Source organism: Emys orbicularis, chromosome 2 (assembly GCF_028017835.1).
Source record: "Emys orbicularis isolate rEmyOrb1 chromosome 2, rEmyOrb1.hap1, whole genome shotgun sequence".
NCBI lineage: Eukaryota > Metazoa > Chordata > Testudines > Emydidae > Emys > Emys orbicularis.
This window is the reverse complement of record NC_088684.1, coordinates 298,345,021-298,400,417: the sequence shown is the minus strand read 5'-3', so window position 1 is coordinate 298,400,417 and position 55,397 is coordinate 298,345,021. Positions and strand designations below refer to the sequence as shown.

At 59.7% G+C, this 55,397-nt stretch overlaps 5 protein-coding genes across 5 annotated transcripts; 3 read left to right on the top strand and 2 right to left on the bottom strand.

The window, feature by feature from the left end:
• The first annotated feature begins 2,986 nt into the window (after positions 1 to 2,986).
• LOC135875107 (putative protein ZBED10P) lies at positions 2,987 to 3,910 on the top strand. Its single transcript, XM_065400090.1, has one exon. The coding sequence runs from the start codon at positions 2,987 to 2,989 to the stop codon at positions 3,908 to 3,910; it is 924 nt and encodes a 307-aa protein (XP_065256162.1).
• A 4,667-nt stretch (positions 3,911 to 8,577) lies between these two features.
• Positions 8,578 to 9,369, top strand: LRRC61 (leucine rich repeat containing 61). The gene has a single exon (XM_065398922.1). It carries the CDS (start codon positions 8,578 to 8,580, stop codon positions 9,367 to 9,369), a length of 792 nt encoding a protein of 263 aa, XP_065254994.1.
• Positions 9,370 to 12,354: 2,985 nt separating this feature from the next.
• Positions 12,355 to 15,381, bottom strand: LOC135874171 (retinoic acid receptor responder protein 2-like). Its single transcript, XM_065398923.1, has 4 exons — positions 15,217 to 15,381; positions 13,553 to 13,657; positions 12,843 to 12,947; positions 12,355 to 12,462 (listed from the first exon to the last, which is right to left on the bottom strand). The coding sequence occupies exons 1-4, from the start codon at positions 15,379 to 15,381 to the stop codon at positions 12,355 to 12,357; spliced, it is 483 nt and encodes a 160-aa protein (XP_065254995.1).
• A 12,013-nt stretch (positions 15,382 to 27,394) lies between these two features.
• On the bottom strand, positions 27,395 to 34,107 carry LOC135874172 (retinoic acid receptor responder protein 2-like). The gene is made up of 4 exons (XM_065398924.1): positions 33,943 to 34,107; positions 28,651 to 28,755; positions 27,908 to 28,012; positions 27,395 to 27,499 (listed from the first exon to the last, which is right to left on the bottom strand). The coding sequence occupies exons 1-4, from the start codon at positions 34,105 to 34,107 to the stop codon at positions 27,395 to 27,397; spliced, it is 480 nt and encodes a 159-aa protein (XP_065254996.1).
• A 12,843-nt stretch (positions 34,108 to 46,950) lies between these two features.
• On the top strand, positions 46,951 to 52,132 carry LOC135875105 (zinc finger protein 84-like). Its single transcript, XM_065400088.1, has 7 exons — positions 46,951 to 47,158; positions 47,698 to 47,805; positions 48,322 to 48,435; positions 49,201 to 49,314; positions 49,623 to 50,086; positions 50,159 to 51,505; positions 51,635 to 52,132. Exons 1-7 carry the CDS (start codon positions 46,951 to 46,953, stop codon positions 52,130 to 52,132), a joined length of 2,853 nt encoding a protein of 950 aa, XP_065256160.1.
• The last annotated feature ends 3,265 nt before the right edge of the window (positions 52,133 to 55,397 follow it).

Below are 55,397 nucleotides of genomic sequence, written 5' to 3'. Positions count from 1 at the left end.
CACCCAGAACAAGTGGGTAACAGCAGCTGTAGCTCCATGGCTTCCTGTGGACGGACACCTGGACGGGGGCAGCCAGGCGGAGAGATCTTAGGAATGAACTCCTGAATTAACAGCGTTCTTTGTGAGCAGACTCGCTACCTACCTGGAAATCAACGAGGAGCTGCGGCCGGCGGCCTCCCGCCCCTAGAACCCTGCCTCTGGTGCCGCCTTGGTAGTCCCGAGGCCGCTCTGGCAGCCTACCCCAGCCACCAGTGCAGCTTTGAGCTCTGCGCTCGCGGATGGGACACTGCCTCCCCCCCGGCTCGGAAAGCATTGCCCTACTTTGGGCCTGCAGCACCTGGCTCAGCCGCTGTCAACGAGCGAATCTCCTCCTGTTGAGGGGGAGGAGAGGGCCTGGCCGGGCGTGGCGGGTATGGGGACAGGGGGACACCACTTGCTTCGCCAGCTGCCTTTGACCCCGGGTGTTTCCCTCCCCGAACCTGCTCCTTTTCGCTAGACATGTTGCCGGTAACGAAAAGCAAGCTGCGAAAGCGGAGGACAGTCGGCGGCTCGGCCATGCCAAGCCCTGGCATCTGTGCCACCTTGCCCCGGGCCATAGCAGAGCGTGCCGCGGGCGCTTTCCCCTTCGCCGTAGCCAGCGCTGCCGATGCCCACCTCCGCCATCTGCCTCTGGGCCCTGACCACGAGCACGTCCCCGAGATCGAGATCAAGCTGGAGTTTAGCGACGAGGAGGAGGAGGGCCATGAGGGCGGCATGCTGGGATTCATGGCGGCCTGTGGGGCAGGGAACCATGAGAGGAGGACGGCAGATCTGGCCCCCCGAGGTGCGGGCAGCCAGCCTCGCGTCACAGCCGGCTGGCAACCCCCTTCCTCTGTGCTGGGTGTAGACAAGGCTCTCCTGGAGGGATGGGCAGCGAAGCGCCCCGCACCTCCGGCCTTCGGCCTCCCCATCCGCACCCGGCGCCGCAAGACCACCTCCGAGGTGTGGCAGTTCTTCTCCCCGGACGCCAGTGACCCCTGCCGGGCCGTCTGCACCCTGTGCCAGGCCAGCGTCGGGCGCGGCAAGCTGAGGGGCCACTGCAACACCACCGCCCTCAAGCGCCATCTGGAGGGCAAGCACCCGCTGGAGTGGGGACAGAGGAAGAGAGCAGGGGGCAGGGCCCAGGAGGAGGAGGAGAATGAGGAGGAGGAGGAAGAACAGGTGGCGAAGGAGTTTCCCTCGCAGGACACAGTGTTTGGCACCAGCCATGCTCTGTGCTCCCCCGCCCAAGCCTTCAGCAGGGCGCCCCCCCAAGTGCCCCAGGGCGCCCCCCGCTTCCTGTACGTGATCAGCGACTCCAGTGAGGAAGAGGAAGAGGAGGAGGGGCGGGGGAAGGGCAGGCACCCCAGTCACTGACTCCTCCCCAGAGTCCAGCGAGGAGGAAAGCAGCGAGAATAGCAAGCTGCTCCCCCAGGGCAGGGAGAGGGGCATGAAGGGCAGCGCCCAAGCGGGGCACCCCAAGCCGGACCTGGCCACACCCTACCTGGAGATGCTAGTGGGCCAGGGGCTCCCCAAGTCCGGGCAGCTCAGCCTCCCCAACCACCCGCTGGTGCCACCAGGCACGAAGCGCCGCAAGTCCACCTCGGCCGTCTGGCAGTTCTTCTACATCGACTGCAGCAACGTGTGCCGGGCCGTCTGCACCCTGTGCCAGGCCAGCGTCAGCCGCGGCAAACTGGGCAGCCACTTCGGCACCTCGGCCCTCATGCGCCACCTGGAGGGCAAGCACCCGCTGGAGTGGGGGCGGGGGCGGGCTGCTGGCGCTCCTGCCACCCCTCCCGGCAGCGCCCGGTCCCAGAGGCTGAGCCTGGGGCCGGCGGAGGACGAGGAGCCCGTGGAGGACCTATCTCTGACGTCGCCCGCAGCGTCGGACCCCCTGAGATTGCCCTGCGTCAGTCCTGGCGGGGCCCCAGCTCCCGTTTGTGACAGCTGGCAGAGTGAGGCACCTCCCGAAGGCAAGGTGGAGAAAGCCCTGCCCGCCCCAGCTGCCCCGCTGCCCCCCAGCAAGAACCAAGCCGGCCTGGCCGAGCGGGGCGGGGACGTGCCCGGCAAATACACCCCAAACCACCCGCAGGCGCAGGCCTGGAACCGCAGCATTGCCGAGCTGCTGTGTGGCATGGCCCTGCCCTGCTCCTTCGTCTCGGCCAAGCCCTTCCACCGGTTCATGGCTCAGGCTGACCCACGCTACCACATCCCCTCGCCGGCCTTCTTCTCCCGCAAAGCAGTGCCCCAGCTGTGCCAGGCTGTCGGCCTGGGCCTGGCCCTGGAGCTGCAGCAGGCCAGCGTCAGCCGGGTGCACCTCAGTGCCCACGTGTGGGCCCAGGGGCCGGCAGGGGAGTACCTGGCACTGGCAGCGCACTGGCTGGCGCCCCGCTCGGAGTCAGGCCAGCGCCAGCCATGCAGCCAGCGCAGGCAGGCGGTGCTGTGCGTGCAGGCGCTGCAGGGGGAGCAGGCGCTGGGTGGCGTGCAGCAGGTGTTGGCCGAGCAGCTCCAGCTGTGGCTGGCCCAGAACTCCCTGAGCCCCGGCTTCCTGGTCTCGGGCGGCAGCCCTGGCGTGGAGCGGGCCGCGAAGGACGGCGGCCACACCCACATCCCCTGCTTCGCTCACTGCCTGAGCCAGCTGGTGCTGGGCTTCCTGCGCCTCCACCGCAGCATCGAGGGCACACTGGGGGCGGCCCGCGCCATCTGCGCCCACTTCGCCCGCTCCCCGGAGGCCAGGAGGGGGCTGGCGGAGCTGCAGCGGCAGCACGGCTTGGCCCCGCGCCGGCTGAAGCAGGAGGCCACGGCGAGCTGGGACTCTACCTACTACATGCTGGAGCGGCTGCTGGCGCTGCAGCCGGCTGTACAGGAGTACGTGGGCAAGGGCCGGATGGGCGAGGCCGGCCTGGCCCTGAGCGCCACCCAGTGGACGCTGATGCGCAGCCTGGTGGAGCTGCTGCAGCCCTTCGAGATGGCCGTGCGGGAGGCGAGCGCGGCCGACGCCTCACTGAGCCAGGTGCTGCCGCAGGTGCGCTACCTGCACATCTTCCTCCAGCAGATCCGCCTGCGCTTCGAGAGCCAGGCCGGGGAGGGGGCTGGCTCCGCCGTTCGCCTGGCCGAGAGCCTGGCCCTGCAGCTCTCCACCGAGCCCCGGATCAGCGAGATGTTCCACCGCCAGGAGTACGTGCTGGCCACGCTGCTCGACCCCCGCTTCAAGGGCAGGATGGACGCCATCCTGCCGCTGGGCTCCGACCTCGACCACTGGAAGCAGCTGCTGGTCCGGAAGGTCAAGGAGCTCCTGGCCTCACCCCCCGGCTGCCCTTCCTCCCCCTGGAACGCCCAGTCCAGCAAGGCCTTCTGTGTGGACACGGCCCCACAGCCCTGGGAGGCAGAGACGGGGCCAGGGGAGCCCCATCGGGACAGGGGGCCGAGCTCCGCGGTGCCTCCACTGATCCAGAAGGAGAAGACCCTGACCGAGCACCTGGAGAGCGTGGGGCTGCTGGCGTCTGAGGGCCGCGGGGCCTCCCTCCCCACCGAGAGCCACTCGGCCTGTGTGATGGTGGAGAGGTACCTGCGCGACAACCAGACCATCGGGGCCCGGGAGGACCCGCTGGGGTACTGGGAGAAGCGGCACTGGCTCTGGCCGGCCTTGGCCAAGGTGGCCATGCTCTACCTGTCCTGCCCACCCTCGGGGGCCTTCTCCGAGCGCATCTTCACCGCCCCAGACAGCCCTTTCTCCGAGAGGCGCCCCCCGCAGGGGGAGAGCGGGGAGCGCCTCGTCTTTCTGAGAGCCAACCTGGGGAACTTCCCCGACTACCCCCCGCCGCCCCTCATCTGCTCGGAGAACGACAGCGCGGGCAGCAGCAGCGGGGAGGAGGGGACCCGGCCGGCTTAGAGACCGTCTCCGAGATACAGGCCGGCCCTGGTTCCGAGCTGACCTCCTCTCTCCGGGCCCCACTGCCACCAAGCCAATCTATCCCCCAGCCGTGCTCCCAGCTGATTCCCTGGCCGGGTTGAAAGAGAGGCGGGGGTTGGGGGTGGAGCGCCTCGTCTTTCTGAGAGCCAACCTTGGGAACTTCCTCGACTACCCCCCACCGCCCCTCATCTGCTCGGAGAACGACAGCGCGGGCAGCAGCAGTGGGGAGGAAGGGACCCGGCCGGCTTAGAGACCGTCTCCGAGATACAGGCAGCGGGGCACCCGCCCGTCTCCGGGGTACGCCAGGCCGGGTGCACGGCGCAGGGCGGCCACTGGGCCCTTGTGGGGCAGAGATGGCTGAAGGGGGAGGGTACAGCTCCCCTATGGGCCCTGCTGCGCTCGTTGTGGCTCCTAACCATGGGCCGTTTGGTCTCAGTCGCTATAAAGAGGACAGTGACCAGTTCTTCACTGGAGGTCGGACTAGAAGCAATGGGCTTAATCTGCAGCCAGGGGGATGGAGGTGAGATATTAGGGGAAAGATTCTATCACTGGAGGTGTTTTAAGAACAGGTTGGACAAACCCCTGTCAGGGTCTAGGCTTCCCTGTGTGCTGCCTCAGTGCAGGGGGCTGGGCTAACTGCCCATCCCTTTCCAGGCCTACCTGCTTGTGTTTCTGTGAGCATCACAGTGTGTGTGTGAACATGTATGGTGCATGCGTGTTGCAAGTGTGCAGCATGTGTGAGCATACCCAGGACACATCTGTGTGACTGTGCAGCGTGTATGTGTGTGCATGTGCAGATCTGTGTGTGACTGATGTGTATGTATGCATGTGCAATGTGTGTATCTGGGTGTGTGTGCAGAGCTGTGTGTGAAGTGTGTATCTCTGTGTGTGCAAATCTTTGTGTGCACTGTGTGTGTGTGCACAGTGGGTATATGTGTGTGTGCAGATCTGCATGTGTGAGCGTGCACAGGGTATATCTGTTCAGATGTGTGTGTGCAGATGTGTGTGTGCACAGTGTGTATCTGGGTGTGTGCATGATGTGTATCTGTGTATGTGAGTGTGCATGGTGCGTATCAGTGTGAGTGTGCACAGGGTGTATCTGTGTGTGCAGTTCTGTGTGTGTGTGTGCATGGTGTGTATCTGTGTGTGTGCAGATAGGTGTGTGTGTGTATGGTGTGCATCTGTGTGTGTATGTGTGCATGGTGTGTATCTGTATATTAGCATGTGCAGTGTGTGTGTGCACAGATCCGGGGCAGCTTGCTGATGCCCCATTCCTAAGGGTAAGATTTTGTCACGGTTATTTTTAGTAAAACTCAGGGACAGGTCGGGGCAATAAACAAAAATTCAAGGAGCCCCTGACCTGTCCATGACTGTAGTAAACACCGGGAGCAGGGCTAAATGGGGGGGAGGAATGGAGTCCTGGGGGGGGGGGGGACGGGACGACTAGGGTGACCAGACAGCAAGTGTGAAAAATCAGGACAGGGAGTGGGGGGTAATAGAATCATAGAATATCGAGGTTGAAAGGGACCTCAGGAGGTATCTAGTCCAACCCCCTGCTCAAAGCAGGACCAATCCCCAGACAGATTTTTACCCCAGTTCCCTAAATGGCCCCCTCAAGGATTGAACTCACAACCCTGGGTTTAGCAGGCCAATGCTCAAACCACTGAGCTATCCCTCCCCCCCAAATATAAGCCTATATAAGACAAAGCCCCAAATATCGGGACTGTCCCTATAAAATCGGGACATATTCTGGTCACCCTAGGGGGTTCTAATAGGCTGTGATGAACTGGGACTGTTCTTAATGGGAGACTGGCCTTGAGGGAAGATACCTGAGCATGTAACAGGAGAACCCAGGAAGGGGGTTGGAGCCAGGTGACACCTCTGCCCGGCAAACTGGACAAAGGCTGGGGGAGGAGCCGGGGAGAGGCTGGGTGAGAGAGGCTGGAGGGAGTTGGAGTTGTCAGGAGCTGGCTGGTGTAATGGAGGGAGCCCAGACGGGGCTCTGACCCCCCCAACGGGGCTGTGGTGCCCCTGGAACCCCAAGATGGACCTAACCGAGGAGGGTCCTGTTGTCTGTGCCTGCAAGACCTGTCTTGGACTGTGTTCCTGTCGTCTAAATAAACCTTCTGCTTTACTGGCTGGCTGAGAGTCCTGGTGAATCGCAGGGAGCCGGGGGTGCAGGGCCTTGTGTCCCCCGACACTCTGTGACATAGGCCAACACCCCCGGCTCCAGTGGGGGCGCAGCCACGGGGGCGCGCAGTGCTCCGGAGCTGGCTGCAGCGCTGGGACAGTGGTGCCTGGGGACCCCGCGGGGCAGGGGCTGCAGGGTCCTGCTTCCAGCCACCGGCCCCAGCAGGGTCCCGCGGAGCCGCCCCGCCCCCGCTTTGCAGAACGTGCCTCTGGCCCTTTAAATGTTTCCGCCCCGGGAGCTGTTGCCTCGGCCCCTGTTGCCATGGCAATGCTGCAGGGGGGGCACCCGCCCCATGAAGGGATCGGCCGGGAGCGAGCAGCCGGCTGCGCCAGGTGAGGGGCTGCGGGTGGGGGACACGGGGCGGCACGGCTCGGGTCCTGTGAATGCAGCGTGGGGGGTGGGCGTGTGTCCGTGTGTTCATCCGTGTCCGTGTGTGCGGCCATCCACGTGTGCATCTGTGTGTGTGCATGTGATTGTGTTCATCCTTGTGAGCGCCCCATACACATTCATGTAGCTGTGTCGCTCTGCACACCTGTGTGTGTGTGTGATGCACGCGTGTACATCCGTGTGCACAGGCGTGTCTGGCTCTGCACACATCGGTGTGCATGTGCATTCCCGGGCTCCCGCCAGCCCTGCAGGGGGCAGGGGTTGGTGGCGGAAGCTCCCCCTGCGCACTCTCCCTGGCCCACTGGCGGTGGCAGGCTGCAGACGGCCTGGGGCCCCGGGGGGGTCCCTGCAAGGGTGCCAAGAATTGATGTTTAAATTCCCTATTTCCAAACCCCCCTTTTGCTTCGTTGGGATGGAAACGCCCCTCCCCCACCTCTCTTGCTCCCTCCCCACCTGCACCCCGCACACGTTTGCAGGCCAACCATTGCAGCCTTGGCCCCCTAGTGCCTGCGCCCCCACCCCCGCTGCGCTCCCCCCTCCCCCCCAGCGCCTGGCAATCAAAGCAGCCCGAGCTCTGGCCATGGCGTGGGCTGGAAGGGGACACAGAAGAAGCCAGGGAGACCCCTGACCCACGGGGTGTGTGAGGGTTAGTAACAAGGTGTCAGGTCTGAGACAGGCAGTGGGTGATGCCCCTGGACGGACGTGGCCAGGCATGTGGGGCCGCAGGGGTGAATTCCTTCTTCACCCAGCTCTGAGCAGCTGCTGCTTGTAGTGTGAACCTACCTCTCGGTCCCTGCTGCCGTCGAGGTCAGGGGCAAACCTCTCACTGTGGGTCTGGCAGCATCCCGCCCGGAGCAGCCTGCAGGACATTCGTGCCCCCTCCCTGCCCCACCTCTCCAGCCCAGGAACTGAGCTGCTCCTGCCACAGACGGCAGCTTCGAGCACCAGGGGCCAGCAGGCCACAGAGCCGCCCAGAGCGCCCAGCTGTGTGCAGGGGCAGGGCCCAAGGGGGCTCCGGCCCTGTTGTCAGATGCTACCGGTGTGATGCTCTGCTTTCTCCTGTGTTGATATCACTCGGCTGCGTGCGTGTGTTCCCTCTGTGTGCTGCCCCAGCTTTGCGCAAATAGCTGACACAGCAGACCTGATGAGAACCCCCAATGACCACAGACTCTAGTAAGGTACGAAGGCACCTCGGCCAGGTTTATTGTGACCTTGGACACAATTGCAGTTCCCCGCAGATTACTTAGTCTACCGGGCATACTACTAATAGATGCCTCTTGGCAATGGACCCGGCTCAGTCAGTGGCGGGACTTAACACTGCCCCCTCGGCCGGACAAAGACACCACCCCAGGGATACATTTTTATACACAGGTACAAACAAGTTACACATCACTCCTGACGTATTGAGGTGCAACCCCTCTACGTAGCAAGGTACCGCCTCTCACCTTGTACATGTTGGTTCGATCAAAACAACTCTATCCATCATTTTACCCTTTTGCCCCTGTCATTGGGATGGGTCGGCCTGTTCCATGTTATCTGTGGAATGTTCCAGTATAGTGTATGTTTTGATATCTGGTGTCCAGTACCTTTTAGGTATGTCTCTTTTTACAGCATCAGCCCTTTCCTTGCCAGCTTCTGTGAGCAGGGCCAGCCTTTGGCTCACAGCTTAACTTTGCTTTATGTTAGCAAAGTCTTGACCATTACTTTAGTTCAGGCCTTAGGCCTCACACCAGGCCTCTGATACCAAGGTTTATATCTCAGGGCCTCCTCTTACTACAGGCCCTGCTGGCTGAGGCTGCTGCTGGCGGGAAGGAGGCGGCTGGGCTTGGGCAGGGTCCTGATCCCGTCTCTCTTCCCTTCCAGGGGCTGGTGCATTGCCGGCGTGACCCAGCGTGGCTGCACGGGCAGCGGGTCCAGGGAGCCCTGTGGGGCAGAGGCGCCTGGAAGGGGCAAAGCGCTTTCCCGGACCTGGCCCAGCTCGGGGTGTGCAGAGGTTCTCCGTGCCGTGGCTGAGTGGCTGTGGGACGCTCGGGCCCTGCCTGAACCGTAGGGCAGCGGGCCGGCCGCAATGGAGCCCTGGGCGGAGAAGGGGGACGAGGGTGAGAACGTCAGGATCACCGCCCAGCTGCTGAAGGCCAAGACGGGCGAGTTCGCCCTGGAGTCCATCCTGCTGCTCAAGCTGCGGGGCCTGGGCATCTCGGAGCTTGGCTGCCTGGGCGAGTGCGCCAGCCTGGAGTGGCTGGACCTCTCCAGCAATGCCATCTCCCACCTGGGCCCCCTGGCTGCCCTCAAGTCCCTGGCTGTCCTCAACCTCTCGGCCAACCGCATCTGCAGCCTGGAGCCGCTCGGCGCCTGCGAGAGCCTGCAGAGCCTCAACGTGGCCGGCAACCTGCTGGGCAGCCTGCAGCAGCTGCAGTGCCTGGCGGGGCTGCGCCGGCTGGAGAGCCTGCGTCTGCACGACGCCCGGGCTCGCCTCAGCAACCCCGTCTGCGCCTCCGGCGCCTACCGCAGCGCCCTGGGGGACCTGCTCCCCGGCCTCAAGGCCATCGACGGCGAGAGGGTCTCCGGGCGCGGCAGCGAGCTCTACCAGCTCTGCAGGGACCTGGACAGCTCCCTGGAGCGGGGCGGCAGCGGCGGGGCGGGCAGCCCGGAGCCACCGGGCGCGGCCCTGCCCTGGGTGGAGGAGGGCTACTGGGAGCGGAGGCCGGCTCGGCGCAGCTCCATCATGGAGGAGGCCTACAAGCAGTTCAACGACGTGCTGCGGGAGTGCCGGGAGTTGAGCGAGAGGGCGGACGACACCATCTCCCAGGCGGAGCGGGCCCTGAGCGTCCGCAGCGACCCCAGCTCCTACGTGTTCTGAGCTGCCCGCCGGGCACCGCCTGCAGGGGCGAAGCTGGCCCCAGCCCCTCATCCCAAGCTGATCTGACTGTGCCCCGAAGCCAGAGAGGAGTTTGGGGCCCAAGCAAGAGGGGCTCCAGGAGCCGACTGGACGGAGGGGCCCAGCCACGGAGCCCCAGCACCGGTGTGCGCGGGAGCCCCTGGAGCTGGGCCTGTGGAGTGCTGGGCGCCGGCAAACCTGGGGGCTTTTCCAGATCTCCCCACAGCACCCCGCCAGTTCCCCTCGGGCCTCCGGTGAGTCTGCTCAGCCGCTGGCATTGCCCTGGGGCTCAGGGCTGCCCCCAGCACCCTCCGCCCTGGGCTTAATTCTCAGATTGCTCTGAGAGGAGCTGGGCTGGCGGCCCTGGAGACAATTCCACCAGCAGGCACCGTGCGAGCAGCTCAGGGCAAGCGGCCCACCACCAGTGGGCACCGGCCCCGCCTGCCCCATGGCTCGCTCCCTCACTCCTTGGCGCCTCATCTCACGGGGCCAGTGGGGGCCAGAGGCAGTGATGGGTTTGGGGAGGGGACCCCCCCACGTCCTTCCCTTTGAGTCTCCTTCCCGCAGGCAGCTCGCCAGCTGCCAGCAGGGCCCAGCGTTCAGTCCCTACCGGCCAGGGTCCTGGGGGAACCAGTCCCTTTACCAGGGCAGCACCTTCCCTCTCCCCTGTTGTCCCTCCCAACCCAGTGCCCGTGCGAGAACCGGCCGGCTGCCCCCGGTGGCAGAGAGGAGGCGGGGGATGGGGGGACCTGTAGTCTGTGTGAACCCCCGTCTGATGGTGAAGGGCAGCTCTGCCAGCTGTGTGGGGCCCTGGCAGCATCCCCCGCTGGGGAGCGCCAGCCGGGCTCCGGGCTGGTGTGTGCCCTGGCACATTGCTCTGAGACCTGCCAGGGACTGGGGATGGCACATAGCTGACCCCATGGGATTTTGCCTCCATCCGAGGCTGGCAGGAGCCCCTCTCGGACCGCTGGCGCGGAGGCAGGTGGGCAGCGGTGCCCCGCACGCTGGACTAGACAGGAGCAGAGGCCAGGACCAGCCCTAGCGCTGACTGCGACAAGTGTCCCTGAGCCACTGGGAGGAAGGAGCGGTCAGCCTGCTTCCTGGGGGGCAGGACCCAGGGGAGGGGTGGGGCGATCCCCCGGGCTCAGGGGGAGGAGGGGACACAGCCATGGGCGACCAAGGGGAGGCAGGCCTGGGAACTGCCCATTCCGGCACCATGGGCCCTGCCCGGTGTGGAAGTGCCGCGGTGCCACGTGAAGAGATTTGCCTGTGAAATAAATGTGTTGTCTGCTCCCTGGCCCCTGCCTCTCTGTGCCCAGTCTGTAGAGCCGGGGGCACCCCAGCTGCGCCGCAGGGCCCCGGGACTGTCCTCTGACGAGCTGGACTGCGGGGCCTCCCTGTCACAAGGGGGGCCTGATAAGCTTGGGGTTCTTAAGCCCCTGCCCTGGTGAGTTGTTCTGGGGGCTGCACCCCTCGCCCCGGCTCTGTCCCCCAGGTCCCTGCCTGCCTGGCCTGGTCCTTTGCCCCAGCAAGCTCCTGCTTCCTGGCGGCTGGACTGTGAAACTCGCGAGGGTGCTTCCGGGGGTGATTTCCACACCCTGGGGGCACCACACCCAGCTAAATGCTCCACCCCTGAGCGAGGCAGGGCAGAGCCCGGGGACCCAGCGGGGTGGGAGAGCGGGTGACAGACTCCTGGGCTGCCCTGCCACGGCAGGCAGGAGACGATATGCTGGAGCAGACGACCCATGGGGGCAATCCGGGCTGGCGGGAGCAGGCCCAGCATATCCCCATGACCCGAGAAATACCCTGGGGGGCCGGCTGGCCCGACTTAGCATCCGCCGGCAGGGCAGCCCCTGGCTGAATAACAGCACAGCCCTTCCGAACTAGGGCTCTGGCTTTATTGGGGATGAACAGCCGGGCGATGGAGCTGAGCGAGGCGGGGGTGGGGGGAAGGGGTAGCAGGATCCGTTGGCCAGGCCGCTCTGCCCGGCCTGGTGCTGGAGCGGGCGCAGTGTCTGACTGGCAGGGGTGGTCTCCGGGTCTCCGCTGGGCAGCGGCGATAGCAGCGTCCTTCCGCGGGTGGGGGGCGCCAGAGATGCCCAGGCCCTGGCCAGGGAAAGAGGAGACATGCCATGGGGTTAGCATTGCGGCTGGGGGCTCTGGGGGATCCCCACCCCTGCTGCTCTCCGGCTGGGTTTGTTTCTGGGAGTTGGAGGAGGCGTCCGCCCCGCGTCAGACCAGCCGAGTGGGTCACGTTTGCAGAGAGCCAAGCTGCGGCCCTGGGGAGCGGCTGCCTGGGGCAGGAGCGAGGGCACCCCTTCCGCACCCAGGGGCCCGCAGGCATGCCCGCCGGCTGGCACTCCGGCCCCCGTGGGGGTGCTCTGAGCTCCGCTCCGAGGGCACACCCGTCCGTCTGTCACAGACCGTGATGTTCCAGCCTGCGCTGCTCCGGGGCCCGTTTGCTCCTTGGCCTCTGCTGGGGCTGCCAGCCGGCGGGCGGGGGGGGAGGGGGCGGGTTGTGACCTGGACCCACCACTAAGGACTCACTCGAGCCCAGCAAACTCTCTGCACCGCAGCCAGCGAGCAGCACTCAGACCAGAACACTTGCTCACCGCTGCCTTGGGTGAGCCCGAGTCTCTGCAGCCCAGGCCGGACCCCGGAAACCCCTGCCCCATTTGCCTGCCCTTGGTCCCCCTTGGGGGTGCTGGACACGCCCCCTCCCGCTGGCGCCTTCTGCTGGGCTGTGGGATCAGCACCTGGGGAGGACAGTGGGTCAAAGGGCATCAGTCCCAAGGGGAGCGGGCACGGAGCGCTCTGCCGGGGGGCTCGGCCACAGGGGGGAGATATCTGGTGCCCAGCCCAGAGCCCCCGAAGGGAACCATGAGCAGCCCAGCCCCCACCTGGTCCCAGGGCCCTGCCTGCGGGTGCCCGTCCTACCATGCTGTGGATGTGGGGGAGGCGCCCTGGCTACGACGGCAGCCCTCTGGAGAAGGCAAAGACACCGGGATGGTAGGGCGCTTCGCCCGTCTCCTGCACAGTGCTGCACGCCTCCTCATGTCTCGTTGTCTCTGTCTCCTGCAGGGGCAGAGGTGCCAGGTCACAGCTCCGGCCAGGGAGCTGGTGCAGATCCAGCCCCAAGCAGCGCCCTGGGGGCATGGGCTGGGCCCAGCGCTGTTGGCACCATCAGTCTGCACAGAGCATGGAACCGCTGAGCCTCGGTGCTCACGTGCTGCATGCGTGTGCCTGTCTGTGTGCATGTCGTGGGCATGTGCGTGTCCTGGCATCTACCAGGAGCACAGGTGTCCGTCCATCCTCTGTGCGCAGACCCATGCTGCACCTGGGAGTGGCCCCACCCAGCACTGCTCTCAGGCCCCTTGCCAACGTGTTGGATTTTCCCAGCATCTGCTCCCAGGAGAGCGGCTTAGCGCCCGATCCCTGCCCGCGGGCGCGCTCACCGTCTCAGGCTGCTGCTTCTCCGTCCTGCAGTGAATGTACCTATCCAGCACCTTTCCCCCACTGCGGGAGTCAAACTTGACACAAGCCAGGCAGATCTGCTTCCTCTGAGGAGAGAGGGACCAAGTGAAGCCTCCAGCCCCGTGGGCAGCGCCCAGAGGCTGCCGAGAACATGCAGCAGCTCTGCCCGGCCAGCTCCCCCTGCTGCACGTGTCCCCAGGGCCGTCTGTGCCCCTCCCTCACCGCGGGGGATATTCCCCCTCGCACCCACAGGTTGGTGCACCTACACCCCTGCACCCCTGGCCCTAATCCCTGTAGGTGCTGGGCCTCCCCAGTCTGTGTCCCCCGCACAGCCAGCGCCACATGGTGACTTGTCCCTGGGGAGTCCCTGGCAGAGCAGGGACCAGAGCCCAGCACCTTGCCCTGCGGGCAGCCGCCTCCAGCCCCCACCACGCAGGGTCCAGCTGGAGCTCTCCCTACTCGGCGCACACTCAGCCTCGTGCCACCGCTCAGCCCCTCCCTGCTGCTCGCACGCTCCGCACTCCTCCCTGGGGCCCGGCGGAGCTGGGGGCTGCACCCCACCTCATTCCCGGGGCGGAGAGAGCGTCACCGCAGCCCCGCTCCCCAGTGGAGGGGGAGGAAATGACCCTCCGGAGCAGTCACCCAGCCGCACGGACAGACAGAGGTTGGAGGCAGCTGGCCCCTCGCTCACCCCTCTGCGTTTGAGGGCACAGTCCTGTCTGCTCCCCGGCTGGTTCGGGCACTGGGTCTGCTGGAGCTTGACCCGCAGCCGCACAAAGGGCCCCGCCGGATACTCCTGGAACCAAACAGAAACCAGGGTCAGCAAAGCGCCGCTGGCAGCTCCTGCCAGAGCCCCGGGCTCCCTCTGCCGAGGGGGGTGGAGGCTCCCCGGGACGCGTGGGTCCTGAGGAAAGGCCCTGCATGCTAAGGGGAGTGTGCATTGCTCACTGTGACTAGCCAGTGCTCGGGTGTGCTGGAGACTCCAGCCCATCACAGAGCCAGGGGCCTGGGCACGCGGCCTGCACCAACCAGCCACCTCCGGGGTACAGCCTCACTCGCCCGCCATGGCGCGACCCTGTGAGGGGCAGTGTCACCCCAGGCGACGGAGGGGCTGGTAGAAGAGACTCCCTCTGCCTCGTGCTGCTCCCGGCCCCCAAGTCTGACAGGACGTCCAACGCGCCCGCTCCCATGAGCAGCGGTGTCCGCAGAGGAGCCTGGGAGAAGCCCCTGAGCGCCCCGCGGCCTGTGCTGGAGTGTGGGGGGTTCGCCCCACGCCGCAGCAGCCGGGAAGGGGCCAATGGCTGGTGGGTTACGTCTCGGGGGAGGCCGAGGGGCACAGCCGGGAGGAAAAGCTGCCACCGGAGAGGCCGGGCACTGTGGGCAGCCAGCCCGAGCTCGGCCGCAGCGTGGGAGGAAGCTGCAGCAGGCGCTGGAGCGCCCGGGAGAGCGGGTTACAGCCCAGGGAGGGGCAGCGCGGGATTGTGAGCAGCACCAGCAGCATCCAATGCGCAGCCCTGGGCTGGACCCCAGGGGAGCGGGTGGGCCTTGGGTCCCCCCCTCAGGAGGGGCGGGGCGAGCCTGGGGAGCAAAGGGGCGGGGCTACTGGGACGTCACCACTCCTAGGCCCCCGGCAGTGCCCCGCACCCTGTGCCTGCCGCTGGCTGCCCCCTCAGGGGGACCGGGCACAGTTCATGTGTAGCTGAGCTCTGCAGGTCAACGCCCATTCGCCTCTGACAAGGCTGGCCAGGTGCCCGCAACCCAGCCTAGCCCCCCTGGGCCAGTACGCTGAGCCCCGTTAGCTGGAACCAGCTCTCCCGACCGACGCCCGCCTCGCGCTGCCTGCCGGGCCGTGAGCAGCTCCACGGGGCCAGGCTCCGTCCTGCTTTCCCCATTCTGGCTGCGCAGAGCCCTGGCCACCCTGCCCTCTCCCCTAGCTGGCCTTGTCCCCCCAGGCGATGCACGACGCATGAGCCACTGGGAGTGCTGAGCAGGGCTGTGTCTGCACCAAGCTCTGCAGAGCTCCAGTTCATCCCCAGGCCCCTGCCCACCGCCATCCCACCCCCCTCCCTGTACCCAAATCCTCCCCTCCCCATAGCTCCCCTTCCCTGCCCCCAGCCAGTCTCTGCAGACCTCCTCTGTCCTCACCATGAGCGCTGTGTACCCCCACCGCAAACCCACCCAGACGGGCTCTCAGCCATGAGAGTCCCACGTTCCTTTCATCCCACAGGATCCCAAAGCACCATACAGGCTGGGTAGACAGGAATCGATTCCCCCATCACTGCGGAGCAGCCACCTCTGGGGAGGGACTCAGCAGCTCAGCGCACAGCAACGCGTCGCCGGCTCTCACGCACTCACTGTTTCAGTGACGTCTTCCATGGCCTGTTTCTTGTACACCCATTGCACGACTTTCCTGTTGTGAAAAGCCTCCAGCACCAAGTCCACCACCCTCTCCTGCAGCGTCAATTCGCTAGCCGCAGCCAGGGCCACCAAGCCCAAGCCCAGAACTAGCAGCCCCTTCATCTGTGCGGGTGGCGAATGGATCCCAGGGAGCCGTCTGCCCCTCTCCCCCACCCCAAGAACTCCCCTCTGTTGATCTTAGTCTTCCATTAACTAATTCCCCAGAAGCTGCCCTACTCCTCCCGCTGCCCCGGCCAGCACCCTGCCCATTGCAATCTCTGTCATCGATTAGTTGTCGGGAGCTGCTGGAGAGAGGCAGGCAAAGTTGGCACAGCCCGGCCGTGGGGGTGGGGCAGGAGGGAGGGCGAGCCAGGGGAACGGGTTGCCCAGTTCCTGGTGGCCTGGAAGTTCTGTCCTGTGGCTGGTCACTAAACCCATCTCGCCTCTAGGGCTGGATTGAACGAGCCCATTCGGTGCTGCAGCCGCAGGTCCCTGGAGCCAGAGCACATCCTTTCTTGGCTCCTCTCCCCGGCTGTGTCCGGGGGAAGCTTTGCACGCCCTGCGGGTCACCGCAATGCAGAGACCCACCACCCTGCCAGCTCGCCCCACACCCAGCCCCCATCTGACCAGGGACAGGGGTGTGTTTGGGGTGGGGGAGGGGATGCTCAGGAGGTAGAATCAGGAGCGGCGCCAGGGTTTTTGGCGCCCTAGGCGGGGGGTCCTTCCGCGCTCCCAGTGTTCGGCGGCAATTCTGCGGCGGGGGGTCCTTCCGCGCTCCCGGTCTTCGGGGCACTTCGGCGGTGGGTCCCGGAGCGAGTGAAGGACCCGCCACAGAATTGCCGCTGAAGACCCGGCGCGCCGAAGGACCCCCCGCCGCAGAATTGCCGCCAAAATGCCGCCCCCCAAATCCTAGTGCCCTAGACGACCGCCTAGGTCGCCTAAATGGAAGCGCCGGCCCTGGGTAGAATGGAAAGAGACCCACAGAGGTTCAGCTTCTGCCTCCTGTTGCAACGGAAGGAGCTTTCGGCCTGGTGCTGGGAGACCCCGGGCTGGCTCCTCCTCACAGCCCTTTGCAATTCAGGGGCATCGCCCAGCGCAGGGCACCGGGGCAGTGCATACTGAGTGAGGGGGGGGCGGGGTCACGTCATGGTCACTATCCCTGCAGCCCAGTGAGAGGAATCTCCCGGCGAGCCAATGGCAAAGAAAGGAACCGAACTCCCAGACCCGAGGCCATCCCTCCGGAGCTCTTCCCAACGGGCGCCCTGAGCTCTGACAGCTGCAGGGGTTCTGGCTCTAGGGGTGCTGCCCACAGGGGGCTCCGCAGGCTTTCCCCACCCCCGCCCTGTGACGAGAACGGAGCTCAGAGCAGCAGCGAGGGCAAAGCCTGGGCAGGTCCCACTGAGTCCATCTTGCTCCCTACAAGCTGGGGAACCGGGCTGTGTCCGTCCCTGGTGCTGGGTCTCCCAGCCCCCACGGCTGGATCAGTTTGTTTGTCCGTTCTGGTCGCTACGTTTTATCGGAAACCCGACAGATGTTCCACCCAGAGAGAACCAACCGTGTGGCAGAGCGGAACCTTTCCCAGGCAGGCAGGGGCCCCGTGGCATCGGGTCACTGGCTGGGAGGGCAGGTGGATTAGGCAATGCATCGCCCTGCACAGAGGAACACAAGAGCAGAGGTTGGAAATGCTGAAGGTTGAGCTGGTTTGAAGTTCAGTGTTTCTCCGAATGGTTCGAAGAGCTGAATTCTCAGCACAGAGTCTGAGCGCTTGGGGAGGGCGGGGGGCAGCGGAGTTACTTATCCCTAGATACTGAAGCCAGCTATTCCCTGCTCTGTGCCTCACCCACGCCCCTAACCGTAGCCTGCCCCCCCCACCCAGCCCCTGATCCCACTTTCTCCCTGCCAGCCAGACTCAACCCTCGCGCTGCTATTTAATCCTTCGTAAAGTACTTAAAGTACGCTCCGCCCACCTTCAAAGTGTTCCGAGCAGGGCCAGCTTTGGGCCGATTCGGCCGATTCCCCTGAATGGGGCCCCGCGCCTAGAGGGCCCCGCGCAACTGTCCACCCCGCCCCCGGCCCACTTCCCCCTCCTCCCCTGAACGCTCCGCCCCCCTTCTCCTCCCCCTCCCCTGCTTCCCGCGAATCAGATGTTCGCGGGAAGCCTGAAACAAGCAGCAGGCAGGAGGTAAACTTGGCCGGGGGGGGGCACGAGGAGGGTTCCAGGGAGGCGCGGCGCAGCCCAGTCTGGCCCTGTCCGAGCGCGCGGCTCCCTCTGGCCTGGCCCCCCGGCCTGGCCCCGGCCGAACACCCCCAGCCCCAGCCCGGTCCCGGCTGAGCAGCTCCGGCCCGGCCCGGCTCGGGCGCCGTGGCGCTGGTCTCGGCCCCGGCCGAGCGGTTCCAGCCCGGCCCCGGCCCCGGCCGAACGGCTCCAGGCAGCGCGGTAATGGGGCAGGGAGCAGGGAGGAGGTATTGGAAGAGGGCAGGGGAGTTCAGAGGGTTGTGGGGGGGTGGATAAGGGTCGGGGCGTTCAGAGGGCAGGGAACAGGGGGATTGAATGGGGGCAAGGGTCCTGGGGGGGCAGTCAGGAAGGAGCAGGGGTTGGATTGGGTGGTGCGGGGCAGTCAGGGGCAGGGGTTCCAGGAGCAGTCGGGGACAGAGAGAAGGGGTGGTTGGATGGGGCAGGTGTCCCAGGGGGCCATCAGGAATGAGAGGAGGGGTTGGATGGGGCGGCAGGGGGCAGTCAGGGGACAGGGAAGGGGGGTGGATGGGGCAGGGGTCCGGGGGGAGACGTCAAGAACTTTAGGTAGGGTTAGCATGCATCCGCATACGTTGCGCAATGTATGTAATATATAATTTTGTTATTATTTATATAGTTATGGAAAGTAAATAATACATGGAAGAAATGAAAGGTGTTTTTATACGTGTTTTTTTTTTTTAAGTCATCCCTGTCGGGGCCCCGCCGAAAATGTTCGAATTGGGCCCAGCGCTTCCTAAAGCCGGCCCTGGTTCCGAGCTGACCTCCTCTCTCCGGGCCCCACTGCCACCAAGCCAATCTATCCCCCAGCCGTGCTCCCAGCTGATTCCCTGGCCGGGTTGAAAGAGAGGCGGGGGTTGGGGGTGGAGCGCCTCGTCTTTCTGAGAGCCAACCTGGGGAACTTCCCCGACTACCCCCCGCCGCCCCTCATCTGCTTGGAGAACGACAGCGCGGGCAGCAGCAGCGGGGAGGAGGGGACTCGGCCGGCTTAGAGACCGTCTCTGAGATACAGGCAGCGGGGCACCCGCCCGTCTCCGGGGTACGCCAGGCCGGGTGCACGGCGCAGGGCGGCCACTGGGCCCTTGTGGGGCAGAGATGGCTGAAGGGGGAGGGTACAGCTCCCCTATGGGCCCTGCTGCACTCGGTGTGCCTCCTAACCATGGGCCGTTGGGTCTCAGTCGCTATAAAGAGGACAGTGACCAGTTCTCCACTGGAGGTCGGACTAGAAGCAATGGGCTTAATCTGCAGCCAGGGGGATGGAGGTGAGATATTAGGGGAAAGATTCTATCACTGGAGGTGTTTTAAGAACAGGTTGGACAAACCCCTGTCAGGGTCTAGGCTTCCCTGTGTGCTGCCTCAGTGCAGGGGGCTGGGCTAACTGCCCATCCCTTTCCAGGCCTACCTGCTTGTGTTTCTGTGAGCATCACAGTGTGTGTGTGAACATGTATGGTGCATGCGTGTTGCTAGTGTGCAGCATGTGTGAGCATACCCAGGACACGTCTGTGTGACTGTGCAGTGTGAAAGTAGAATGAATTCTATTGTAGAAGTAGAATGAATTAAAGAAATGCTGTATGTTCCTTTAAGCAGGGGTGAGGAATGTTGAGATAAAGTTGTCAGGAAGAGGAACATTAAGGTATTGAACAATGGGTCCACTTAAGCTGATGGTGGGACATTAACAGGAGACTGGTGAGAGTTAATAAGGACATGAGATATGTGTCTAGCCCCAGGTAAATTTATCAGTTCTGCTCCCTTTGTAATCTTGTTAATCTCGCGCCCTTTTATCTGTATAAATAAGGTGGTTTGAGCCTTGAATGGCGCTCACATTTTCTGGGTGTATTAGCAGAACGCTTTTGCTAATAAACAGAGTGGTCTGACAAATTGTGAGTCCTGAGACTGACTTTGACAATTTGGAGGTCCCACGGAGATGGCAACCGTCTTCACTGGGGCCGTGTGATTCCTGACCGTTTTTCAGGACGACCGTGGCAGCCGGCACCTGGGCATTTGGCCCGAATGGTCCGCCGCCGGAACGGAAGGGTGCACGACCACCAAACTTGTTGGTTCTCACTCTGTTCTGGTAGGGATCCCGGGATCTTACATCAGGAATCTGGTCAGGTAATTATTTCTGTGTTTTGTCCGGACTGAGGACTGTCCCGTCTCTGTGTCTATCCGTCCTCCTGTGGAGTGTTTGAGTCTGGGTGCCATCTCCATCCGGGGATCGGCCGACCAAGGGGTTCCTGTCCCCGCGGTCTGAGTGAGTGAAATCTGCACAGTCACAGCCGCACCGCACCTTGGGTGAAACCCTTGGTGTGAAAGCAAGGGCGACTGAGGCAGTAGCCTGTGGGCTCCTTTTGTGTGTTGCACCGGGCATCGCTCTGACAACCCCGAATTTCCTTCTTGTGTGATTGGTGTGTGTAAAGTCCTCCTGTAAGGGTAACCAGACGTCTAAGTCGGGACAGTTCCCTAAAGGAACACCGGCTCATTTTATGTATTTTAGGAAGGGTCTGGACTCCTGTAAATTTCTGGAAAAATGGTCTAGGCTAACTCAGGGAGATCCCAAAACTCAGTGGCCACTGTTAGGATCTTGGGACAAAGACCGAGTGGACGTCTTAAAAGACAAACTCGGCCAACCTAAAACTAAATTGGCTAGAGGAGAGGTTGATTGTTTCATGCAGTGGTGGGAAGAGGCAAATGGTAGGTGGACAGAATCGAAACTCGCCTCTCTCAAAGATTCTAATGATAAGTTAAAAGCTTTATTGGAAGCCTCCTCTCCCACCACCAGACCGAGCGCTCCCCTTTACCCTGTTCTCCGAGAAGACTCGGATCGATCCCAACCCCCTTCATACTCCCATCTCATTGTGGAAGAGGACGAAGAAAGCCCATTGTTAAATTCTGGGGATGACGATGAGGAAGACGCATTAATTGGCTTGGCAGCCTTGCGTCGGATCAATAGACGGTCACCAACCTCCCCAGTTCAGGAACAACTCTCAGAGGTCTCCAGTTCAGGCCAGTCCGGATCATCCGATACCGCCCAGACGCATTCCTCCGGTACCGCTCAGACCCGTAAACCCCCCCCCCCCGTTCCCCCCAAACCCTCCAGTCCGCCTGACTCCTCTGCGTTCCCTCACACATACGAAGATAGCCTGGATAATGATTGGGCCCACCGCTTGTGCTCTGGCTCTAAAACTATCCAGGCTCCCCTCCGAATCCTGCATACTGGGGGCCAACAAGGGGGTCCCACTTGGAGCTATAAACCCTGGACTCGTGCAGAGTTTCATTCAATTGTAAAAGGCTTTCCAAAGCCCCTGGAAAATCCTACCAAATTCGCAGAGGAATTTTTGTTAGTATGAACCCTCTGAGGCAGACCTCCTGCAGCTGTGCAAGCTACTTGTAATCCCCAGCGAGCATGAAAAATGGCTCACAGCAGCAAATTGGCCCGCCAGTGAGCACCACTCTAATTTGCCAGATACTGGTCCTGACGCTGCCTACCGGAACAAATGTAAAGGCCGAGCTAAACACCTACATGAGGCCATTCCTCGAGTATGGACTCCTAAAACCAACTGGACAGCCATACATTGCTGTAAACAGCGACAGGGAGAAAGCCCGGGCGACTATCGCACCCGTCTGACTGAGGTTTTCCTGCAACATTCTGGTATACAGCAACCGGGTGAAAATGGACAGGGCGCCCTGGCTCATGCATTTGTTAATGGCCTCCTACCTGCTATTGGCAGTATGCTAAAGCGAATAAGTGTTGGGTGGGAGACGGAAACCATGGACAAATTTAAGCAGTGGCAGAGCACTGCCACCGCACTCTAAAAGGAAAGGAGGAACAGTCCTCCCAAAAGTTAATGGCCCTGCAAATACAGCATTATTCAGGGCAGGGCAAACAGTACCGGGGACGGGGAAGGGTCCAAGGACGGGGATGTGGTCGCGGAAGGGGTCGAAGAACTGGATTTTCGGGTTTTGGGGACGTTTGTAATTACTGTAAGCAGCCCGGACATTGGAAGAAGAGTGTCCGCGCCGGCCTGATAGCTCTGTAAATAACCAGCTAGACCCCCTGTTGGCACAGCCCGACAGTCCCCAGCCTTGCTTTGTCCCACAGCAATGATGGGGCGCTGGGGAACCTCAGGAAATTTTAGCTCCTTTACTACCTCTCACTCCCACAGGTGAGTGTGTTTTGACTATCAATGATCTTTCTCTCCCTTTCCTTGTTGATACGGGAGCTTCACTCTCTGCAGTTCGTACTACCGACCTGCCTGCGGTTCCCCGCTCCGGAAAAACCGTGTCCGCTGTGGGCATTACGGGAGTCCCAACCCCTTATCCCCTTTCAAAACCTCTACCGGTCCAAGTTGGTCCCCTTTCCACGGATCATGCCTTCCTTCTCTCTGATTCCACTCCGGTAAACCTTTTGGGTCGGGATCTGTTATGTAAACTTGGCTGTACCATCTATTCTTCCCCGGATGGTGTCTACTTACAAATCCCCAAGTCCTCTCTGAGTGATTCTGTGGCCTCCCTGCTGTCCGAAACTCCCCTTCCCACTCCGGTCCCCTGTTGCCCATTGATCCCGTCCCTTGAACACCTAATTTTGCAGGTCCCATCCTCTCTGTGGCCAACTCACCCATCTGAAGTGGGCCGCCTAAATACTGACCCCGTCTGCATTACTGTTGACTCCTCCAAACCCCTGCCCGCCTGTCTCAATACCCTTTAAACCCCGAAGCCGAGGCTGGCATTGCTCGGGTCCTGACCGCACTGTGGAAACAAGGCATTATTGTCCCCTGCTCCAGCCCCTGTAACACCCCTATCCTCCCAGTTCGAAAAGCTGATGGTAAATCGTGGCGGTTTGTTCAGGATATTCGAGCCATTAACCGCATTGTCATACCCGCCTTTCCTGTTGTCCCTAACTCAGCAACGATTCTGGCTTCTATCCCACCAGGTGCAACTCATTTTACTCTTGTTGATTTGTGCTCTGCTTTCTTTTCTGTCCCGGTTCACCCTGACTCCCAGTATCTCTTTGCCTTTTCTTACAAGGGGCGGCAGTACCCATGGACCACGCTCCCGCAGGGATATACTGAAAGCCCATCTTACTTTTCCCAAGCATTGGCCTGAGATCTTGCTGACCTTGTTTTCCTGTCTGGGTCCACACTAGTCCAATATGTAGAGGATCTACTCCTCTGTTCCCCTTCGTTGTCTGCCTCAGAAACTGATTCTTTAGTGCTCCTTACTGCCCTAGCAAAGAAGGGTCACAAGGCTTCTCACTCTAATCTACAGCTCTGTCAAGCCTCTGTCACATACCTTGGCTTTCTCCTCTCCCAGGGTTCCCGTACACTTTCTCCCGCCCGCGTCCAGGTTATCCTTAGCTTTCCCAGACCCCGCTCCCCACGCCAGGTCTGAAAGTTTTTGGGCATGGCTGGATTTTGCAGGCAATGGATTCCCCAATATGCCTCCCTTGCAAAACCTCTCCAGGACCTCACTCGAGTCTCTGCCTGACCCCATGCCGTGGCCCCCTGAGGCCGACTCTGCCTTTGTTTCCCTCAAACAGGGTTTGGCTTCTGCCCCCGCCTCAGGGCTGCCTGACTACTCTAAGCCTTTTACCCTTTTCTGCCACGAACAATCTGGGTGTGCACTTGGAGTCCTCACTCAGGTGCACAGAGACAAAAACCGCCCAGTGGCTTATTTCCCTGCCACTTTAGACCCTGTTGCCCAAGGCTTACCCCCCTGCCTGCGTGCTGTGGCTGCCGCAGCGCGCCTAGTCGAAATGTCCGAATCCCTTGTCCTTCGCTCTCCCCTTACCCTCATGGTCCCTCGCTCTGTGGAAACTCTCCTGCTACAACGTAACACAGGCCACCTCTCCACCGCCCGCCTTACCAGGTATGAACTTTTACTGCTGTCGGCTTCGTATATCACCATAAAGCGTTGTTCTCAGTTAAACCCTGCCACTCTCCTTCCTTTGTCTGATGACGGTGATCCTCACGACTGCCTTGCAACTGTCTCTGCTGTCATCGTCCCGCGCTCTGACCTTTCTGATGTCCCTCTCCCTAACTCTGACCTTGTTTTGTTTACTGATGGTTCCTGTTTTCGAGATGACCAAGGTTGTCTCCTTGCAGGATACACTGTAGTGTCACTCTCTGAAACTCTAGAAGTTGTGCCTTTACCTTCTGTGACCTCAGCGCAAGTCACCGAATCGGTTGCCCTCACCCGTGCCTGCTTTTTGGCGGAGGGATGCTCCGCCACCATTTACACTGACTCCCGCTACGCTTTTGGGGTTGTACATGACTTTGGCACCCTCTGGCAAGCTCGGGGTTTCCTTACCTCCGCCGGTACCCCATCAAAAATGGCCCCTACATCGCTGCTCTCCTGTATGCAGTTTTACTTCCGTCTGCCCTAGCTATTGTTAAGTGCCCTGGCCACTCGATGGCGGATACTGATGTTGCTAAGGGTAACGCATTTGCTGACGCCTCTGCTAAACATGCTGCTGCCATAGAACCTTCCCCAGATGCGTTTCTAGGTTCCCTTTCTGTTTCTATACCACCGCCGTCCCTCACTGACCTCACCCTGCTCCAAGACTCTGCCCCAGAAGCCGAAAAAGACTCCTGGGTTGCCCAGCGTTGCTCTCTACATCCTGATTCCCTTTGGCGTTCGCCTACTGGCACCTTTTTGGCCCCCTTTTCACTCTACCCGTCGCTGGCTGCCCTGCTACACGGTGTTTTGCATGTCGGAAAGGAGGGGATGGTCTCTGCTGTAACTAAGGCAGGATGGTGGGGCCCCCATTTCAGCTCTTTTGCAGCCCGCCACTGTGCCACCTGTACCACTTGCCAAAGCCACAATATTGGTAAACCTGGAAAAGTGGCTCAGGGGTTCCGGGGCCTGCCCCAGGCACCATTCTTGCATTGGCAACTTGATTTTGTACAAATGTCTAAGTGTCAACAATTTGAATTTATTTTGGTTATGGTATGTTTATTTTCTGGTTGGATCGAAGCCTTTCCTTGTCAAAAGGCTGACTCACTGTCTGTTGCCAAATGTTTATTAAATCATATTATGCCTGCCAAGGGAATTCCTGCCACTCTGTCCTGTGATCGGGGTACACATGTTACCGGACAACTTGTTCAACACCTGGATCGTGTATTACATATCACACACCTGTTGCACTGTCCCTACCACCCACAGAGCGCAGGTGTAGTTGAAAGACAAAATGGTGTACTTAAAGATAAGCTTGCTAAAATTTGTGACTCTACAGGGTTAAGCTGGCCAGCAGCCTTACCGTGGGCCCTTATGGAAATGCGATCCACTCCATCCCAAAGGCATAAATTGAGTCCCTTTGAAATTGTTATGGGACGCCCTATGCGAGCTATGGCTACCATTACTCCAGTCCCAGACTTGAACTTGACGCACAGTACGCTCCTTCAATATTGCAAGGGATTAATGCAAGCCGTAAGTCACTTCCATTCACAGGTTCGAGCCGCCTGGCCGACGGAACCCACCTCTGACGCTTGCCACGACCTCGAACCAGGTGATTGGGTCTACATACGGCACCACCATCGAAAACACGCCTTGGAGCCCCGGGGGAAGGGTCCTCATCAGGTACTGCTTACTACCCAGACGGCTGTTAAACTATCTGGCATCGCAGCGTGGATACATGCTTCGCAGTGTAAGAAGGCACCACCCCCAGCGAACCAATCATCACCTCAGGACCACGCAGAGTCAATTTTGACTCCAGAAGAAGACGTAGAGGAACAGCCTGCAAAACCTTACCATCTACGCTCTCGTAAGGGTTGCCAGAAGCAGACGATGACCTAAAGCAAGGCCCAAAAAGGAGCAGTAGCGAGCCTAGCGCCTGCTGCCTGGTGGACGTAAAACCGTGACTGCGGTTCCCTCAGTTGAGGTTGTCAGACCCAGAAGGGCCTTGCCTCCAACATGCGCCTGTGGTGGCACCTGTTCCTCGGCTGCTGGGTGTCACAGAGTGTGGGGGCTGGAAGATGGCTGGATCACCCCCAAAGCCAGCATGTCCCTGACCTCTCTTTCCAGGTCCTAAGCAGTTTTCCCTGTGACTCGGAAGGGGGGGCATTTTATAGGCGGGTGCGATCCTGTCTGCACCCGGTGGACAGTCAGATTAGTGCGTCCAGGCAGGTTGGAAAACAGCTGTCAGTACAGATGCAGCACCCCTCTGATCTCATGCAAAAAGGCTCCTGAGATTACAAGCAGTAGTTGAAATAATGGCAAATGAAACTGGAGAATCTTTAAGAGCCCTGGCCAAAGAAACAGGGGCGATCCGACAGATGACTGTCCTCCGACGAGCTGGACTGCGGGGCCTCCCTGCCACAAGGGGGGCCTGATAAGCTTGGGGTTCTTAGGCCCCTGCCCTGGTGAGTTGTTCTGGGGGCTGCACCCCTCGCCCCGGCTCTGTCCCCCAGGTCCCTGCCTGCCTGGCCTGGTCCTTCGCCCCAGCACCCTCCTGCTTCCTGGGGGCTGGACTGTGAAACTCGCGAGGGTGCTTCAGGGGGTGATTTCCACACCCCGGGGGCACCACACCCAGCTAAATGCTCCACCCCCGAGCGAGGCAGGGAGAGCCCGGGGACCCAGCGGGGTGGGAGAGCGGGTGACAGACTCCTGGGCTGCCCTGCCACAGCAGGCAGGAGACGATGCGCTGGAGCAGACGACTCGTGGGGGCAATCCGGGCTGGCGGGAGCGGGCCCAGCATATCCCCATGACCCGAGAAATACCCTGGGGGGCCGGCTGGCCCGACTTAGCATCCGCCGGCAGGGCAGCCCCTGGCTGAATAACAGCACAGCCCTTCCGAACTGGGGCTCTGGCTTTATTGGGGATGAACAGCCGGGCGATGGAGCTGAGCGAAGCGGGGGTGGGGGGAAGGGGTAGCAGGATCCGTTGGCCAGGTCGTTCTGCCCGGCCTGGTGCTGGAGCGGGCGCAGTGTCTGATGGGCAGGGGTGGTCGCCGGGTCTCCGCTGGGCGGCAGTGATAGCAGCATCCTTCCGCGGGTGGGGGTCGCCAGAGATGCCCAGGCTGGCTAGGGAAAGAGGAGACACGCCATGGGGTCAGCATTGCGGCTGGGGGCTCTGGGGGATCCCCACCCCTGCTGCTCTCCGGCTGGGTTTGTTTCTGGGAGTTGGAGGAGGCGTCCGCCCCGCGTCAGACCAGCCGAGTGGGTCACGTTTGCAGAGAGCCAAGCTGTGGCCCTGGGGAGCGGCTGCCTGGGGCAGGAGTGAGGACACCCCTTCCGCACCCAGGGGCCCGCAGGCATGCCCGCCGGCTGGCACTCCGGCCCCCATGGGGGTGCTCTGAGCTCCGCTCCGAGGGCACACCCGTCCGTCTGTCACAGACCGTGATGTTCCAGCCTGCGCTGCTCCGGGATCCGTTTGCTCCTTGGCCTCTGCTGGGGCTGCCAGCCAGGGGGCGATGGCGGGGGGGGGGGGAAGGGGTTGTGACCTGGACCCACCACCAAGGACTCACTCGAGCCCAGCAAACTCACTGCACCGCAGCCAGCAAGCAGCACTCAGACCGGAACACTTGCTCACCGCTGCCTTGGGTGAGCCCGAGTCTCTGCAGCCCAGGCCGGACCCCGGAAACCCCTGCCCCATTGCTGCCTGCCCTTGGTCCCTCTTGGGGGCGCTGGACACGCCCCCTCCTGCTACGGTGCATCTTGGCGCCCTCTGCTGGGCTGTGGGATCAGCCCCTGGGGAGGACAGTGGGTCAAAGGGCATCAGTCCCAAGGGGAGCGGGCACGGAGCGCTCTGCAGGGGGGCTCGGCCGGAGGGGGGAGATATCTGGTGCCCAGCCCAGAGCCCCCGAAGGGAACCATGAGCAGCCCAGCCCCCACCTGGTCCCAGGGCCTTGCCTGCGGGTGCCCGTCCTACCATGCTGTGGATGTGGGGTGGCTAGGACGGCAGCTCTCCGGAGAAGGCATACACGCCGATATGGTGGAGCACTTCGCCCGTCTCCTGCACAGTCCTGCACTCCTCCTCGTGTCTCGTCTCCATCTCCTGCAGGGGCAGAGGTGCCAGGTCACAGCTCCGGCCAGGGAGCTGGTGCAGATCCAGCCCCAAGCAGCACCCCGGGGGCATGGGCTGGGCCCAGCGCTGTTGGCACCATCAGTCTGCACAGAGCATGGAACCGCTGAGCCTCAGTGCTCGCGTGCTGCATGCGTGTGTATGTCCGTGTGCATGTCATGGGCATGTGCATGTCCTGGCATCTACCAGGAGCACAGGTGTCTGTCCGTCCTCCGTGCGCAGACCCATGCTGCACCTGGGAGTGGGACCTGGGGGGTGGAATGGCCCAGCTGAGCCTGGCCTCACCCAGCACTGCTCCCAGGCCCCTTGCCGACGTGTTGGATTTTCCCAGCACCTGCTCCCAGGAGAGCGGCTCTGTGCCCGATCCCTGCCCGCGGGCGCACTCACAGCTTGCTGCTTCTCCTTCCTGCAGTGCGTGTAGCTACCCAGCACCTCGTCCGGGCTGCGGGAGTCAAACTTGACACAAGCCAGGCAGATCTGCTTCCTCTGAGGAGAGAGGGACCAAGTGAAGCCTCCAGCCCCGTGGGCAGCGCCCAGGGGCTGCCGAGAACATGCAGCAGCTCTGCCCGGCCAGCTCCCCCTGCTGCACGTGTCCCCAGGGCCGTCTGTGCCCCTCCCTCACCGCGGGGGATATTCCCCCTCACACCCACAGGTCGGTGCACCTACACCCCTGCACGCCCGGCCCCAATCCGTGTAGGTGCTGGGCCTCCCCAGTCTATGTCCCCCGCACAGCCTGTGGGGTGAGGCAGGCGCTGACCCCAGCACAGCCAGAGCCACACGGTGACTTGTCCCCGGGGAGTCCCTGGCAGAGCAGGGACCGGAGCCCAGCACCTTGCCCCGCGGGCAGCCGCCTCCAGCCCCCACCACGCAGGGTCCAGCTGAGCCCCCCTGCTCCGCGCACACTCAGCCGCGTGCCAGCGCTCAGCTCCTCCCTGCCGCTCGCACGCTCCGCACTCCTCCCTGGGGCCCGGCGGAGCTGGGGGCTGCCCCCCACCTCATTCCCGGGGTGGGGAGCGCGTCACCGCAGCCCCGCTCCCCAGTGGAGGGAGGGGAAATGACCCTCCGGAGCAGTGACCCAGCCGCCCGGACAGAGAGAGGTCGGAGGCGGCTGGCCCCTCGCTCACCCCTCTGCGGTTGAGGGCACAGTCCTGTCTGCTCCCCGGCTGGTTCCGGCACTGGGTCTGCTGGAGCTTGACCCGCAGCCGCACAAAGGGCCCCGCCGGATACTCCTGGAACGAAAGAGAAACATAAGAACATAAGAACATAAGAAAGGCCGTACTGGGTCAGACCAAAGGTCCATCTAGCCCAGTATCTGTCTACCGACAGTGGCCAATGCCAGGTGCCCCAGAGGGAGTGAACCTAACAGGCAATGATCAAGTGATCTCTCTCCTGCCATCCATCTCCATCCTCTGACGAACAGAGGCTAGGGACACCATTCTTACCCATCCTGGCTAATAGCCATTTATGGACTTAGCCACCATGAATTTATCCAGTCCCCTTTTAAACATTGTTATAGTCCTAGCCTTCACAACCTCCTCAGGTAAGGAGTTCCACAAGTTGACTGTGCGCTGCGTGAAGAAGAACTTCCTTTTATTTGTTTTAAACCTGCTGCCTATTAATTTCTTTTGGTGACCCCTAGTTCTTGTATTATGGGAATAAGTAAATAACTTTTCCTTATCCACTTTCTCAACATCACTCATGATTTTATATACCTCTATCATGTCCCCCCTTAGTCTTCTCTTTTCCAAACTGAAGAGTCCTAGCCTCTTTAATCTCTCCTCATATGGGACCCTCTCTAAACCCTTAATCATTTTAGTTGCTCTTTTCTGAACCTTTTCTAGTGCTAGAATATCTTTTTTGAGGTGAGGAGACCACATCTGTACACAGTATTCGAGATGTGGGCGAACCATGGATTTATATAAGGGCAATAATATATTCTCAGTCTTATTCTCTATCCCCTTTTTAATGATTCCTAACATCCTGTTTGCTTTTTTGACCGCCTCTGCACACTGCATGGACATCTTTAGAGAACTATCCACGATGACGCCAAGATCTTTTTCCTGACTCGTTGTAGCTAAATTAGCCCCCATCATGTTGTATGTATAGTTGGGGTTATTTTTTCCAATGTGCATTACTTTACATTTATCCACATTAAATTTCATTTGCCATTTTGTTGCCCAATCACTTAGTTTTGTGAGATCTTTTTGAAGTTCTTCACAATCTGCTTTGGTCTTAACTATCTTGAGTAGTTTAGTATCATCTGCAAACTTTGCCACCTCACTGTTTACCCCTTTCTCCAGATCATTTATGAATAAATTGAATAGGATAGGTCCTAGGACTGACCCTTGGGGAACACCACTAGTTACCCCTCTCCATTCTGAGAATTTACCATTAATTCCTACCCTTTGTTCCCTGTCCTTTAACCAGTTCTCAATCCATGAAAGGACCTTCCCTTTTATCCCATGACAGCTTAATTTACGTAAGAGCCTTTGGTGAGGGACCTTGTCAAAGGCTTTCTGGAAATCTAAGTACACTATGTCCACCGGATCCCCCTTGTCCACATGTTTGTTGACCCCTTCAAAGAACTCTAATAGATTAGTAAGACACGATTTCCCTTTACAGAAACCATGTTGACTATTGCTCAAGAGTTTATGTTTTTCTATGTGTCTGACAATTTTGTTCTTTACTATTGTTTCAACTAATTTGCCCGGTACCGACGTTAGACTTACCGGTCTGTAATTGCCGGGATCACCCCTAGAGCCCTTTTTAAATATTGGCGTTACATTAGCTAACTTCCAGTCATTGGGTACCGAAGCTGATTTAAAGGACAGGTTACAAACCTTAGTTAATAGTTCCGCAACTTCACATTTGAGTTCTTTCAGAACTCTTGGGTGAATGCCATCTGGTCCCGGTGACTTGTTAATGTTGAGTTTATCAATTAATTCCAAAACCTCCTCTAGTGATACTTCAATCTGTGACAGTTCCTCAGATTTGTCACCTACAAAAGCCAGCTCAGGTTTGGGAATCTCCCTAACATCCTCAGCCGTGAAGACTGAAGCAAAGAATCCATTTAGTTTCTCCGCAATGACTTTATCATCTTTAAGCGCTCCTTTTGTATTTTCATCGTCAAGGGGCCCCACTGGTTGTTTAGCAGGCTTCCTGCTTCTGATGTACTTAAAAAACATTTTGTTATTACCTTTGGAGTTTTTGGCTAGCCGTTCTTCAAACTCCTCTTTGGCTTTTCTTATTACACTCTTGCACTTAAGTTGGCAGTGTTTGTGCTCCTTTCTATTTGCCTCACTAGGATTTGACTTCCACTTTTTAAAGGAAGTCTTTTTATCTCTCACTGCTTCTTTTACATGGTTGTTAAGCCACGGTGGCTCTTTTTTAGTTCTTTTACTGTTTTTCTTAATTTGGGGTATACATTGAAGTTGAGCCTCTATTATGGTGTCTTTACAAAGGGCCCACGCAACTTGCAGGGATTTCACTTTAGTCACTGAACCTTTTAACTTTTGTCTAACTAACCCCCTCATTTTTGTATAGTTCCCCCTTTTGAAATTAAAGGCCACAGTGTTGGGCAGTTGAGGTGTTCTTCCCACCACAGGGATGTTGAATGCTATTGTATTATGGTCACTATTTCCAAGCGGTCCCGCTATAGTTACCTCTTGGACCAGCTCCTGCGCTCCACTCAGGATTAAATCTAGAGTCGCCTCTCCCCTTGTGGGTTCCCGTACCAGCTGCTCCATGAAGCAGTCATTTAAAGTATCGAGAAATTTTATCTCTGCATTTCGTCCTGAAGTGAAATGTTCCCAGTCAATATGGGGATAATTGAAATCCCCCACTATTATTGGGTTCTTAATTTTGATAGCCTCTCTAATTTCCCTTAGCATTTCATCATCACTATTACTGTCCTGGTCAGGTGGTCGATAATAGATCCCTAATGTTATATTTTTACTAGAGCATGAAATTTCTATCCATAGAGACTCTATGGAACCTGTGGATTCGCTTAAGATTTTTACTTCATTTGAATCTACACTTTCTTTAACATATAGTGCCACTCCTCCCCCTGCACGGCCTGTTCTGTCCTTCCGATATATTTTGTACCCCGGAATGATTGTGTCCCATTGATTGCTCTCAGTCCACCAGGTTTCTGTGATGCATATTATATCTATATCCTCCTTTATCACAAGGCACTCTAGTTCACCCATCTTATTATTTAGACTTCTGGCATTTGTGTACAAGCACTTTAAAAACTTGTCCCTGTTTATTAGCCTGCCTTTTTCTGATGTGCCAGCTTCTTTTTTATGTGGCTGTTTATCATCTGATCCGGCCCTTACATTATACTTTTCAGTCCTCTGCTCCTGACTATAACCTTTTTCTGATGTGCCAGATTCTTTTTTATGTGACTGTTTATCATCTGATCCGGCCCTTACATTATACTTTTCAGTCCTCTGAAAGTATAAACCAGGTGTCATGGAGTGTGGGGGAGATACGGCCCTGCACCCCCGGCTTTAGACGACAGGAACACAGTCCAAGACAGGTCTTGCAGGTAGAGACAACAGGACCCCCTCAGTTAGGTCGATCTGGAGGGAGGCCAGAGCCCTGTTGGGGAACCAGAGCCCATCTGGGCTCCTCTCCATTTCCCCAGCCAGCTCCAAACTGAAACTCCCTCCAGCGCTCTTACTTCACCTTCCCCCGGCTCCTCCCCCAGCCTTTGTCCATTTCCCAGGCAAAGGTGTCACCTGGCCCCACCCCCTTCCTGGGTTCTCATGTTACATGCTCAGGTAACTTCCCTCAAGGAAAGTCTCCCATCCCCCATGCAGACAGCCCCAGCAAAACTCCCCTGCAACTTTCCCAGGTCAATACTCCCCACTCAGGACTCAAAGACCACATTAAGAACATTCCCAGATCGTCACACCAGGGTCAGCAAAGCGCTGCTGGCAGCTCCTGCCAGAGCCCCAGGCTCCCCGGGACGCGTGGGTCCTGAGGAAAGGCCCTGCGTGCTAAGGGGAGTGTGCATTGCTCACTGTGACTAGCCAGTGCCCAGGGGTGCGCTGGAGACTCCAGCCCAGCACAGAGCCAGGGGCCTGGGCATGCGGCCTGCACCAACCAGCCACCTCCGGGGTACAGCCTCACTCGCCCGCCATGGCGCGACCCTGTGAGGGGCAGTGTCGCCCCAGGCGACGGAGGGGCTGGTAGAGACTCCCTCTGCCTCGTGCTGCTCCCGGCCCCCAAGTCTGACAGGACGTCCAACGCGCCCGCTCCCATGAGCAGCGCTGTCCGCAGAGGAGCCTGGGAGAAGCCCCTGAGCGCCCCGCGGCTTGTGCTGGAGTGTGGGGGGTTCGCCCCGTGCCGCAGCAGCCGGGAAGGGGCCAATGGCTGGTGGGTTACGTCTCCGGTGGGGCCGAGGGGCACAGCCGGGAGGAAAAGCTGCCATCGGAGAGGCCGGGCACTGTGGGCAGCCAGCCCGAGCTCGGCCGCAGCGTGGGAGGAAGCTGCAGCAGGCGCTGGAGCGCCCGGGAGAGCGGGTTACAGCCCAGGGAGGGGCAGCGAGGGATTGTGAGCAGCACCAACAGCTGCCAATGCGCAGCCCTAGACTGGACCCCAGGGGAGTGGGTGGGCTTGGGGTCCCTCAGAAGGGGTGGGGCGAGCCTGGGGAGCAAAGGGGCGGGGCTACTGGGACGTCACCACTCCTAGGCCCCGACAGTGCCCCGCACCCTGTGCCTGCCGCTGGCTGCCCCCTCAGGGGGGCCGGGCACAGTTCATGTGTAGCTGAGCTCTGCAGGTCAACGCCCATTCGCCTCTGACAAGGCTGGCCAGGTGCCCGCAACCCAGCCTAGCCCTCCTGGGCCAGTACGCTGAGCCCCGTTAGCTGGAACCAGCTCTCCCGACCGACGCCCGCCTCGCGCTGCCTGCCGGGCCGTGAGCAGCTCCATGGGGCCAGGCTCCGTCCTGCTTTCCCCATTCTGGCTGTGCAGAGCCCTGGCCACCTAGCCGGCCTTGTCCCCCCAGGCGATGCACGACGCATGAGCCACTGGGAGTGCTGAGCATGGCTGTGTCTGCACCAAGCTCTGCAGAGCTCCAGTTCATCCCCAGGCCCCTGCCCATCGCCATCCCACCCCCCTCCCTGTACCCAAACCCAGTCCTCCCCACAGCTCCCCTTCCCTGCCCCCAGCCAGTCTCTGCAGACCTCCTCCGTCCCCACCCATGGGCGCTGTGTACCCCCACTGCAAACCCACCCAGAGGGGCTCTCAGCCATGAGAGTCCCACGTTCCTTTCGTCCCACAGGATCCCAAAGCACCATACAGGCTGGGTAGACAGGAATCGCTTCCCCCATCACTGCGGAGCAGCCACCTCTGGGGAGGGACTCAGCAGCTCAGCGCACAGCAACGCGTCGCCGGCTCTCACGCACTCACTGTTTCAGTGACGTCTTCCACGGCCTGTTTCTTGTACACCCATTGCACGAATTTCCTGTTGTGAAAATCCTCCAGCACCAAGTCCACCACCCTCTCCTGCAGCGTCAATTCGCTAGCCGCAGCCAGGGCCACCAAGCCCAAGCCCAGAACTAGCAGCCCCTTCATCTGTGCGGGTGGCGAATGGATCCCAGGGCGCCGTCTGCCCCTCTCCCCCACCCCAAGAACTCCCCTCTGTTGATCTTAGTCTTCCATTAACTAATTCCCCAGAAGCTGCCCTACTCCTCCCCCTGCCCCGGCCAGCACCCTGCCCATTGCAATCTCTGTCATCGATTTGTTGTCGGGAGCTGCTGGAGAGAGGCAGGCAAAGTTGGCACAGCCCGGCCGTGGGGGTGGGGCAGGAGGGAGGGCGAGCCAGGGGAACGGGTTGCCCAGTTCCTGGTGGCCTGGAAGCTCTGTCCTGTGGCTGGTCACTAAACCCATCTCGCCTCTAGGGCTGGATTGAAGGAGCCCATTCGGTGCTGCAGCCGCAGGTCCCTGGAGCCAGAGCACATCCTTTCTTGGCTCCTCTCCCCGGCTGTGTCCGGGGGAAGCTCTGCACGCCCTGCGGGTCACCGCAATGCAGAGACCCACCGCCCTGCCAGCTCGCCCCACACCGAGCCCCCATCTGACCAGGGACAGGGGTGTGTTTGGGGTGGGGGAGGGGACGCTCAGGAGGTAGGATGGAAAGAGACTCACAGAGGTTCAGCTTCTGCCACCCGTTGCTTCCGGCCTGGTGCTGGGAGCCCCCCGGGCTGGCTCCTCCTCACAGCCCTCTGCAATCCAGGGGCATCGCCCAGCGCAGGGCACCGGGGCAGTGCATACTGAGTGAGGGGTGGGGCGGGGTCACGTCATGGTCACTATCCCTGCAGCCCAGCGAGAGGAATCTCCCGGCGAGCGAATGGCAAAGAAAGGAACCGAACTCCCAGACCTGAGGCCATCCCTCCGGAGCTCTTCCCAACGGGCGCCCTGAGCTCTGACAGCTGCAGGGGTTCTGGCTCTAGGGGTGCTGCCCACAGGGGGCTCCGCAGGCTTTCCCCACCCCCGCCCTGTGACGAGAACGGAGCTCAGAGCAGCAGCGAGGGCAAAGCCTGGACAGGTCCCACTGAGTCCATCTTGCTCCCTACAAGCTGGGGAACCGGGCTGTGTCCGTCCCTGGTGCTGGGTCTCCCAGCCCCCACGGCTGGATCAGTTTGTTTGTCCGTTCTGGTCGCTACGTTTTATCGGAAACCTAACAGATGTTCCACCCAGAGAGAGCAACCGTGTGGCAGAGCGGAACCTTTCCCAGGCAGGCAGGGGCCCCGTGGCATCGGGTCACTGGCTGGGAGGGCAGGTGGATTAGGCAACAGAGGAACAGAGAGCAGGGGTTGGAAATGCTGAAGGTTGTGCTGGTTTGAAGTTCAGTGTTTCTCCGAATGGTTCGAAAAGCTGAATTCTCAGCACAGAGTCTGAGCGCTTGGGGAGGGCGGGGGGCAGCGGAGATACTTCTCCTTAGATACTGAAGCCAGCTATTCCCTGCTCTGTGCCTCACCCACGCCCCTAACCGTAGCCTGCCCCCCCCAGCCCCTGATCCCACTTTCTCCCTGCCAACCAGACTCAACCCTCGCGCTGCTCTTCTAATCCTTCGTAAAGTACTTAAAGTACGCTCCTCCCGCCTTCAAAGTGTTCCGAGCCGACCTCCTCTCTCCAGGCCCCACTCCCCACTGCCACCAAGCCAATCTAGCCCACAGCTCCCCCAGCCGTGCTCCCAGCTGATTCCCTGGCCAGGTTGAAAGAGAGGCAGGGGGAGGGTGACTGCACAGGGAGTACAGCCGGGGAATCAGGGAGCATTTCTAAAGCTAGCCCGGTATAGTTAAAGTGGGGCTGGGAGCATGGGTGACAGGTTTGTATTATTTTTGATGGTGCCCAGAACGGGTCAGAGCAGAGCCGTCCTGTCCACAGGGGCCTGGCACCAGCAGTAGCGAGTGACCTGGCCCCAGCCGGCCCCGCCCTGCTCCCGGCATCGCTCGGGGGAGGGGACGGAAGCCGGAAAGAGGCGGGGCGGTGGTTTGGGGGAAGGGGTGGAATGGGGGTGAGGAGGGTGCGGAGCAGGGGCGAGAAGAGCCGGGGGGGGCAGAGGCTTGGGGGAAGGGGCGGAGTAGAGGTGAGGAGGGGGCGGAGCAGGGGCGAGAAGAGCCGGGGGGGGCGGAGGTTTGGGGGAAGGAGTGGAGGCGGGGCGGAGTGGGGCAGGCTGGGGCCGGGTCACTTGCTGCTGCCAACGCCAGGTCCCCCGCTACCCCGCAGGCTGCCCTGGACCCTGCATCCCCCTGAAGCACGGGGCCCCCCGAAGCATGGGGCCAGGGGATGCTGCCCCATCCATCCTATGGACAGGACGGCTCTGAAAATATCAGCCCAAACACTGAATATTGCTGAATATTGGTGGAGCACGGGCACCGCAGGCCCATAGAACTCGCCGCCTATGGTTGGAAGCTTTGATTGAAATGTATTAGCTGTTTGTGCTCCTAGTATCACCACCACAGGTGCAGACTTCAAACGGACATGTAAACAACATCCACAGGGGATCCGGAGACTTTCTCCCCACTCGGGCTGGAGCTCAGGTCTCTGTGACTTGTGGAGCACCTGAATGGCATTACTGACGCCCAAGCAGAGTGGGGATTTGCAACCCTCACACCTGGGGGGGGGGAGGCTAGTGGGTTAGATGGTGTGTGGGGTGTGGGGGTGGGGCAGGAAATAATACTTGGGACTCCTGGTTTCTATTTCTAGTGTTGCCAATGCTCCCGATTTCATTGAGTTTCACGCTAGCTGGTGGATTTTGTTAAAGCCCCAGCTCCTGGAGCCACGTTATTACATGAGAATCTCAGCTTTCATTTCAGAAAAAAAGTAAGTTTCTAGTCCTCACCGTTGCAGAGAAAAGCTGGAAAACACGACCCGCGTGCACCCTAAAAGCTCAGAAATGAGAAGGCAAATAAAAGAGCACATTTATTATTTCAAAATGTATTCCCATTATATTTAAGCCAATCCCATGCCTGGGGGTGCCTGACTCATGTTTTAGAATGCTTGGGGTGATAACAGGGGGATCCCCGCCACTGGGAGTGAAGAGGGTTAGAACTAGGGTTGCCAACTTTCCAATTTCTGAAAACTGGACACCACTGCTCCGCCCCCTCTCCCTGAGGCGCCGCCCCCTGCTCCAAGGTCCTGCCCTCCACTCACTCGTCCCCTCCCGCCCAGCTGGGGGACTGCTGCATTCTTCCCACCTCACCAGTTACCTATGGGGGGCAGGAGAGGCTCTCTCCATAGGCCACTCACTCAGGTCACACAAGAAGTCTGTGAAGGAGCTGGGAATAGAACCCAGGTGTCCTGGCTCCCAGCTCCCCCAGCCCCCTGCTCTAACCACAAAACATCATTCCCCTCTCTGAGCCAGGAATAGAGCTCAGGAGCCCTGAGTCCCAGCCCCCCTCTAACCCACTAGCCTCCACTCCCCTCCCAGAGCAGGGGATGGAACCCAGGAGTCCTGGCTCCCAGCCCCCCTGCTCTAACCACTACTCTCCACTCCCCTCCCAGAGCCAGGGAGAGAACCCAGGAGTCCTGACTCCCAGCTCTCCCCTCCAGCCCCCCAGCACCGAGGCAAGGGATGGTCCTAAACACACCCAGGCATCCTGTGTCTGTCAGGGTCCATGGAACAGGGGGAGGGGGCTGCTTGCTTCCGTCTGGGGAACTTGCCCCATTGTTTGTAGCCGACCCCTGGAAGCCATGACCCGCTAACCCTAGCAGGCTGAAGAAAACTTACATGGAACAGAAATATTGGTTCTGGGGTCTCCCTCTTCTCCCGAGGTGTTTAAGGAGCCTCCGCTCCTGGTTCCTACACACCCCACGGTGAGGGGCTCTTGGGGCCCTGGCTCCTGGGCTACCTCAGCTGTGGCTGGGGCGGTCTGGCTGCAAAGTGCCAGAGCCTGCCAACTTCCGCCGCCAGAGCGAGCGGGCGCCCGGGTTCCCAGGGAGCGGCGCTGGGGGCTGGCCAGGCTCCTACCTGGGTGGTGATTGCGCCATGTGCGGAGCTGGGATTGGCAGCCCAGCCCGGCAATTCAGGGGAAGTGGTCCCTTGCGATGTGCCAAGCCCAGGCCCCTCTGCAGCCAGTGGGGTGAGAGCAGAGACTGGACAGGGGTTGCTCTCCGAACGGCTCCTCTCCCAACATCCACGCCCTGCAGGTAGCAGGTTGCCCCCTTCCTTCCCACGAGGGTTGCCAGGCAGCCGATTTTCAACCAGAACACCTGGTTGAAATGGGACCCTGGTGGCTCCGGCTGTTAATAGTCCGGTCAGTGGCGCAGTGGCAGGCTCCCTACCTGCCCTGGCTCCATGCGGCTCCCGGAAGTGGCCAGCATGTCTCTGCAGGTCTTCCCGCCCACTCGGCAGGAAGGCTGATCGCGGTTACTCTGGTAACCGGACTTCTAGTGTCTGCTGACCAGACAGTGCCCGATCTCTTTTTCGTCCAGATTTTCCAGTCAAAAACCGGACACCTGGAGACCCTAACTTAGAGCAGGTGGGGCAGGGAGTCAGGACGCCTGGGTTCCATGGCCTCAGCCTTTCAGTTCTCTGCTCCCTAACTGGGCAGAGGTGGCGCTCTGGTACGTCTCTATGGTACAGTGGGAGGGGCACTCTGGTACGTCTCTACGGTCTCTATGGTGCCAGGGGAGCAGCGCTATGCGGGCACGTCTCTATGGTGCCCCGGGAGCGGCGCTCTGGCAGGACTCTATGGTGTTATAGGGCGGCACTCTAGCCGTCTGTGTCAAGGCTCCTCTACAGAACACCGCGCTGGGCCCTCCTGCTCTAACAGCTCGCGGGCGCGCCCTGCCCCGCCCGGAACTACATCTCCCATCACGCCGTGTGGTCCCGTTCTCGCGCGGTGCGTGTAGTCCCGCGTGTTCTCGCGAGATGTCTGGCTCCTAGCTTTCCCGTGATCCTTTGCGGGGCCGCGCTCAGCTGCGGCGTCTCCACGGAGCTGGCTGAGGGTGAGCGCGTCCGTGCGGCGTTGTCATTACGTTCCGACGTGACGTCATCCCGCGAGGCTGGGCGTTCGCCGCGGTGATGCGGGTCTAGGGCTTAGCGCGGGAGTTGGACTGTGTTGCCATAACAATGCGCGATGACGTGTTCCCACCACAAAATGGAGTCACAGGGTGACGTAAGCGCCGCTGCCGTGACGTGAGGAGGCCCTGGCGGGGGGTGTCTGGCGACCACGTGGGGAGTTGGGGTGTGGGGCTGGGTGGAGGGGGTGGGGAGAGGCTGGGGAGAGGGGGTGGGGTTAGGTTGGGTGGAGGGGACGAGTGTGGGGAGAGGCGGGGTGGAGGGGGCAGGGTTAGGTTGGGTGGGGGTGGGTAGAGGGGAGAGGCTGGGTAGAGGGGGTGGGTCTGGGGAGAGGCTGGGTAGAGGGGGTGGGTCTGGGGAGAGGCTGGGTAGAGGGGGTGGTGTGGGGAGTGGCGGGGTGGAGGGGGTGGTGTGGTGGAGGGGTGGGGAGAGGCTGGGTGGAGGGGGTGGGGTTAGGTTGGGTGGAGGGGGTGGGTGTGGGGAGAGGCTGGGTAGAGGGGGCAGGGTTAGGCTGAGTAGAGGGGGTGGTGTGGGGAGTGGCGGGGTGGAGGGGTGGGGAGAGGGTGTGGGTGTGGGGAGAGGCTGGGTGGAGGGGGCGGGTGTGGGGAGAGGCTCGGTGGAGGTTAGTTTTATCTCTTCCAACTGCCCCATGATGAGGTGAGTTAGGAGTTGCGCTGGCAGAGGAATTACTCAGGCTGTTGCCAGGGTGAGAAAGTGACTGGGACTCAGGGGCTGGAATGGAGAAAAGGGAAATTAAGGGTAGATATCAAGGAAAATCTCCTAGTGTATCCGTGACAAGCCTGTAAACCCATCTCCTAAGGCAGTGGTTCGCAACCTTTCCACACTACTGTTCCCCTTTCAGGGGTCTGATTTGTCTTCCTACCCCAAGTTTCACCTCACTTAAAAGCTACTTGCTCACAAAATCAGACATAAAAATACTGAAGTGTCAGTGCACACTATTATTGAAAAATTGCTTACTCTCTCATTTTTACCATAAAGTTATAAAATAAATGGATTGGAATATAAATAATGTACTTACATTTCAGTGTATAGTATATAGAGCAGTATAAGTAAGTCATTGTATGAAATTTGACTTCACTAGTGCTTTTTATGTAGCCTGTTGTAAAACTAGGCAAATCTCTAGATGAGTTGATGTACCCCCTGGAAGATCTCTGTGTACCCCGAGGGCTACGCGTCCCCCTGGTTGAGAACCGCTGTCCTAAGGGAAGGGACGGGAGCCCCGTTAGACAGGACATTACACACTAGCTCTATAAATGGACTGTAGGGGACCATCGTGCCATGGCCCGTGGAGGACGGAGGACGACTGTAGCAATCTCGGTAATAGCTGGGAACAAGCTTTCAGCTCAGCTCTGTTGATGTTTGTCCAACTCACTCTCTGCAGTGCTAGTTCTGTTTGACTTGAATTGAGGGGATGGGCTGAAGGAGACTCAAAGGCGCACTGACTGTTTGCCAGTCTCTGGCTGCTAGTAGAGACAGCCTTGTATTGCAAAGATGCTCAGTCTCACTGCTCTGGGACTTCTGTGAAAAACACATCCTGTGTTCGAGTCTCCTGGGGACAGGCGCTTTCAGCTTGGATTGACCCTTATTGTCCAACACCCCCTGTGCTTAACGAAATATGGAAACAACTCAAATTGCTGAAGGAGCTAAAGTGCCTGAGCTTGGGTGTCAGGCAACAGAATAGGGAGGGGAAGTGCACTTTCTCTTTGTAGATTCCAGGGTTTAGTTGTTCAACTGCGTCAATCAATGGAGCCGTCCAATGGCCTAAGAAATCTCTCCCTGTGCGTAGAGGGGGTTCTGTTGTAGCACAGTGGCTGGGGAGACCTGGAAGCCATCATGTGGGGCAGAGCAGGGAAATGGGAGCAGAACCAAACCCTTGAGTACTTTTTTGTAAATAACTGCAAACCAAGAGAGTGCTGAAAGCCAGTTCTACTCAGATGGCCTAAGCCTGCTTCCCAGTGTCACCCTTTCTGATCTGGGTGGTTAGCCAATATCTGGGGACTTGTGGGTTGTTTCTATTAGGAGCAATCAATGATGGAATCAGGCATTTCTTTGATGCAACCCTATTTATCTACAAAGAGTATGCAAAGTCCTGTCTCCCTGAACACAGCAGGAATCAAACAATTGGAGAGCGCTTCTTTGCTCATGGTTCCAAGCCCCTTTCCAGCTAGCACTCTGCCCAAGAGCTTTCTCTGAAGGTCATGCTACAAATGCTTCTCTGGCTGTCTCCGGTACTTCCCTGCTGCCTTCTCTGTGTGCCTCTCTGGTGTTTCTGACTGCTTCCCTCCACATGCGTGCATGGCTCCATCACAGCAATACTCACCCCCCTGCATATGCTCAGCTCCTTGCATATGGACTGTGTTTTGGGTGGTGGCTCCTATTGTTTCAGCCATCTTATTTCATAAAGGACTTAATTGTTTCTTACATTTAGCCTGAATGAAGGGCAGCTTTTACCCCCACCCGCTTCAAGCGCCCACCCAGCCCCCAGCACAGCATTGGGCACTGTGGGATGGAAAAGCCCATCAGCACTCCCACATCAAGAGGCTATCACATGTATGCCTTGGAAAGTGCTTTCTGGGTGGGTAAAGCAATGATTTTCGTGTTTGTCTTTATGTGAGGTGGTCGAGGAGCACTGTTAGGGGGCTTATTCCTTCACCCTCTCACTTCCCTGGTCCTTCTCGCATGAACAGAGAGCAACAATACCCGAAGTCCGAAGGTGCAAACAATTCGATGTTTATTGGGGTGAACTTCCAGCAAGCATGATTCCAGTTTCCTTCCTCAGTGTCCCCCTTCCCAGCTCTGACACCACAGGGCCTTGCCTGTGTCCCTGTTCCCATTCCCTGTTCCCATTTCCCCCCCTTAGCGAAACATGATTCCAATTCCCCCACCCCCATTCCCTGTTCCCATTCCCCCCTTAACAAAACATGATTCCAATTCCCCCCCATTCCCCGTTCCCATTCCCCCCTTACTTCCTGATTGACTGCAGACTATATAGTAAAACTTGAGTTCTGCTTAGCTATATCTTAACCAATCAATTTACTGAAATTTAACTAACCAATCCTAACATACTGTAACATGGTTATTTAACCAATTATATCCCACCACCTTAATTGGATTACACCCAACAAAATGAATTGTACAGCAGACAGAAACAATCCCAGAACCAGACAGAGATTATACAGACAAACAATAGGGAAGTGGAGACTACAGTGATAGAACAATACAGAAATGAGGATTTCGCATCCCAGCTATTGATAAGTGAGTTCTTGCCAGACAGGATGCTGCTGTCAAACTAAGTTTCCTTTTACATCTTCTAGGCTCTTCCCTTTCTCTGGAGGTGATAGGAATATCAGGACAGGGTTGTATTCCTAACAGCCCCAGATTGCCTTATTTCCATGGGACTAGTTTGGAATGTGAGGATGTGACCATACACGTCCCAGTTTATGGCTGCTTCTGCTGCTTAGCCAAAGAACTGGGCCTCAGACTGTTACAGCGAGAGAAGGCCCTTACACAGACAGACAGTGATTTTTATTCTTTCTTTTATACCTCTATAACTAGCTTAGTGATAAGAATACACCTACATTCTTAAAGTCTAGGCCTTTGCAGACAGGCCTGAATATCTCTATCCTAACCATCACCATTGCTTGTCTCACCTGATATGGGTGGGTCAGGAGTGGTCCTCCCAGCAGTTATAAGGGAGTGAAGACAGGGTGTACAGTGGCCCCCTCTCCTCTTCTGTGCTCCCTGCAGTGCTAATGTGGAGGCTCAACCCCATCCCCTCCTGCCTCCCTGACACCTCCCTCCCTGAGCCAAACCTGTCCCTGGCTGCCTGCCAGTCGGGAGGCCCCTCTGCACGCGGAGCCCAGCTCTGTTGTCTTTGTAAATAGAACGAGGGGCCAGCGGAGGGATTTCTCTGGTTTCGTTGCAAAGTTCCCAGGCAGTTTTCCTCTCCACGCTCCAATGGCCCCTCCAGCAGGCTCGGCCTCTTCCCTTCCTTTTGGCTTCTTCATGGGACTGGGATGCGCACACAGGGCTTCCTGGTGTGGGCTGGGCAATGCCTCACTTGTTTCAGGTGGGAGTGTGGCTTGCTGACGAGAGCTGGGGACTGGAAGCCAGGATGCCCGGGTTCCAAACTCAGCTCTGCCCTGATTTCCTGAGTAGTGCTGACCAAGTAATTTCCCGTGCCTCAGTTTCCCCATCTGTAAATAGGTGATGATTCTCTTTGTGCTGCAGAGGTCCGAGTGCCTGATTCTGCTGTCATGCGCACCCTACGCTGCTGGAACTCCCCAATCCTCATCGGGGTGAGATCATCGCAGGCTCCTTACTCTGGTGCACTACTCCAGTTGCCAGGAAAGGTTGAGAACCACTGATCCAAATGAGCTTCCTTAACTGCTTCCTGTCTTACCAGCCGAGTTCTGAGAATGGTTCTGCCTGGCCCAGAGACTCGCCAAGAGCTGCCACAGCACTAATGGAGCTGGCGGGGGCGGTGGTGGTGGGGGCTTTTATTAGAATTTGTGGCCCAATACATCTGGGGGTGCATCAGAGGAGATGAGTGTGGAAGTCCCTCAGCCACTCCCAGTCACCAGTGTCTAACCGGCCTGATGGCACTTGGCATGAAACTTCTTGCCCGACACTACCCCTAGGCTGCATAGCTTAGCTGGTATCCATAGTGCCCTCCCGTTCCTTGAATGCTCTAGAGAACCAGGAGGAACATGGATTTTAAAGCATCTGAAGGAGCTGAAGTTCAAAGCCTGTTTTCTCCGCTCAAATTCTGGTCTGTGGTTATGCAACATTTCCCAGCGAGTAGCTTTCCTGCAGGGTGCTGTGTCCGTCCAGCACCAGCCCGGGGCGAACGTTTCCCTTCAGAGCAGAGCATTTGGGCACAGATGAAGAGGAAAGTGCAGAAAGCTCCACACAGAGAGGGTAGAAGAGACGACGAGTGTTCAATAAATGCTCCCGCCCCAGAAAAGTGGAACTAATGGCGTTTGCGACGTAAAGCAGGTGCTCTGCCCGCGAGGAGCACACGACAGCACTCCAGGATTAGCTACAGCTGCCAGGGAGAAAAATAACTGGAGCGGAGACTGGAGGTAATTCCTCCCTCGTTACTACGGACATCTGGGACAGGCACAACAGTTCAGTTAAAGTGCAGGGTCAGCGTGGGTCCGGGGGCCAGGCCCGCCTGGGTCTGAATCCCAGCTCCGATACTCACTGGCTGCAAGGCCTGGGGAAAGTGACTTCCCATCGACATGTCTCCGTTACTGCTACCTGGGAGTGCTTTGAGGATCGGCTAACGATGGTCAAGTGCTTTGGAAATGGGATGTTCTCTGTCAGTGCGAAGGGCCAGGCACTGGGAGGCGTGCAGCTCTCCTGACTTCAGTGGGGAGCTGGTAACCAGCCAACCCCTCCGAAAATCAGGGGCTGAGTGCAGTTGTCATGCACATCAGACTTAACCCTTCATGTGCTAGCTAGTCAGAGTTGGAACACACGCAAACACTGGCTACTTTGAAAGGTTTGGCAGGGGGCTGTAGTGTGTGAATTGGGGAGGGGTGAATTGGCAGCTTCGGATGAGGGGTGGGGCTCTTGTCCGGAGTGCTGCCATCCTATACATCTCCCCGCCCCCCAAATCCTGCATTCTGTGCTGGTCCCCCTTTCTCAAACAAGATAGCGCAGCGATAGGAAGGGGATAGAGACGAAACGGAGGCCAGGAGAGATTGAAAAGACTGGGACAGTTCAGTGTAGAGAGGAGGAGACAAAGAAAGGACTGGATAGACAGGTAAATCAGGGCTCTCCTTATCACCGCCTACACTGCAAGAACAAAGGGCCATTCAGTAACTGGAAAGGCAGCCCATTTAAAACTCATCAAAGGAAGTAATTGGTGCATAATTCACCTGTAGAACTCTCAGCCACAGGATAGCACTAGGGCCAGGAATCGCTGAATTACTGAAACAAACGATGGGAGGAGGGGAAATCCGGGTCTGCCGATGTGCAGTCTGCATTCCTGCTTCCTGCAGTGCTACCCTTCAGGGCTGTGTGTCTAGCCGAGCTGGTGGGCTGGGATAAAGGGGCCCTGCTGTCACTGTTATCACGGACTAGAGAGGGACAGGCTGTCTTCATGCTGTACCGGGCGCTGCTGGGAGCTGTAGTTTTCTCTCCCCTCCCCCGTTGTGTCCTGTGAAGCAGGCTAGGCAGCACTCACGTGTGGTAGCATCCTCTCGCCAGCATGGACTACAAGTCCCAGGAGTGCTGAGCGGGCTGGTCTTGGGGAAGTTTGCAATAACAGGAGCGCTGTGAATTCAATACAGAGCCTGGGCTTAGCTGAACTCTTTCCCTAAGATGGCTGGAGAGAGGTGGGATGACCGCGTCGGTCAAGTCTCTCTCTGAGCAGCTTCCCAGCCTTTGGGTTGTGCCTCTCTTCTGTCCCCAGCCCCCGCTTATTAGCTCTCCTTGTTGTCAGTGCAGGGATCTGCAGCAGCCGCTCGAAGAAGCTGGGAGAGGGGACGATTCGACTTACCAATCCCAGTAAAAGGTGAAGGGACAGGATCTCGTCCTCACATCCTCCACACGGGAGCCACGGCATCTTCCACCGAGGCGTCTCCGATGGGAAAGTGCCTGCAGGGGGTGCTGCCCAGGTAGGCCGCAGCTGGGGGACTGCAGGGTGCCAGAGGCTTGCCTGACTGCTTGCTGTCTTGGGCACGCACATTGCGGACAGGAAGGGGTTAATTCTGCTTTCTATTTCCTCCCATCACAGAAGAGAGGAAGGTGGTGCTGTGGTGGGTGGGGGCAGCCTTTGATCCCTTGTTTCTCTGTGAGGGTTTTGTGGTGGGGTTTGGACACTTGCTGGAGGAGTTGGAGACCTAACAATGCGTCACCCCATTTCTTGTTACTTTGTGCCTTCATGCACACTCCTGGCTGAGTGCCCTGCCCCTTGGGGACAGTAACCGGGCTGCTGTAATAGCCTGATGAACTGTTCAGCAGGCTGAGCCTGCGCAGTGTCCACACCTTGTCTGTATGCCTGGCCTGCCTGGCACACGTCTGGGGTCCCAACCCCGTCTGGTACCCCCTCCTGGAGGTGTGGAACCCTGCGCTCCGGTTGCCCTAGGCCCCAAGACCAGCGCTGATTCCCCAAGTCTTCCCAGCATTGAAGCTCTGCCCGCCCGGGCACTCTGGTTTACAGGTTAACCCTACAGGGACTTTGTTACAGTTAAAGCAAGTAACACAGACATTGCAAAGGTATTTCTGAACTCCACACACCTCACTCATACCCAGAGCACAAGGGATATACAGCTATGGAGAAGTAACAAACAGCTGCATGCAAGACCCTGCCTCAGTTTCCTCACCTCTCCTGAGAGCCCTTTGGGTCTTAGTCACTGTACTTCCGGGCGTCCAGGATCCTTCTGGACCTCCTCTCCTCCTGCCCAGCTTTCTCTTTGGTTCTGGGCTCCATTAGCTAGAGATATTACCTACAGTAAGAAATACAGCTTGACTGTTTTCCTGGGAGGGAGGATGTGGTGTGTCCCAGATTCACTGATGGGGAAACTGAGGCACAGCAGAGAAAGTGACTTGCTCAAGGTCACATAGTGAATCAGTGGCAGAGCTGGGCGTAGAACTCCCAGTCCCCTGCTCCAGCCACTCCCATATGTGAGATGCTGCCTGCCAGCAGTTTGTTCACAGGCGTGTCCCCTGTCCATTCCTACCCCAGCTATCCCAAGCTCCTTCCTCCAGACAGAACCTTCTGCTCTCTGACATGACATCTGCGGCACGGTGAGGTAGGCAGGAGCCGTGGGACCACCAGCCACCCATATTGTACTCAGCCATGTCGCCCGGGACAAGTGCCTGGCACACACAGCCTGTTCTCCCATTTCGGCCAGCACACAATGGCCTTGCCCAGTAGACCGGGGTGGGTGACTGCTGTGCTGCTGAAGCAGGCAGTGCTGAGTGGGGGCTTCTTGTTGCAGGTGCCGGTGACGTCTGAGGACGGCAGGGTCTGTATCTCCCCGGAGGAGTGGGCGGCGTTAGCGGAATGGCAGAGGGAGCTGTACTGGGCCGTGAGGAGGGAGAACTACAAGCTGGTCACCTCGCTGGGTGAGGACTGTCTGGTGCACAGGTTAGAGGTGAGATGCCAGGCAGTAAAAGGGCTGGAGAGTGCTGATCGGGGGACAGTGCTGGGCGGGGCTCAGCTGTCACTGATTGAAGAGCCGTTATCTTCTCCTCCTTCAAATCCCTTTGCAAGAGGCTGCTCCCTGAAAGCAGAGCTGGTACTGCGGTGCATGAGACAAAGCTCTTCCCTCCAGCCCCAGACGAGTGTCACTAAACTCACTGCCCACTGCTGCCTGCCTCACTCTCTCTCACCAGCCTGCGCTCCCCCAGCGGGATCTGGGAGCCAGGAGCTGAGGGAAACTGTCCTGGGGCTGCCAGGAGCCAGGCTCTCTACTTCCTCACGGCTCCATTTTGCAGCCCTCCCTGGCAGGGCAGAGGGGTGCTCCCTGGCGGCAGTGGGTGGCTCTGGGTGTGGCCGTGAGGGGTGCTGGAGAGGCTCACCCTCTTTGCGATGTACGTGGCTGGTTGGTGGGGCAGCAGGGAGTGCTCTGTCTCCCTCTTCATTCTGTCCGTCCCCTCCTCAGGCGGAAGCAGCTCCACGCGGAAGAGCGATCAGTCTGGACCCCTGGTGGAGCGCAGGTTCAGGTGTTGCCTGTTGCAGGCTCTGAGAGCCCCATCCCCCACACAAGGCAGTGAGGCTGGCCTGGTGGCTGGGTGTAGCCATGTCCGAAGAATTGCACCCATCAAAGGAGGGGGCAGGATGGCACAGCGAACTGGAGCTGGGCTGTGGAACCTTTTCTCGTGGCATCACCAGTTCAAATCCAGGTCAGTGCTGCTCCAAAGTCATTGTCATCTAAGCCTCTTTGGAGACCCTCATGAAATTATTTGGAGGGCCTCGGTCCACTTCTTAGGCCACCTCCTAAAATCCACCCCCAGCCTGGCCCTGTCGCTGTCCATCTTGCATGAGACACTGGCGATTGAGTGGGCAGCGGAGACTTATTCCTCCCCAGGCACTAGAGGGGCTGGGTATGATTGTGCCGTTTTCCATTCTCCGCTCTCTGACCGTAGCCGTGCTCTGAGCAGCCGCGTCCCTCCACCCAGCGCCAGCTAGCAATGCAGCGGGGACCGAGCCCCGGCTCCCATTGACTTCAGTGCAGGCAGCAGTGGTCGAGCACCTGCTAACAGGAATATTTTCCCCCCCGAACCAGGCCACCCGGCTCTCAAACCTGATCTCTTGTTCCGGATTGAACGAGGGGAACAACCAGGTGTGGGGGTTCAGCTGATCTCTGGTGGCTTAGAGCGTCCACCAGATCCCTGCGCAGGTGAGTGCTCAACACAACAGCTGGTTAGCAGCACACGAGGTCGAGAGAAGCAGATGAAACCGCCATTGGCTTAATCCTTCCATGTCTTTACTCACTTAGATCAGATGAAATAGAATTTGCTAGAGTTTCAGGGGACGTGTCAGTCGTGGATTTGCACCAGTCCTAAATGACATCTGGCTGTGGCCCCTCCCCTTTGATTGAGCGGTTCAGGGAGGATTAGTGGACAAGGCAAAGGATAAGTCTAGGCTCCCGAGTTCTAATCCCAGCTCTGTCACTCTGATCCACTGTGCAAATTTGCAAATTTGCACTTAACCTTCCTGGGCCTCAGTTTCTCCATCAGTAGAGTGTGGCTAGTGATCCAGACTTTCCTCCCAGGAGACAGGCTGGAGATGGGATTCATTAACACGCGTTACGGGCTTTGAGATTCTGGGTTGAAAGGCACCAACAAAGTATTTTTATGAACATTTGGGAGATAGGTTGAAAGCTCACTGTTTTCCTGGCCGGATCTGCTCTCCTCTGTCTGCCAGTCGCCCCCAGGACAGTGGTGAGGACAAGGAGGGCTAGCCAGGGGTGTGCTGCTTGTAGTGTCCGGTATCTTTAATTCCACATTAGGCAGCAGAGGCTTGGAAAAAAGACAAAGGTTCCCCTGGGACTTGGGTTAATTATTTGATTTGTGAAGTAGCAGATGCATGGTCTCCAGCACGGTGGTGTTGGCACTGGATGCGCCGCACCATACCTGATGACATCCTCTATCCCCTCAACCAGGCTACGGATTTTTCAAGCCCGATGGTTTCTTCCGGATTGAGCAATGGGAGGAGCGATACATCGAGGCTCAGCAGAAAGTGGAGGAGAGCAAGATCCTGGGAAGTGCCTGCGTAGGTGAGTGAGAGCAACGACTGGCTCTGCTCTGGGCTCCCCTTCCAGCGAGGCTGAGATCAGCACAGGGGCGGTTTGCTGGACCTGTTGTCTCAAGGGGCTGCAGTTCCATAGCAAAGATGAGGCCAGCTGCAGTCTGCTCTGCCTTGTGCCAGTTGGCTGCGGCCTCTGCTGTTCTTGCAGGCTGCCAGTGCAGCCCTCAGCTGGGTACAGTCTGGGCCCAGCCTTAGCAGCTGCTCGTTTCTGTAGAGTTTTACAAACGGCAAGGAAGGCCCAGGAGTTCATGCCGTCACTCTCTCTTTGTAATCCAGCAGAGCACGGGGGTGTGAACGCAGTCGAGCAAGAAGAGAACGCGGAGAGCTTTGCTGCAGACTTAGAGCTGTCCCCCGTGGTCTGTGACAGTTCCGACGGCTCGTTTCACAGTCGGCAGCTGGGATCCAAGAGGCAGCAGAGAAACCAGACAAGGATCAAGATGGAAGAATCAGCCGGCTTCAGCAAGTGTTCAGACGCCGTCGTACGTCAGCTAGGGGCTGGGCCTTTCCAGTGTGCCGAGTGCGGGAAACGCTTCCGCCAGAAGCAGAGCCTCATCACGCACGAGAGGATCCACACGGGAGAGAAGCCCTACAGGTGTCCAGACTGCGGGAAGAGCTTCAGCCAGAAGCCCAACCTCCTGACTCACCGGCGGATCCACACCGGGGAGCGCCCCTTCTCCTGCCCGCAGTGTGGGAAGAGCTTCAGCCAGAAGGCCAATCTCATTGCCCACCAGAGAACCCACGTGGGGGAGAAGCCGCCGCAGTGGGGCGGGCTTGGGGGGAAGCCAAAGTCCCCAGCACAGCAGGGAGACCAGGAGGAAAAGCGGCCGTTCGTATGCCCCGAGTGCGGGAAGAGCTTCACGCAGAAACCCAACTTGGTGACTCACTACCGGACCCACACGGGCGAGCGGCCCTTCAGCTGTGCCCAGTGCGGGAAGAGCTTCAACCAGAAGACCAACCTGGTGACTCACTACCGGACCCACACCGGGGAGCGGCCCTACGCCTGCCCCCAGTGCGGGAAGCGCTTCACCCAGAAGACCAACCTGGTGACTCACCAGAGCACCCACACGGATGCGCGCCCCTATCCGTGCGGGGAGTGCCAGAAGTGCTTCAAGGACAAGGTGTCCCTGAAAGCACACCAGAGAACCCACAGCCTGAGCCAGCCCAGACCCTGTGGGACTGCAGAGCCAATCCCACTCCACAGTCCCCCCGCCGTGCCGCTGCAGCCCACAGGTGCTGAGCAGGAGAGCCAGCGCGACCCCACTCAGCCAGTGCCGGCCCAGAAGATCCCCGGAAGCCAGGCACTGTGCACGTGCACTGACTGTGGTAGCAGCTTCCCCCAGAAACCGCATATCCCACTGCCCCAGCAAACCCCCTCAGCAGAGCAGCCCTTCCTGTGCGTGCAGTGTGGGGAAAGCTGCCCACAGGCGGCTCTTCTGAAGCACCAGCCCGGCCAGGCCAGGGAGAGGCCCTGCGAGAGCGCCCAGTATGGGAGAGGCCTCAGCCTGAACCAACATCTCCTCAGACACCTGGAACCCTGCCTGGGCCCTGGCGACGCGGCGCACGCGGCCCCCGGGGCAGAGCGGCCCTTCATCTGTAACCAGTGCGGGAGCAGCTTTAGCTTTTGGCCGGCTCTCGTTGCCCATCAGGGCAGCCACGCAGGATGGCAGCCGTATCAGCTTCCGGAACGCGGGAAAGGCCTCAGGCCCCGGCTGTCCCTGCCAGCCCAGCAGGATGCGCAGGTGGGGGAGACAGCCTGGACGTGCCCCGAGTGCAGGCGGAGCTTCAGCCAGCACAGCCAGCTGGCAAAGCACCGGGAAAGCCACTGGGGCGACAGGCCCCATCGGTGTGATGTGTGCGGGAAGAGCTTCGGCTTGAAAGCCAACCTGATGACGCACCAGCGGCTCCACACGGGCGAGCGGCCCTTCGCCTGCAGCCAGTGCGGGCGGCGCTTCAACCAGAAGGGGAACTTGGTGACTCACTACCGGATCCACACGGGCGAGCGGCCTTTCGCCTGCCCCCAGTGCGGCAAGAGCTTCAGCCAGAAACCCAACCTCCTGGCCCACCAGAGAACCCATGTGGGGCGGCGGCCCTTCGCCTGTGCCCAGTGCCCCAAGCGCTTCAAGGGCAAGATGTCCCTGAAGATCCACCAGCGTGTCCACGTCGGGGAGAGACCTCCCGCAAGGCCACCGAGCGTGGATCTGATGGAGGCCCACGCCGGGAAGAGGTGCTGTTCCCACTCCCCATGCGGGAAGCCCTTCAAGGAGCACGTCGCCCTGGAGCTCCCCCAGCGAGTGCCCGGTGGGGAGCGGCCGTACGCCTGCCCGGAGTGTGGGAAATGCTTCCGGCAGAAGGTCACGCTGGTCACGCACCTCCGGACCCACACCGGGGAGCGGCCGTTCCAGTGCACCCAGTGCGGGAGGAGCTTCAGCCAGAAGCCCAACCTCCTCACGCACCAGCGGACTCACACCGGCGAGCGGCCCTTCGCCTGCACCGTGTGCGGGAAGGGCTTCAGCTGGAAGCCCAACCTGGTGACCCATTACCGCACCCACACCGGGGAGCGGCCCTACAGCTGTGGCGACTGCGGGAAGACCTTCAGCCAGAAGCCCAATCTCCTCACTCACCGCAGAACCCACTCCCAGCAGAGACCATACGCTTCCCCCAGCACCACGCAAGCTTCCCCCACGGGGACACCTTCACCCTGCGCCGCGGTGGGGACTGGCCCCACATGTGCTTGGCCTGCAGAGGGCGCCTCAGCCACCACGTCCCCCACGGCAGGGAGCTCCTGAAGCCAAGCAAGCAGAGATGTGGTGTCAATGCAGCGGGGGTGGCAGGAGCTTCGAAGATCAGAGAGCTCTGCGGGTGCACCAGAGAGCACCCGTCCCCCTGTGCGAGCCGGAGTGAGTAGAGTGTGCGCCTGATCGGCGAGCTGTACGGTGACTGGGATCTGGGAACGGGGGGCTAACCCGTGCTGCTGCCGCACCCCCAACACCAGACACGGACTGGGGAACGGTACAGCCAGAAGCCAGATCTGACTTCATTCTGCACACACCGAACTTCAGAGAGGACACAGCTGCTGACAGCGGGCAAGCTGGCAGATTGATCAGCACACGTTGCTGCAGGGTGCGAAGAGACGCCGAGTACTGCTGTGAGCAGAGCGAGGGGAGGGTGCAGCAAGGTGGCAGGCCTGGGACGCTGCGGCGAGTGTCCCGGGAAACCAAACCCTGAAAGAGACTCCCTGGGCGGGAACGGCCCGTGGAGCTCTCCCCTCTCGCCTCCCTGGAGCTAAACGTGGGGTGGGGGTGGCTCTTGGAAGCTACGATCCAAGCTAGCCTGGGTGTACGTTGTACCGAGGGTATTGCTGGGTTCTGGATCCCCCCCAGAGCCAGCTGCAGGGCAGTGACAGGCCGCCTGGGGCTGCGAGCTCCAGCCCCTGTAGACACAGTAACAGCGTCCGTCCCGTCCCGTCCCCCAGAGTGTCTGCACTTCCCGGGGGGGGGGGGGGGGAGGGGCAGGAGGCCCAGCCCCCAGCCCCAGAGAAGGTTGCAGTCGGTCTGAAAGCAGTGGGGTTCCCACGAGGACGAGATGCCCTTGCTGGGGAGAGGGAAGGAGAAGCTGGGTGCTGATGCCCTGGTGGAGGAGGACTGCATGCTAGGGCAGTGCTCAGCTCGATGGCAGGGGGGGGGACACGGGGAGCCCTGGTACCGGCTTAGCTGAGCCACCAGCCTCGGCCAGGTGTGTAATTAGCTCCACGGCGGCGAACAGAGCCATGTTCCAGCATGATACTCCCAGCAACGCTCTGCCCGTCGTCCCAGCAGTAACGTGGCGACATCATGAGTCGTATGTCCCAGATGGGAAGAAAAGAAATACTAATGGTGGGAGGGGTGGGGTGGGGCACACAGAGCCCGTGGCTGGGGGGACAGTGGCATGGGAGGGGGACATGGGGCACACACAGAGCCCCTGGCAGATTGTGGAGGGCAGAATGGGGGGCACACAGCCTCTAGCATGAGGCTGTGGGTTGTAGCAGGGAGCCCCTGTACTAGAGGGGGAAGGGAGGGTGGCACCCGGGGAGCATGTGGGGAACAGAGGGATGAAGGGACCCTGGTGTGTGCACTGAGCTTGGCCTGCAGCAGTGACAGTGCGTGTGGTGACCCTCTCGTAAGTTCTCTTCCTTACCTGGAAACGCAGCCAGCAGTCCCCCAGGTTGTTACAGCTAAGGGGGTATCACCTGGGTAGGTCGGTCACTCAGCAATGGGCCGGGCTCCGACAGCTGCCCCCGAAGCTGTCCCCAGGGCTGTGCATTCCCAGGCAGCATCTGCCGCTCAGGCCTCCCCAGGATCCCTTGTGCTGGCGGCGAAGGCACCGCCTGTGCGTGGATTGCTGCTGCAGGGTATTGTGGGGACTGAAGCTGCCTGCTGTAGATGAGTGAGCAGAGGTGGGGAGGGGACAGCCTGGCCTGTGGGCGTGGCTGGGTGAACTGGATCAACTGATGAGAAAGAAGAAGCCAGGGCTGGTTGGGGTAGGGGGGACCAAATCCCATCTTCACTTAGTGACAGTGAGGTGGGGCCTGCGCTGCGCCATCTCTGCCCGGGCACCAGCCCCTGCCGTCACAAGCACCGGCTGCAGGAGCTTGGGACAGGCGGAGGGAAAGGAGCCCTTTGTGTGACCGTCTCAGAGCGGTTCCCACCAGCCATTGCCACACTTAGTCCTGTTGGGCAGTCCCCGCACGCGGGCAGGACGGGCCACTGGCCCTGGCCTCCGCTGAGCCCCAGAGCTGATCTGCTGGGGCAGGGCTGGGAGATGGGCGTGTGCACATGCGAAGCTTGCAGGGCCCTGCCATACCTGCTGACTGGTTCACCGGGACGGTGGGCTGCAGGGCCGCTAGGCCAGCGCCTTTCTCCCGCACTGACCTTACATAGCTCCCAGGAGCGCCGGGGGGAGCTGGCTACGGAACCCACTGGGGCTTTTTGCACCTTGTGTTTCGCTACCTGACCGCGCTCTGTCTCGGTGCTGACGTCTCCTGAAGCTTTGGGCCCCTCCCAGCAGCAGCGGCTGGCTAGGGTGAGAACAAACTAGTGTGTTGCTTCCTTTCGTTCTTATCTAGCCTCCGTAAGTCCCCCCGGCATGCCAGCCAGGCACCGCTGTGCAGCAGGGTTCATGGAGCGCGGTGCTCTGGAGGGGACCCTGCCTCGGGCGGCGGGGAGTGAAAGGCTGTACACTCCACAAACGGGACTGGGCTGCTTCCACCCTAAAGTACAGAGAGCCATGCGCACCCCGTTCCTGCAGCCATCTCCCTGCTTCCCTCTCGCTCGTGGGCACGGAGCCGCTTCGTTCCCAGCCACTGAGCCACACTGGTGAGGACGCGTCCTGCTCTGGATGTTGGTTAGCGCTGGGCGTGACATGGACTTGTGCCTTCAGAGGAAGTTCTTCGGGGCGGGCACTCTTGGTGCTGCGCTAATACCCACGATAACTGCGCGTGTTTGCACTTGCCGTGGGCACTCACTAGGTTACAGCTGTAGGAATGGGCGTTTCAGCCCCCTGTGGTTGGTAATCTAGGTCTGCCCTGTCCCATGACAAGCCCTGATGTGCTGCCATTGTCTGCCACTGGGCCAGGCGTGCGTTTCCAATTGCCATGGAGCTCAGGGACTGGAGGTGGCATGTCAGTTCCTTGGGGGTCAGCACCCTGAGGTAGGCAGGCAGAGCCTGGAGGACTGGTAAGGACTGTGCGTTCTGGCTTAGAACACACCTGGCTAGGCAGCCAGTGGGATGGGACTGGCAGGGACGGGAGGCTGCTGGATAGTGCGGGGAGGCACAGTTGTTTAGCCTGGTTGGGGACCATTTCTCTAGCATGAAGTCAAACCTGCCGTGTACCCACAGCCTTCTCATCACCATCTCCTCATGCTGCTGCTGTGTATTCATGGCATGTTCCTGGTGGGAATCGCCCATGTCACCATCCTTGTTAACCCAGCCCCGCCCTCACGCTGTCTTTCAGAGCCTGGGGAGTCTATTTCCCCCCGATACGTTCATTTAAAATAAAAGCTTTGGGGCAGCAGG

Bases quoted from the DNA above. Each gene is read 5' to 3' on its own strand.
- LOC135875107 (XM_065400090.1), top strand. From the start codon at position 2,987: ATGGCCGTGCGGGAGGCGAGCGCGGCCGACGCCTCACTGAGCCAGGTG.
- LRRC61 (XM_065398922.1), top strand. From the start codon at position 8,578: ATGGAGCCCTGGGCGGAGAAGGGGGACGAGGGTGAGAACGTCAGGATC.
- LOC135874171 (XM_065398923.1), bottom strand. From the start codon at position 15,381: ATGAAGGGGCTGCTAGTTCTGGGCTTGGGCTTGGTGGCCCTGGCTGCG. The intron at 12,948-13,552 runs GTGAGCGAGGGG...CTCTCTCCTCAG, and splicing joins GTGCCCTCAAACGCAGAGGG to AGGAAGCAGATCTGCCTGGC. The intron at 12,463-12,842 runs GTGAGCGCGCCC...CTGCCCCTGCAG, and splicing joins AGAAGCAGCAGCCTGAGACG to GAGACAGAGACAACGAGACA.
- LOC135874172 (XM_065398924.1), bottom strand. From the start codon at position 34,107: ATGAAGGGGCTGCTAGTTCTGGGCTTGGGCTTGGTGGCCCTGGCTGCG. The intron at 28,756-33,942 runs GTGAGTGCGTGA...CTTTCGTTCCAG, and splicing joins TGGAAGACGTCACTGAAACA to GAGTATCCGGCGGGGCCCTT. The intron at 28,013-28,650 runs GTGAGCGAGGGG...CTCTCTCCTCAG, and splicing joins GTGCCCTCAACCGCAGAGGG to AGGAAGCAGATCTGCCTGGC.
- LOC135875105 (XM_065400088.1), top strand. From the start codon at position 46,951: ATGGCCTTGCCCAGTAGACCGGGGTGGGTGACTGCTGTGCTGCTGAAG. The intron at 48,436-49,200 runs GTGAGTGCTCAA...CCCCTCAACCAG, and splicing joins TCCACCAGATCCCTGCGCAG to GCTACGGATTTTTCAAGCCC. The intron at 50,087-50,158 runs GTGGGGGAGAAG...CAGGGAGACCAG, and splicing joins TTGCCCACCAGAGAACCCAC to GAGGAAAAGCGGCCGTTCGT.